Below are 72,089 nucleotides of genomic sequence, written 5' to 3'. Positions count from 1 at the left end.
ACTCAATTAAAAAAAAAAGAGGAGTACAAATTAGGGTCAATCGACTTGCATGTACTCTCGTGTCGGTCTTTATTTAGGACCATGGACCTCATGAATGTCCAGTTCGATCCAATTGAGTATCACCTGTTACTTTTTAAAATAGGTAGAATGGATCCCTTATGACGTCATTGAGGGTATTTTTCATTTTTTAATTATTCTGCTATGTAATAGAACAAATTAAACAACTTTTAAAAAAATATTATATGTTTGTATTATAATGTAAACATTAATATTTTTTGCAAGATATGTGCAATGCTTTTAATGCATATACGATAAGGCTTATTCGGTGTAATAAACCATCGATATTTTATGAAAAATTCCTAGAACCGACAGTTAAGGACCGGTCCTAAGTATCACTATTATTTTATTTACTTTTAATTATATGACGTGGGGGAATAATTATAATAGTATAATCAATGTACCTTTTAGCGATCATTTATAATTGTATTTTAATCTTTTATTATTTAAGTAGTACCTAAAATTTTGCTTATTTTCTCTTATAAATATATTTGTGATTGTATGATAATACCCCCAAGGAAGGGGTCATTGTTTGCCAGCTCTTACTCCGTTCTGATGCTTTCTGTATTTATTGGTCTTCAAGAAACGCCACACTCATATTGGACTAGACCGAATTAATAAGGACCGGCATCATACTCTTTCCGATTGGATATAATTCCATGATTTAACAAAGAGAATAAAAAAAAAGACTTTAAGTTTCCATCATTCACAATATCCGCATTGTAGAAGGAATGCTCCAGAAATATGTAGGAAAGGAAGACAAATATTTGAAATATCTTGTTTCTTTTACTACAGAAAATGTCAATTTTTTATACCTTAGTAAATGATGAATTTTGCATTAGAACTTATAGATATATGCATATGTATGTATGGATTATATATTATTGACATTTTATTAAAGATATCAAAACAAAATTTGGTTATTTTATGAATATATGTAAGTCACAAATACACTCACTCAGCCTTACATATGTAAGTCAACTCCCCTGTCACATATTTTGTTATCTAATAAACAAATACAAATGTATATTGTATACTTATAATTAATTACATCAAAATAATAAATAATAATGAACACAGAAAAATGTAACATAAATTAATATATTTTACTTACTTAAATGCATATTCTAAAAATATGAAAAACAAAATAATTTTTTTGTATAAGTATATATATATTTATTCAATTTATGCTAAAAATGCAATTATGTTGATATTCATTTCAATTATGGAGCACCGTCAAGAATGTTTGTAGTATATATGTATGGTATATTATGAAGTTTGATAAAGGTTTTGATATATGACTTCCATATTTCCGTCTAATAAGAGTTGACATGAGGACCATGAGTAATGACTTACTCTTAAGTATAACCATACGTACCAATGTCTGTAAAAGGGTTCATGGAGATTATTTGCAGTAGGGAGATGTTTCAAAAGAACAATTATAGTATTACTCAACCGTTTTTTTGTTTTTTTTTTCCCTACTCTCTTATTCAAAATGGATTCAAACAGGCAGCTTCATTTATAAAAATAAAAGTGTAGTAAATATTATATTTGATAAATTTTATTGTTTCAAGAATTCAATCATTCATAAATAAATAACAAAGGCCGCCCTCAAAATCCGTTAGTCGTAAGCCAATTTTTCCCAACTGTGGAGTTATTATTCAATAATGGTTGTAAATTATTCAGAGCTTCAAAGGACCTAATTCCAATTCAAACAATCAACGTTTGAAACAATGTTTAGTATATAAGAAGCAATAACATCCACATTTGGTGACAAAAAACACTGTATATTTTTGTGTTAGCAGCTAACACTAAATTTTCTCAAACAAATGTGTCAAACCCTCTTCTTTTTAAAAATCCTTAAGATAAGGGCATGCTGGAAACCATAGCTATCTGACTACGGAAGGAATTCATTTCTAAACATACTCTGCTCTTAAAATGATAATATCAAGAGTATTGCATTTTATAAAATTCTAGAGTGTCGATCTGTAGCAAGTGAAAAAGAATAATATCTAAATATATATTTTAATCAAATACCTGCATTTTATCTACTGGGGAAATATCCAACCTTTTTATTTCCGTTTAAGAAGTTGAACAGAGTTAAAAGTTATACATCGATTTTGACATAACTTGGTACGGAGATTATATATGGTTATAGTAAGAGGCCATTAAATTTTAAAAAGTTAAGCTCCAAGGTCAAATTAACGCAAAACGTTAGAAATACATAATCAACATAACTTTGTGACATACTAAGGTACTGAGCTCAAATTGGTGTCTTTATGTGAGGTTAAAAAAGATGTTTCATTTAGCAAAAAAAAAAAAAAAAAAAAAAAAGTACAAGGTCAAGATTAAAGGTTAAGGTCACACAAAATGTCCAAAACACATAATCGACCATCACTTTTAAACAAATTGAGGTAAAGAGATGAAATCATCTCTTTGTTGCATAAAATAAACATTTAACATATATTAAAGTACGAATTAAATAGACATTAAATTTCATTTAATTTAACAAGTTCTACATCTCACTTTTTGACTTTAACATAGAGAAGAAATTATTTATAATTCAGGAAAAATTACCATAGGCGGAGGTTTGTGATTTACCGAGTGTCCATTCTAGTTTCTACTACAGAAATATGAAAAAATCATCAGTCATCAATGCGTAATACAAAATAAGAAAAACCTAGTAGTTCAAAAGTAGAAGATTACGTACAAGCACATACTAGCAAAGGTTTTCTCAACTTTACTCGGGCCAAGAAAGGAGCAGAAAATAAAAATGAAAATGGTCAATGTTCATACTTCTTAATGTTAAGACCCCTTCGTTATGGGTGCGTTTTTATTATATAACGCAGTATACATTATATAAAAAAGCTGTTATAATCTTCAAATAATAAACCAACAAACATTCATAAAAAATTGTTTAAATGTGAAGTCCATCTTTTATTTTTGTAGAAAAATTGCCAAATCGAAATTTGCAAAATATAAATAAAATACAAACCAACTTTTTGCACTAATTTAATCAAAAAATGATCAGTTTATAGAATTTTTTGGCATTGTAAAGAAGAATGCAATCCTACAAAGATTTTTTTTTGTACTTGCAAAAACAAAAAAAATATGGAGAATAATGTGGAAAAAGTAAACTTGATAACTCGTTAATTTCCGAAAATATTTTGCAGACATTATTAAATAAAATGTTCCAGAAATTGAAAGTACTATATTAAGTATGTTGTATTTAGGTTTAAAATTAAATGTCCAAAATACAATGTTTTGTGGTATTTCTTCCTAATAATTGAAAATACACGTTTTTAAAAAATAAGGAGAATAATAATTGAAAAAATTTGAGGAACTAATCAGAAAATAACAGATATTTAAGATAAACATCAATTTTTATGTCTAAAATGTATATGCTAACGAATTTTCCATACTATTTTTTTAATCACCGAATCCAATATTTTATTTGAAATCCATTTTTTTGCGCCTATAAAAAAAAATGCAAGTGCAATTTTCACCTTTATTTCTTTTTTTTGCCAATAACTTTTTTGATTTTGAATAAATTTATATAACGTACTTATTCGAATAGTTATTTTCTAAGGCGCAAGTCATTTTCTGATTTATAATTTAAACTTATATATAGTCTCATTGAGCTCCAAAAAAACCATTTTCTGGCTTAAGAATAACCTTCCCTTATATGATCCCCAAAAATTTTCACCCTGGACTTAGCCTAACCATATTAAAAAAATGCACCGTTGTAAAGTTTCACCCTCCTAGGTCCAACGGTGTGGCCACTCATAAAGGACTCACACACAAACTTTATTTTATACACAGATAATCGTAATCTATATGCATAACTTTTTAAGCAATTAAATGAATAAAGGGATATTATTAGATAATTTACAGCCATCGAATTTCAAGGTTTCAATGCCTTTATGAGTACACTCCTCGTTATGAAGTCAGTAATTGTAAAATAACACCTAGTATTTTGAATGTAGCAATATAAAAGGATATACTTTCAGGAGTACTTAGTCTATTTTTTAAATTTGTTTCGTTACTCCTCGCTAAAAAGACATAAGACAAAATAATTATATGTGTCTACTATTAGATGCTTCGTAGTTTTCATATTTGTATTCTTCATTGAATTATTATAATCAATATCATAGATAATAGGTCTCAATGAATAAATAAGATCTCTTTCTCGAGAGTAATTAGCTAATCACTCTCACTCCTCATGTTACCGTGGAGCCTTATTATTAATTACAATAGCCTTCATCAACCTTAGCTTATGCATCAATAAGTTCATTATTTGTTCATAACTAACATGTATGTATGTACTTGTATTCATTGGGATATATGAACTTAAAGCATATATACGTCAAAGGAGAATAAATTAATAAGCTTTAATTGAATATCCTAATTGTACCTACCTTGATTAAAAAAAATGAGTCATCGATAATAATTATTTATGACATACTCAAAATGATTTAATCCATCCTTATGAGACAAATTATTCCTTTGATTCTAATCGATTTTTTGTTGCAAAAAAAGTGTCCTTGAAAAGTATAACAAAAAAACAAAAAAATTGCAATTACGTAATGAATACCTTAGAAGAAGAACAAACCGCGGAAAATTTACAATACTACCTTTACTTCAAACAAAGACAACTACACACCCACTAATGAGAAATCCATTTTATACAGTTTTTGATAAATATATGTACTTAATTCATCTTCCATTTTTTTTCTTACATACATATAATCCATTCATTTACACAGGTAGACTCAACTTTAAATTATATCTAATCTTTTAGAAAGGTAAATTACAAGAATATTTGAAATATTAAAACATTTGCATTCTGTAGATTATATATGTAAACATATTAGTTCTTTTAATTACTATCAATATATAGTCCATATTGATATTTTGAGTCTGCTTTAGAGTGAAAGTTTTTCATACAAAAATATAGAAGAATGACTTAATTATTGCACATTTATTTTGCCTGAAAAAAAAATGTACATAATTTTGATCTTGTTCAATATGGTTTGTTGTGTAATACTATTAAAGAGGTCAATTGGTTCTTTGAGGATTAGGTATAGAAAAATGCATTTAGCGACATGCAATTATTTAGCATGTATTAAAACTATTTATATATATTCTGTAAGCCTTAAAATACTTTGGGGTTTATAAGATAAATACATGTCAAAATCAATGAATAAATTATACATTTTACAAAATAAAAAAAACTATTTAAAGAGTTTTAAAATCAAATTATAGAAATCTCAGGTGATTTTGCTTCACTATGAATCATGCATAAGTATGTGAAATAATGTAAAGCTATACCTGAGATGATAATTATGTATTTAATGTAGACCTTTAGTATAATTTACTGAAAGTGAAGTACATCAAATGCAGGTTTGAACTTGAGGTACTCAAAGGTCGTTGATAAATAAATACTTGAAATAAAATCTATATTTTTAAGCAAACCAAAATGAAATGCCTCACTATCTTTCTCTCTAGCCAACTTGTTCATCATAAATATTACTTAGATTTTGAACTTTATAAATCTTGAGTGTATAGATACTAGTGTTGGGTTACGGATATCTGAGATCGAACTAATTGCGTCCTTTAAAGAAGTTCGGTCAGGGCCAGTCTCATAGAAAAATTCGGTCTAGATCGGACCCAAAGAAAAATCAGTCTGGATCATCTCATATAAAATTCGATCAAATCACATTTATAGATGAATTGTTAATGACGTCATTCATCTTTCAGAATGTTCAACATTGGCACAATAACGTCATATGAAGTTATTTTTAAATCATATTTATATTGCTCATTCATCAGAATAAGGAAGGAAATCGATTCATAATGAAAAAAATCTGTCTTTATATAGAGACCGAAAAAATTAGTCACGTTTTGAAACGATTACATTTTGATCTTAGGTCTGAGATTGTAATCCATATCAAAATATCCGTCCAAATCGTCGGTCAGGATAACATACTTCAAGACCGAATCAAAAAAATAATTCAATGTTAGACCATGTCTCAGCACGAATATATAATACATGATTATGAGAAGACATAACTGGTTTGACACATCATAAGCTTCGTCTTTTGTAAGAATTGTACAAACGTTGAAAGAGGGAAATGATCGAACATTTAGGATTTTTTTTTTTTTTTTGGGGGGGGATTGATTTTTGAAAATAAAATTCAAAAATCTATAGTTATTGACAGAAAATTAATTTATAAGATTAAATTTTAAAATAAATTCAAAAATCTATAGTTATTCACTGAAAATTTAATTTCCAATATTAAATTTTTTTGAAAAAAAATTAAGAAAATGTTAAGTTATTCACATAAAATTTGAAAAAGTATTTTTTTTGGGGAAAAAAATGGAAAAACTAAATTAAATTTTAAAGATTAAACTTTTTGAAAAAAAAAAATATTACGTTTTATAGAAAAAAACAAAAAATCCTTATTTTTTTGGGAGGGGGGGGGAGCTACAACCCCTCTAGACCTCCCCCTGCGGACACTTTGTTTATTGATTAATATCCATACTGTTTTGTCTTCTTTTTTTTATAGATGGAATAAGGTTAATAGCATACATTCAAATTGACCAAATAGGCTACCTTTAAAGAAACACTTCTTTAAATATTGTATGTATGCATCAAATACTCAAATCTGCATTTTAATGCTGTTGCTAAAAACGTTGTATTCATTATAATTCTTTTAAAAAACATAACCTGTTTGTGGTCATGGTCTTAATTTCCCCCCTCCATTTTACTTCTCTCCTTCAGACGAGGGCCTTTTTTTATATTTAAAGTTATCATTAATATTACTACAAATTTTTACATGACTGACTAGATATGCATGTATATAACGTAAGGGGAATAATTGGTAGTTGGTGTTAAGTATAAAAGTGGTTTAAGGCATTCTTCTCAAAGTGAATGTGAATATTCGTAATATGTGATATGGAAATATTATGGAGGGATTTTTATGTTTTATTTGTAAAACAAGTAATTTAATATTCATATATTTATTAGATCTTCATAGATCGATTGAAGGAAAAAAAAAATAGGTATGAAAATATTTAGTTACATAAGTAAGATACTTAAATGACTTTGATATTAATTTACAACATCTTGCAACCCTTTTTTAAGTTTCGCTAAAGTAAAAAAAGTAGAGTCCGTTATTTTCTTTCTTCTCGCCAAATTTCGTTGAGATAGTTTGAAAAAGGAATTCACAAGAACAAAGTATAAAAAGCAGTGCCACGGTCCTTCTGGGTTAAAAGGGTACCTGATACTTTTGACTTAAGCCATTTTGCCTTAAGGATATTGCGTCCTAAAATATATTTAAATGTGTTTTATACGTTGTTATTGTTTATTTTTGGTTTCAATTGTTGTTCCCTTTGAATTTTGTAATCAAAATATTTAATGAGTAATACTATAAGTCACGTTAAATGCTTGTTTTCCGTTGGACTAATGATAGAATTTTGCTCTTTCTTCGTATTATGCTTTTTTGTCAATCCATGAGTCTTTTCTAACATGAATAATCCATCATGTCTAATGATAATTGTTGACAGATTATTGATTAGCACTTCTTCTATTCGAATCGTTGTCCTGTTTTATTTTTTTATTTTTCTTGTTATTCTAATTTTATTAACTAGTTCGAACTCAATACATAGGTAGTGAAATTTCGATAGTATGTATGCATTGAAATTTTGGGCATAATTCTATCAATTATTTATATTTTAAGGATAAATATCTTTGAAGCAAAATGACTTTAAGGCAAAATCTCTTTTGACAAAAGAGTTTAATGCAAAAGTGCTTAATTCCCTCAAAAGGACCCAATCGAGACTTCAAAAATTGTTGCAGTGTCCCTGATTACTGTTTCGAACAAAGACAGTCTGTCGACACGGATTAGGGTGCCTATAGGGTACAATGCCTTTATCTGTTTAAAGCCCAATTATGCAAAGGGTCATTATTTGTGGCAACAGGATGTAGCTCCCTGTCCCAAAGCGAAGAAGAACAAGACCCTTCTCAACTCAAAATTTGCCCATGTCTGGGCCTAGGATTTCTGGCCTCCAACATTTCTCTGAACTATTTTTGGTAAAACATCAGTAGAGCAAATTGCAATAGAGCTGGAATTGACTCCCTCAATTCAGTCATCGATGAGGCATGGTGAAGGTTGTCTAAACTTGCATCTAATTTCGACAACGTGCGAAGCTGTCATTGCAGCTGAGAGAAAATACTTTGAATAACTCAAATAATAATTATCCAAATCTCAATTATAAAAATTTCATATCAAAAGTCTTCCAAATATTAAAGTTACGACTATGAAACCATTCTTTGAATATTTATAAGTTTATTCATTCTGTACTGATTTTTATATCTGCCTACTTAGGCACATACATATGTATGCATGTCCTATTCTTTTAATGTACATATATATGCATATTTGAATCATAATATTATTGACTTTAATGACATTCAAAAATATGATTCTCACATACTTCTTATCATTTCTTTTTTTTATATTTTGCATGTCACTCAACAATTAACAAGACATAAGTTTGATGTCAGTCGTATACCTAAATATACATATGTACTATATACGTATCTACATTGTATGGTAATATGTAGATGCCCAATATTGTCAATAAAAATTGTGTAAACTTCAATTCTTAATTAAGAATCTTTTTGATAAAATATGCAATTTTGTTTTTTAGATAATTTCCATCACTATACAAAAGCATCCACTGGATTATATTTTTTGGGGGAAGGTGCATTCGAGTTTTTGGATTGTTTTCGAATAAAGATTCAAAAATTAAAATTTTGGGAAAAAATTTCCCAAAAAAATTCACCCATTGAATACAAAATTAATTTTTTTTGGAAAATAGTTTAAAATATTCAATTTTTTTGAAAAAATATCAAAAATTAACAGCTACTGATAAAAAATAACTTTTTTTGAAAAGAATTACAAGTATAAAATTATTTGAAAACAAATTTCACAATCAAATTTTTGGAGAAACATTTTAAAAATCCATGGTTATTCTCAGAATATAAAATTTTTTGGAAAAATATTTCAGATATAAAATTTTTTGTACAAAAATTTAAAAAATCTATAGCCATTATCAGAATTTTATATTCTTTGGAAGCAGTTTTTAAAATTTAAATTAAATTTCAAATTTTTCCTTTTTCTAAAGGCAATAAACCCTTTTTTATAAATTGGAAAACTTTAATTTTTGTTTCATAATGATGATTAACATTTAAATTATATCAGATACTCTATTTTCCATGTACTGAATAAACTGAACTTCACTATTTTATGTAATACCCGGTGATTTTTTCATTTTTTTTTACTTATTTTAAATAACTTTTCATCAAGACGTTTGTGAGGGAAACTTATTTTTTTACAAAAAGATGCCAAATTTTATTATTAACGTATTTTATTTCTATAAGTCTGGATGATAAGTTGTAACACATTATTGGCGATTTTTATAAGGTCTTACAAATTTTGTTTTTTCCAAAAATAAATCCAGTTGCAAATGTTTGAATTGAACAGACCGCTCCCATTTATAATTCTTGAATAACATCACATTTGATAGCACCAATTTTAGCTCTCTAAAATCTTTATCCATCTAGTTATTTGTGTTAAAAGAATTTTGCAAATATCAAATGAAGAAAATGAATCGTTTTTTGTATATTAGAAATTGAAGCAATTAACTAACTTTCAAACAGTATACAAATAAAAACTCAGTAGTTAAACTGGAAGAAGTTAATTTTTAAATATTCTGTCAAACTATTTTTTGGCAATATTTATATTCGACAAAAGAAGAACAATTCTCACTACTGCAACGCATGATAGCAACTGACCGTATTTCCCCCAAAAAAACTTTAGAATTTCACCTCTAGAATGAAACCATGCACATTCCACTACTAATTCTCGATCCCGAATGCTTCACATTATTAATACGGACATTATGTTACAGCACATTTGATTTGACAATATATTTACATAGATTTATCAAGCATGTACTCATAGTTAATTATTCAAGCTATACAAAAAGCTTCATTGCAACTCTATAAACTAAATCAAACTCCCTCGTCATGAAGAATCACACTTTTTCTAGTAAATACTTTTAAAAATAACCAAACTTTACAAGACAACAAAATGATGTTACTTGGTTTGAACTTAATGCATGAACAGGATCAGTCATTTGTAAACTTACATAAATACAGATGGGAATATATAAAAATGCACATATACCGTATTTAACAGCTCCTCTGCTTCTTCTAAGGACGCACCTCAATTCTTTTGGTCGTTGTAGTAGGTATATGGTTATGTATCATTACACAATTTTGTTCAAGTTTTTTTTTTGTTGATGATTTTCAATTATATAAATTGCTTATCTATAGCAAGATCACAAATATATTGACCTCTGATCCTTAGGTTAAAGTCCCTAGGAAGAAAAGTCATAATGCAACTGGCCATTCTTATTTAAAGGGCTGTACTGGCGAATTACTGGATAAAAAGTAGGTAGGTCACATCTCCACTAAATAAAGGACATGAATCTCTTTGTAAATTTCGCAAATTCTTTGAATAATAAGTCATTAAAGAAATTCATAATGGGTTTTGTTTGTGAATCAATAAAGCATAGTTTCTATGTGGACTAAATTAATAAACAACTCTCCTTAATAAATTACCTAATAAATAAACATGGCTATTAATACGGACATTCTTGGAGCTAATTTGATAAATTGATTCAAAACATTTGCTTTATCTGTGATGGAGTAGGGAAAGACAGTAATTTTATTATTGAGAAGAAGAATGAAATATTTACACATGCACCGTGCACACTCGACCACTTTATATGTGATATGTGGTTGTATTTCTATGGCTATGTACACATAAATGCATCAAATCTAGATGCATTTAAATTTGATATCTAATATTGTATTATTTAAAATACTTATATAGATTCCACAAACCTTTTTTAAAAGAAAAAAAACCTGAATATTAAGGAGAGAAGAGGATTAATATTTATATATCATTCGTACAAAAAATTCTTGTTCAATCCCTGTATCAAATCTTCTTTGTCTTGTATATTGCACATATATTACTCATGATCTTTCATGCACTTAATATTGCAAGTGAAGTTTGTATGTTAAATAAAGGATGTAATCGTTTAAAAGTAACTATGAAAAGATGTTTATTTTTAAATGTATCGATGAGTAATTAAATCAATGTCAATCAAGGATGTATCCTTGAATATATCTTGTCAACATTTTTGCATATATGTATGTACAAAATTAATGTTCACAAAGATATTTGCAGATTTTGTTTCTAGTCACAACAGTACACATAATCAAATAAGATGAATATTTATTTGTGGGTCGTCAACTTAAAAACAATCGTGAACAAAAATAAAATTTAATTTATAAATTTCAAAGACATATTTGAGTCAATTGTAGTCTCACTTTTCAAATTTGTGGGATTCATATAAGTTTTAGCTTTAGTTTAGAACCTTTATTTCATATAAAATACTTGTATTGATCCTGATCGGCCTTTCAAATAAAATCTATCAAGTTCTCATTTTCTTATAGTGACAATCAGGTTTGACCTTTATTACTTCAATTTGCAGCACTAAAAATAATTTATAAAAGCAATTTGTTCATAAAAATTGTTGATAATTCATCAAAGAACACAAATGTAATCCACACTAAATTTGAAGAATAATTATTCCAGCTTGCTTTTGTGTTAACGAGCCACAAGTATAATTTTAGTCACACTGTTACACATAAATAAGTTACACATTGGTCCATTTAGTAATCATAATTGCATCTCTCAACATATTTTCAATAAAATAAGTAAAGTATTTATTAGTGAGGATCCACCGCAGCTTAGCGATAAATATTTTGAGTTTAACAAATCAAAGTTCAGAACACTAATAAAAAGAATGGGTAAACAAATCGATAGCTGACAAAACAAGTACATAGGAGCTTTTGATATTTTGAGGATACTATTGGGCCTCATGAAACATATTTACATATTTTTGAAAATTGACAGAATTTATAAATGGTGATCCTATTTTGATCACGTGACTTGTGATACGCTCACCAAATATTAATAACTTTTGGATCTTATTTTTTATTTAAATATATCCTTATTTTTAATTTTACTTTTATTTTAAGTGGAATATAAATCGACTTTATTCATATGAATTGGACATATCCTTGAATTAAAAAAATAAAAAAGTCTTCTGACGCTCCAAACTGTATGTAGAAAAGAGGACAATATGTTCAGGGAAAAGAGGAAGGTTGGTTACTGTTCCAAACACATTCTCTCCTAGTCGTCCCATACCACATTTATTTGCATTCATTTGTTGTATTACCATTCTAATAAAGAGCAGACATGAGCTAAATTCTTCACTTTAAGTTGAGAAGCATTTAGAACCAATCCTTTTTTTCCCATTTTTCTTACTCTTTACTTTATATAATAATAAACCTTAATAATTAAATTTATAAGAATATTTCAAAATATTTATTGTATCAAAAGATGATGAAGAAGAAATGACGATGATGAGTGAAGTTAGATATTTCAATGTCAAGGTCAATTTGTTAAAAGATGTGGCAGGAGTACATAGAGTGATGCATACGTATCCACTAATAGTAATAGGTACATATATATTGTCATTTTTAATTTTGTTAGAAACTGCTTAATCATTTCGTAGAAACATATTTTCTTCGTTCTTTCTTATTTTAATTTCATTTAATAAATAGTGTCTACATATAAATGTATTCATGTGTACATAGATGTTATGACATAAAGGGGAAGGGAGAAGGTTTATGGGCCGTAACACTTCTACTTATATACATAGATGTGCACCCCTGTTCGACTGGGAATGACATGGAGTATTTAGTCAATATATAGTATTGTATATTGTAATTCAACAAAGACATTTTATTTATCAAAAGGAGAAATAGTTCATAAGCTCTAATGAGGTTTTTGAGTTTCTTGAGAAATATCAACCTATGTACATTCCTTAATTTAAAAAAATTACTAAATGATTCGTTAATATTTTGATGAATGCAAAAACTGTCAAAGTTGATTAAATCATTCAAAATGGTATTTTGTAGGAAGTAACAACAACTACAGTTTTATTAGTATGTATAATAATTCACCAGTACCTGGTAAAAGGGCCTGGCTGCCTTAAAATATACTTACTCAATAAAACTTTCGAATAATTAATCCCTGTAACTTTTGATCCATCTACTAACATAAAATCGTCCTTTTTAAGAATTATTCAAAAAACAAAAACTGAACTGCACGTAGGCCCCGAAAAATAATGCTTGATTTAAACTCTTGCATTCGAGGACGATGTAGTCGATCTGGCACTTCTTGGTAGTGTGAGGTCTATGTTGACCTTTGACTCAAAGTAGCCCCAGACAAAATACTCCATCGAATTCAGGTTAGGGGAGCTTTAAGGCCAAATATTCTTGGACACCCACTTGTAGCTCCTGGAGTCAATACAGGGTCTTTGGCACCCATTATGACCTTCCACAACTCTGCAATCATTCTCCACTTGATCCCTCTCATATTTTAAACCTCTGTATAACTAATATCCCTATCTTTTTTCACCAACAGAGCATCTGTGTTCTGTCTCTGAAAATGTTATATGCTTGAAATCTTGTGTTTGTGACTTCATGTCGGTGTTTTGTGTACAAAGTGAAACCTTTATATGAATATTTTATACAATAAAATATGTTGCCTCATTTTGTTATTATATATGCTGGACAAATCCAGAAATATGAAGCACAGGATTTTCTCGTTACACCTTATAAGTAATATACATAGCTAGGGACTCGAATTGATTAACGCAAAACTTCATATTTGACTCGAACTCCAATTTAAAAGATTTAGATTGAATTCTAAATAGTGACTTGTGATCAGTGTACAACTGGGGATGACTCGAACTCAAGTCTCAATTACGTCTGTGACATCAAGCTCGACTCAGACTTAAAGGGAAAAGACTCGTGACGTTATTTTGACTCTATTTCCTAAAAAATTGGTCGTGAACAGTTAGATAAAAAACTATTGATAAGATTGACATATTATTATAAAATGATTAGTTAAACGATGATGTACATAGGTCTGAAACAGAATTATTAATTAAGCCTGATAGATTTTTATCTATCTACTTATATACATAAATATATGTATTTACAATTTCTTATAAAAATGAATTAAACATAATTAATCCACTGGAACTTGTTCGGGGTACTATATCATTAACATCTAACATATACATATGTAGAGAATACGTATATCTATTCTTTATCCTTTGTGAAAGTCAAATTGAGTCGTGTAATAACTTATATCTTATCCAAAAGTATAAGTTGGAAGATACAGAAATAACAATGTGTACTAATATATATATATATATATATATGCACTACCATTGTGGAATAATAATCTATATTTAATAAAGAAAGTTTGTCTGTAATATATATTCGGATTGTGTAAACGCACTTTTTAGTCTATCACAATATGAGTTGAGGACTGATTTTTATAGTTCAAGCGTGTATAGCTAAAGCTCATATTAGTAAAGAAATGGAAATGCCATTATATAAAATAAAATAATGAATAGGAATTTAGATAAGGTTTAGCAACGAGCGTGTGTTGCTAAAGCTCAGCCAGAAAGTACTTTAGTCTATAGATTAAAGTCAAATTTTTATACCCTTGATGTATGATGTTCTTATATTAGGTTGGGCAAGTAGTAATTTCGTATTTCCCGCTCTTTTTTTGACTAAGTATATCTTTCTTATTATTGGTCACATCTGATCATAAGGTATTGTAAAGGTGTGACTGTATAACAAACGCTTTAGGACGGTATTGTGCTTTGCCAATTCATTCGTGAATTATCCTGTGGATAGAATTACCATCTACAAATTGCTCCTGAATCGAAACAAAGTCAAACCATTTCTGAAGCGAATTGTAAATGGCGATGAAAATAGATCACTTACGTCAATGTTAAGCGACATGCCGTTGCCAAGCCAATGTTGAATATCAGGAAGGTGATGCCGGCTGTTGGTGGGATTTTTCTAGAAGCAATCTACTATGAGCAGATTCCCAATGGTCAAACTCTCAATACTGCCCTCTACTGTAAACAACTCCACCGTCCGAAGCTGATGATCGAAATGAACCAGTCAGCATTGATGAATAGGAAAGGAACCACATTTCATCGAGACAATTCCAGGCTGCACACATCTTGGATGACGGGCCAGAACCTCCAGAAGCTCGAAATTGTAAAAACTTATGCATCCGCCCCACAGTCCGGACCTGGCACCAAGTTACTACCACCTTTTCCCATCTATGGCTTATGCGCTTGAGGGTACGAATTTGTCCTTAATATAGGCCTGTGAAAATTGGTTGTGCAAGTTTTTTTGGCAATAGGGACAAGAGTTTCTTACAATAAGAGCATGAGGAAGTTGGATACTTGGACTCGAGGTTTGCAACTCGTCAAGTCGCACAATCAAAGATTTGAGACCTGACTTGAACTTTAAAGCTAAGAACTTATGGATCTTTTTTAAATTCCTGAAATTGTTTCAATTTTTTTCTAAGATATAAGTACAAAGTATTCTGTGGACTTCATAGCCTTCTAACCATTGGAATTATAAATACTTACAATAGGTATACAATATTTCACTCAGGGAATTTTTGTCACAGTCATTTCTATTATTCCACTAGATATACTCTCTTTAAAGTATCTTTCAAAGGGAAATAAACTCAATTTTAGTAAATTTTTTTACACGTGTAAAATGTATGTACTCCCCTTTTCTTTTTTAATATGACGTGCTGAGCAATTATAGTCTTTCGTTAATAAAAATGATTTCTTGCCAAACAATTAAAACAAATAAACAGACAAACTTTGCTTCGTTAAGATAGAAGATATAAAGAATAACAAAAGTCAAATCAATAAGATTATAACTCCTTTAAAAAACCTTAAACCTTAACATGAATTCAAATTAAATCTAAGAATTTCAAATGTACTCGATGAAAATATTCAAGGACTATGGCATTGTGAGCAAATACTAGAAACTAGGGATTCTTATACTGTTTCCAAGGGATTAGAATATTACAGATTATATTAAATCAAGTCATAGTCCAGTCTACCTATACCTAGTGCTGATACAAAGTGCAAGCTTATCAGTTGAATAATCGATTGCATCTATTCAAATCCCTACCTCAATGATTTTTGACTTTTTTTAAAAATAAGAAGAGAATTGGTAGTACAAAGTCCTAACGGTTTGAATCAAAGATGCTCGTACTACTGCAAGGAACTATTGATATATTTTGCTAAAACAGCTTTATCTCTACCATTCCATATCTTTAAATAAAAAATCTATATAATATAGCCTTTTATCTCGGAATAATCAGAAGAGCAAACTATCAGACAAGCCAAATTTAAAAGTAACTGTTTTTATATATTGTTCATGCATATATATGTATGAATTTCGATATTTTTATGACTTGTGATAAATTAGTCAATTAGCTGATTTGCTAGTTGTTGAAAAATATTTTTATTTCAAAACCTTGTCTCAACAAGTCATATTGTACACACACATACCATTAAATACATGTTACATACACATTTGCATTTATGAATATATTTATTTTTACCATTTTTCTTTCTTTTTTGAAAGGGAGAAAACAGGTTACCTACTCAACGTAGTTTGAGGTAATTACAATTATTTATTATCAAATTAATTGATTTTTTTAGTGATATAAATCTAGAGTGCAGCAGTAAAACTCCTGGGCATTGCTCAAATCTAAAGAGGTAAACAAATATGCATTTTTATAGGGGAATGTTAGTTAGTAATGATTGCATTCGTATTTAAGAGGGAACAACTTTGTGTCCTCAGCTAGCATTATTATAAACAAACAAGAATCACAATGTCTTCCAAAAAGAGAAAGAACAAAACTAACTAGTAGTTAGCCAATTCTTTATTATTTAATAGCAGGGAATTCGAGTTTAACAAATCAAAGTTCAAAACACTAATAAGTTTTGTAGAATATCGACAGTTGAACATTTTTATAGAATAAAATTAGCATTTTGAGCATGTTAAAAATTGAGAACAAAAAACAAAATGGTGACCCTGACAATTTGAAGAATGTTGTAGAGGAGACCAGATGAGCTGAAATGGTGACGGTATAACTGATATTCAGCTACATCTAGACGATTTTGAAGATTCCTAACGGAAAAAAATATACTTAAGGCTTTAGCCGAAAAACTTGGATGATCTTTGTAGCGACGCCTCCTGTTTTAAGTAACTGTCACCCAACCAATAAAGCTGAACCAAAGACAGAGACCAAACCCTTGAAATGAAAGAACTGAGACTGGGACTGATAGAACCGCTGAACCTAAACCGGGAACTATCGTGATGCTTAGCTCTAATAACGTTTCTTTAGATCATCTACAACCAGCTTTAACAATGTGGGAGGGGGATAAGATATTATCAAATCTCAATTATACTCTTACTAAGAGTCTTACTCCTATACAGATTTACGATTATAACTCCGCAATAAACCTTAGGGTTACTTTAGAGGCACACTCAAATGTTAAATCCTGTCTGGTATTTTACAATGATATGGTTTTAGTTCTATGTTACTGGTAGAAAATAAAATAACTCCTGAGGAATTCAATAATAATGATAACGGCCTCAGAAAAAAAAAAACTCTTCAGGTTGCAATCTAAAAAAAACAGAACTTGCAAGCTAAAAATGCTAACGAGTTTTATAAGTATGTATAACACTTATAAAAATGGATCATCAAGACATAAAAATAAAGAAAAACCGTATTTATCATAATTTAATTTATTAAGAGGTAAAATAATGTCACGAAGTTTTGGTCTCAGGTTCATTACCCTATAATTGTAAAAATCATTATTTTTTTTGTAAGGAAAGTTTAATAAACATTTTCTATCCCCATAAGAGCTACTTCAAAATACTAGTTGACAATCAATATAAGGGAATTTCACAATGATTAAAGCTAAGTTGTAAACAATTAATCAATATTATTTTAGCTTCATACTTTTTTCTGAGGAGTTCATCATTTATAAATTCATCAACCTACAACAGGAATTAAAAGTCTCAATTAGGATAATTTTAACCTAATACATTAATTCATTAATGCATTTTGTTTGAATTTCAAAACAAAATGTATTAATCAATAGATGTGGGTGTGTTATACATAGATCGTAAAACAAAATGGCTGCAACCCGTCGTCAGAAAGCAACTGTTTTCGCGCCTACAACAAAATCGATTCAAAAACGCCAGGTGGTAAAGAAAAAAAATCCTTTTTTTTCATAACTATTCATAGGATTAACTTTGTCTAAAATTAGATTTAAAGAAAAAAGAAACGTTTTTTTAACTGTACAATTATGTACATTTTTTTATTTTAGCAGACGTTATTTTGTTTGACAAAGACAAAAAAAGATAATAACTTTTTGTAAAAATTAGAATCTCCATGAAAATATAAGTAACCTAAATAAAATATATTAGATAGAATAATTTTCCTTCGTACATTTAGTAACATAAAAATAAACGTATAATCATCAATTCTAATAATATAATTATTATTGAAACAAATGCCACTCTTCCCTAAAAGCAATTCCTATTCATTAAAGAGGTATTAAATATTTTGTAATATTAATTTTTTCCATACACGGAAATTTATTCCTATAATTATTTGAATATAATTTTTTTTAAATTGTGGTAATTTCAAATTGCAACAAATTTTATTTTTGGCACATATAATAACTTTTAAATATTTATTTATATATATGTATATACTTTTTTTTTGGCTCCTCAAGGAATGAAAAGAAAATTGCATGCATTTTCTTAAGTATTAATTAACCATATCTAAAGTTAGTAGGTAAAGGGGGCAATATTTTTAACGGAATATTTTTAAACTGTCACCGAACCTTTTAAAGAAGTTCTATTGAGCATTTATATATTTTAGCCAGTTCGTGTGGGTTGTTAAATATTTATATTTAAATATTTTTATAGTATTTTCTTTAAAATATTGATAGTTAAAGTAGGAAATATAATTAATTAGAAGTTTAAAATCAAAAAATAAAATATAGGATATTTTTTACAAAAAAAAAGCTTGCAAGTTAAAAAAATTGCGGAACTTTTTTGAATTAAGTAATCCGACAACCTCCGGTTTGGATTTATTTGCCTTGGTAAATACATTTATATGTAGGTACTTACAATATTCTTATTGCAATTTCTGGCACCTAAACTATAATGATTAAATCTCCATTAAAATGTCAATAAAATAACTTTACTATCTATTAACTATTAATTTATTGTAAATACGTCATAATGTGTTGTTTAAATGAGTAACATAATCGAAATTCAAAGGTTTAGCAGAATAATTAAACCAAGTCAGCTAATATTTCTGTATAAGACGAGTACTTTACCATGATTATTGTATCACGTAACCCTTTTCCAAAATTAGTTGCTTGTTAGCCAATTATTGGCCAATTCTTCCAAACTTTGGGATTGTTTTTCAATAATTATTGAGAAGTGTTCAATTCACAGCTTAACATGAGTAAATTATAATTTAACCAATCAACGATCAGAACACTGATTAATGGAAAAGAAGGAGAAAACTTGACACATGACAGCCAAACGTAAAGTTTATTTTTGCGTCGTGAGTAAAGCCGTGTTACACCTAAAATGCCTATAAAGTATAATTATCCAACGTACGTTATCACGAAAGTTACTAAGAAGGCGTAGCTTGTCGTGGATACAGACAAGCGAACTTTATGGAGTTTTTGAGGTGTAGAAGTACTTTTTGATTATTTTTTTTCAATAAAAACAACAACATAAAAACAATTATCCAGTTTCAATGAACGCACATATTCAATTTTAATAATCTGTCAACAAATAAAATAAATGTGAATACAAATTCATCAGGCTACTATCCCATGTAATTATGGTACGGGTGAGTGGCGTTGTTTGTTTTATTTACTGAAGCCTCCCAAATGTGTGTCTTAATTCATAAATATATATATGTTACGTACAAGTTGAGAATTTGTACAAGTAGCCACTTGTATACAGGCAGAAAATGAGATGAATAATTTTAAATGAAGGATTTACAGCACATAAGATGATGATCACACAATAATTGAATGAATGATATAATTGAGGTGTAACATTGGGCTGTTTTAATACAAATGACGAAAACCTTTGTATTCTGTGGAATATTATAAAGTTCAAATGCCCACAGTTATATTACTCATCCATACATAATAATCATGTAATTTTAATACATCAAAATGAAATGATAGTATCAATTTATAGTTGTTTATTAGAATGACAAATTTTTTAAATTAAATAATGCATTTTAATACCAATAAATTGAAACTTGTACAATTTGCTTAAAACAAGTTGTAACTTGTGCAAACATCGTAACTTTATACAATATATATCATTAATAATAAAAAAAAACTTTAATATGAGTAATTATATTACGTTGTTGATAATTTTTGGGGCTAACCCCAAATGATGAAGGGTAACAATGCTCCTGGTAGGGGATATATTGATTACAAAATTTTATAGGCATTTTTGTTAAAGAAGTACTGGTACTTCCTATTTTAAAGTGTCCAGTAGTTTTATAATTATTTTTCATGTCATTGAATGTGTTGCAGTGGACTCTTGACAATGTCCAAAAATCTGCACGTAAATTATTGACTATAGTTCCGACATTTTTATTTACAGAAAACCAGGGTTCTTCTGGTTATGTTTTGTAATATTTACGGAATTTAAAAAAATATATTTCACGAAGCTTCTGCGGAAATTTTATTGTATTTAGTCTAATCTTAAATGAGCTAGAGGCTTTACAAGTCAGTCAGAAGTCATTATGACGCATACGGTCTATATAACAAATTAAAAATATATAAATATAAAATTATTTATCATCTATGGATTGTCCATATTAGTTAATGATAAATTATTTTCATTGGAGAGAAAATATAGGAATGCAATATACAGGGGTAACTATTAATACATAGATTTAGTAAATGCACAATTATAAACAACGTATGAATACATTATTATTTGCTGAATCATGTTTGTGAATAAAAATAGTATGATTGAGTACATTTACAAATTTATTTCCTATGATAAGAGTTTTGTTATTTATTAGAATATTTAATAAGCCATGATTGAATCTTAACGTGCTTTTTAACTTTCATGTAACTAAATACTGTAGCTAATATTATATAGCTATAGGTAGTCCATAAAATTTGAGTATACCTATTTATTAATTAATTCCTTTTCGAAAACCACTAAAATATCACTATCCACTCATTTTTTATATATATATATTTCCTCAATTTTTCCCTACAGCTGAGTTTATAATGACTTATTTTAAAGGATATAAGAATGGTTTATAATCTTATATCTAATTGTAAGGATACAATCACATACATATCATGTAAATTACAAAGTTTATCAACCTATATTTGGATTATTTACTTATCTAATTTGAAAATAAATTATTTTATTTATTGACACGGAACTTTTTAAAGTTTCGACACTTAACCTCAAATGCAGAAAAATTAAGCGTTCTTAAACGAATAAATAAACTATAGATAGTTTCTATCGAAGGCTCTGATTTTTACTAATAAATTCTACATTCGCCAATTTTCTATTAAGTATTATTTAATATGATACGAGTAACCAATTAAAAATCCCTCTTTGGATGCTATGTTTTCTAAAAAAAATGACATAGATTTGAATGTAACCTTCATAAATTAACCTATTTTTAAGTGTGTTTTCCCGGTTTTTTCAATTTATTTAAAGTATGCCGAAACATTTGTATATGTCTCGCTAAAATACATTTAATAAATAATTTATTCATCTTCAGTTATTATGACTAACGATGAGCAGATACATTTTCTTATAATCATTTCCATTATTTTCTAGGTACATATTACATGAAATATATTATAACTTTATATTATATTATACTATTATATTAATGAAGCTATCAGCGATAAAAAAACAACACAAAAGATCCGTCCCAACTCCCGTGAAGCCTTTTCCTAAAAAGAACTAAATACAAGTAATATATTTATGAATCAAGTCAAAAATGGCTCATAAATCAAAGATTTACTGTCATAACATTGGACAACGAAAATGATCCGAGATTGCAAATCCTTTTTTAAAGATGCTTATCCCATAGGACCCATCAATCGAAGTGTTTGAATGGTATCCCTCGAAATATTTTTTGTAATTTTATCACTCCACATAAGCTTATGGAGTCGAGACAAAATCCGATAAGATCCTTAGTTGCTCTTCAGAGACTTTTCCCATTTAAATATGAACACCACTCTGGTGGGTGGTGATTGATGACGTTAATAATGACGTAATTTATTTCATAATATTTACTATAGGAAAATGTCGCTGAAATGAACGTTCTGGAAATGAATCTTGCTCAAACGAATGTTGCTAAGATGACCCTCGTTGAAATAAATGTTGCTCAGGTAAACAGACACGTATATATATATATATAAGATATCTAAATTAAATGGATTAAGTTCTTTTAAGATATTTATCCAAAAAATCATCATTTCTCACCCTTTTTGCGAAAATTAAATTTAATATTCAATTCTTCGAACTTAAATTACAAGACATAAATAAATATACTATACGTGTCATCTTTTTGATCTATCTCTCTTTTTTTTTTTGTATTCCATGAAATGAAAGATCAATTGATTAAATTTATTCTTAATTCAACCGACATTTCCACCTTTGCCCTTCATGGTTTTTGATATATAGTGTTCAAATGAAATAACAGATAAATAAATATTGATTTTAAAGATTATGTTTGATCTAATACGGATATATATATTATATATATATCAAATCAATTTATGCTCGTGAATCTGCCGTAGTCAAAGGATATCAACAAAAATAATGATTTATGAATTTATATATGAATCAACATTATAGTTAATTATCTTAATTAACATAAATAAACATGTTCTTTATGTTGGAATTACATAAATACTCTATTTGATTAAAAGTATACGATCATCGGGAAGTTTTATAAATATACAATATATGTACTTATTTTCAATTGTGTTCATAAAATTATACTGTCGATGAGAATCCTAGAAATCAAACTCAAATCATACAAAATTTTCAAAAATTGAAATGGAGAAGATATAAAAATCTTATCTCATACAAAAAGTAGAATATTTTTTAATTTATAAACCTTTGAAAGGGTCGTTTCCAACTTTATAAGCGAGCCCGGTAATTTTTCTGCTAACCTTTCTGCCTCCAGTAATTTTGACTCGTAGATTTTTTGCTACATGACATATTCGCCACCTTTTTATGTTTTTATATTATTGGTTATAACTTTACTGTTGTATCTCGAACAGATAAATTATGTAGAACGGAGAAAAAGAAAAATAGTGATAAAATAATTAATATTTAATAATAAAAAAATAATTGTCAATGAGTACAATTTTGTACTATCTGGAAGAGTACAAGCTCCAATCAAGCAAATTGTAGTAATAAAAAACTCATTTTTGATGAAAAATTCTACTTGGTCAACTTTCGAGGTAATGAACTTTTGATCAATCATAATACTATAATATTTCTCGTAATTACAATTTCATATCAAAATCACGTTGCATTTAAAGAAACTCTTCCATTTTGGGAGAATATTTGAAATTCCAAAAAATGATGGATCGACAGAATGTATGTATATGTTACAATTCAAAATTAAAGGAGAACAAGGCTCTATCAAAATCTATTCAAGGTAAAATTACAAACGGCAAAAATGTAGACAGCAAAATTACCAGTGAAACTTTCACGGCAAAATTACCTAAAACCATTATAAATTACACATTTTAGTAAACTGGAACTATTCTCAAGACAAATTTTAAGGAATCTCTATAGTTTGGAATTTTTATGAGACCAATTAATACAATTCAGCAAATTATAATTTTTCAATATTTTCTAGATTTAATATCTAATCTAAGTAGTGTTGATTACGAATTTGTTATTTGTTTTTATGTATCAAATTTGATTTTCATTAATTTTCAATTTAAACTTTTATCTTTACACTTATTAAAGGTTTCAGACAACAGGTCAAAAAAAGTAAAATCTACTTGAGACAAGAATTATTCTTTCCAAAACTGAATGTGTTGATTGGGTTAATATTTAATATAGGATAATCATTCTCTTTTTAAGAGTTTGTTTGAAGAGAAATATTACCTCGGTTTTCTTTTGTTTCTAAGTTAAATGACTTTAATAAAAGATTGGTCTTTTATTTACAATAAGAGTATTTACTTCTAAACGCTATTTTTTAGCAGTAATGTTGCTTTTTTTAAAACTTTATTTAGGTAAAGCCTCCTTCTGGTTGATATTATTTTATTTATAAGCCTGTTTTTTGGTGTTATCACACATGGAATCTAAAACAGTCGAACAAATCAGTTTAAAATTTAAGCAAGTAGACATATAAAGTAACAAAGCATGTTCTTATGATATTTTCCAGGGTCATCAAGAGGCTGTTTTTGACCGAAATAAAACTTCCTTTTCATCTGTTTCTTTCTTTCTGTCTCCTTTCTCCTACCTTCATTCTTTGTTTCTATTTCCTTTATTCAGGCGTTCAACGTGGGCACTCTCTGCTAGTATTATTTAAAAGATCCTTTTTATAATTAAATATTTTACACTAACTTTGAGAAATTCTTGCCCTAAAATAATGAAATCAAATCAATATTGTTTCTAAATTAGACCTTTTAGGAGCTAATCCTCTTTTTTAAATAGTTGAAATTGTTTATGTGTTAAAAATATGAAGAAAAGAAAATTTATGTCATGTAACAATTTTCTATATATAACTTTGTTCTCACAAAATTTCTTCTTTTTTAATAAAACAGAACGATTTTTCAAGAATAGTTTCACAAATTTACGATACAATAATTAAATAGGCGAAAATATAATATTATAGTAGTATGTCCGCTGATTAATCTACATTGTATATTTATTTCAAAAACAGAGGAGGATACATACTTTAGTTATAAAATAAAAGTTGTTCATAATTTTAAGTTACGGACCTCAAGCCATGTTTTATTCTAATCATACCAGAATCCTGGGACCTGGAGAGCAAAATTTGTTTTTTCCCTAATAAGTTGATTTTTTTCCCCATAAAACCAGATCGATTTTCAGTGTCTCAAAGTTTTTTAAAACTATGCGTTGTCAATTCGAAAATCAACCAAAAAAATTAAAAATACGAAAAATGAATTTGTGTGTGCTCAAAAAACCCTCAGAGTTACGCTACGTTTTTTACTGTGAGTAGAATTGGGGATCGACATCAAAGTAAATTTTGCATAAGTTTTTATTTATTTCCTTCTCCCCTCCTCCCTTGTCACAGCTGATTGTAACTTATCTTCAAAAATACATTCCTCAAATTGTCAGAGTTACCATGTTGATTTTCGGTTTCTTTTTTTTTAAAAAATGGAAATTATACACACCATTTTCATATGGCTTATTCTGATGTAAATAAAGAGGGTAATAAAACATTCATTTTTCATTATGAAGATCATATCTAAGTAACTTTATTTATACTCATCATCAAATCTAATATTTTAAACAAATTTTGTCAAAATCATTCTTGTGTTGATTTATACTTAGGATCACATAGACTAGAAACTCTTATCACAGTGAAAGTGAAGAGCCTAATTTATTATTCAATATATTTTAGTTAATGAATAACATTATTTTGTTGAGTATGTATTAAACTAAAATTTAAAAAGTATATTGAGTTTATGAATATTAAAAAGTAAATTTAATTATATGCCCACATATGTGGTATAAAAACACTTATTATACATGTTTTAGAGTAAAATAAGTTTAAAGGAAAACACGTATTATGTTTTTCCTCATTTAAAACATAATTAAATTCTATATTTAAAAAATTTAGGAAATATTTAAAGATCTTAAAAAAATATTAATTTCGACTTGCCAGCTTTAAAAAAAGACAATTATGATTCAATACCCCTCTTGGGATTTGATTGTTTTTAACTTATGTATGAACAAGGTGGTGATTTTAAATCCGGAACAACTTTAGATTTTAATACCTTGGCAACCCAGTAGATATATGCTCATAAAATTGTACTCATCAGATTCAAATTACAAAACTGTTTAAGAATTAATATAAAAACCTGAAGATATTATCTGAATAAGAACGCCATTTGGCCATTATTGTGTGCCTCCGTGAAGAAACACGTTCAAGGAGGCAAATAACTCAAAAGATAACACAGGGGAACACTCATTTTGTATTAATGAATTCAAGCCAAAAAAGGAATGCATCTTTGAGTGTAGAATCCAAAATTGATCTGAGTTCTTCTCTCAGTCATTTGAATTCTGAAATATCTGGAATCATAGTAATTAGGGATATTATCGTTCAGAGATATTTCTTACCCAGAAAACAATTCCTTAATTAAAAATAAGGATTAATAAAACTTATGTAGAAATGTTTTTATTGATTCTTAACTTGTTCTGAGAAATGATGAAAAACTACAATCTTCTTGATAATTTTTCAGCCTAAATAGGAAATAATCTATATCAATAAAATCAATAAAAAAACTTTTTAATAATAAAAAATAACACTTTTACATAAGTTTTATTAATCCTTTTTAAATTTGGGAATTGTTTCAAGGTAACAAATGACTGAGGGATCTTTGAGATTTTATTCAAAAAAAGTTAATATTCGAAATTGAATTTATAAAATTTTTGGAATAGTTTCCAAAAATATTCCAAAAATCAAAAAAAAAAAAATAATAACATATATAAAATCCTGTAGAAACCCCTGTATCACATACATATGTTTACATTAAAACTCCATTAGTATGAATAAAAAATTTTCTATGCTAAAGACATGCGACTAGATCAAATCAGCATTAAGTACATATTTATCATAAACATAATTAGTTTTTAAGAAAAATATTATGTAGGATATATGTGGGTTTTTGTACATTCATACATCGGAGATAAGATCACGGAAGGACCTGATTGCTCCTTTTTTTTTTTACTAACATACCAACAATGAATATGCAATATTTGTTTTAAAATTTATTTTAAAACGTTTATAATTATCTTAGATTGAGATAAATGATGGAGTTAGGGGTGCAAAAGATCAAAACTGAAGGTCAAGGTTAATTATTATTCCATTTCAAACAGAAAAATGAAAATATATAGATTTTTATAGGTAGGCTGAAAAGTTTGTGCGGTAACATCATGATACACATTTCTTGGGCAAAATTTTATTTATTTTATTCAATGAAGTTACCTACGAGAGCGATACACCGATTATGGAGATCATACAATTTTCCAAGGTCAATTTTTATTGACGATTTCTCTTTAGTCTCAAAATAGGCCTCAGTTTTGGAGATGAATTCTTCATTACATTTGAGTCTTTTTCCAGTTTGCATTTTTAAGGTCTACATAAAAGAAAAAGGCAAAGGGGAGCCAGATCAGGGCAATAAAGTGGATGGGAAAGCAATTCGTATCCTAATCTATGTACTTTTGTCATAGATTTCAGTAGTTTGTTATGCAGTGCATTGTTGTCATGACTCAGTACCTTTTTTTCTTCAATTGCGGCCATTTTTCGTGATTTCATCTTTCAAAAACTCCAACAATCCTATGTAAATTTGCTGTTGATGGTCTGGCCCTTTTCGAGGTAATCAATAAACCGTGAAAATCCCGGAATACTGTAGCTATTACCTTGCCAGCCGACTGTTGCGTCTTTTCAACCTTTGCATTTGATTCATCGCGTGTATTTTACAAGGCTGATTGTTGATTGGACTCTGGAGTGTAATGACAGAGCCAAGTGTCATACATAGTCACATATCGTTAAAAAGTGTGTATTTACTACTTTTGGATTTCGCTAAAAATTGCTCCAAATCATAAATATGTTGTTGTTTTTGATCGATTCTGAGCTTGCGCAGTACATACTTGATACACAGCCTTTGTATATCCAAATATTCATGCATAACAAGTTCAATATGTTTCTTTGATATCTGTAGAGTTCAGCTATGTCGATTAACTTCCCCTTATGAACATTTGAAGTTATTTTATGGACTTTTTACATGTTTTTGTCGGTAACTGACTTTTTCGAATTCCACTGAGTACATTGTCTTCGACGCTCATTTTTCCTCATTTAAATTTACCAAACCATTTTTCAATGGTTGATTTCTTTCAATTGAATAGAGTTGGAATAATGTACTGTACATAGAAATGTATAACCTATTTGAAATGTAAATTTGAGCATCCATAAGCATATTAATTTCTTCAACCATATTAATTTCACATTCCTCCTACAAATAATAATTTATAGTCTAATGTAACTCCCATTTCTCATATTTTGTTTATGTAAAAATATAAATAGGACCCCTTACTAGTTTTCATTTATTTAAAAATTATTTAAGATACAATAGAGATCTGCAAAGTGAGCAAATCTTATTCTCACAGTCTACTTTCGTACTAACATTAATGAGAAAAACTAATTTTTCTTCTCTTTCGTTTTTTTTTTTGTAATTTGAAAATGACAGCTACGCTTTATACTTTCGATTATATATTTATGTCCATGCCAAATTGAGTTATGAGAGATAAACCTATTTCAAACTGTATATGAATCTTATTCATGAATAAGTACTTACTTACCTGAGTTACGTATAAAAAATGGTTTGATTCTATTTTCAGTAATTAATTAATGCTTTAATATTCAAAATATTCATTTTCGAATAAATATTTTTTGCAATATCTTTATAATATAATGATGTACACTTAATAATAAGTAAATAAAATAATTTTCTATAAATACATAGAAGGGGTAAAGAAAAAATATTGCTGAGGTGTTGAAAAATGAAATTAATTGATTAGGTTTCCTTAAAATATAAAATGAAATTGTTCCGTGAATTTTTATAACAAGTTCATTTTATATTCTTTTTTAACATTGGTTTAATTTATAGCATAGTATTATTACAAAAAGAGTATTTTGCAAACACTATTAACATTTTTCAAAAAAGAAAAAAAAATCCACTTTTGATGTTGTCATATCCTAAACAATTTATCTCAAAATCTCCTATTTTTGAATAAAATAGATGTGTGATTTTACATATCAAAATTTAGAATTATATATTTTACTGTCAACATCAGAATACTGATGATGAATAATAGTAGAGTTATCAACATCTGACAATAAAACACATTGGCATTTTTGATTTAACATTTCATTACTGAGATGTTTATTAGCATTCTTAATAACATGCGGAACACCTCTCCCTTACCATTTTTATGAAATAATAATGTATTGATATACAAGTTTAATTTGTTTATGAACCGAGTTCTTTAGTCAAAAAAACTTGTAAATCAAAGTTTTTATTCAAAATATCCAAAAAAATATTTGAGAGTTTTATATGGCTCCCGTGTCCCAAGGCCAATTATTGACATGTTAGTATCCCAATGAGAATACGTATGGCTCTGTAAATTTTTGATCAGAAGTCGACTTGTATCTTAAAAAGCTTGTATCTTGGGAAACTCTCATTTCAAGACACTACTGAAAATAAGTGTCATTTATTTATTTATGTAATCTCTCGCAGAGCCCCAGTTGTTAATCACAGTCATAGTGGGAGATTCCTTAAAATTATTTTCGAAGGAAACAATAGTATCTTCAACATAACATCATTTTTTTTGTAGTTTTACCCATAGTTTTCATTAAATCCTGATAGCTGATCCCCTGAACGTTTAATACGAAAAATATGTCTTATATAAAAAAGGTCATCCAAAGTTTCCATACCGTTATGTTAAAAATTAGTCAAATTTTGAAAGTCTTTAATTTTGGTGCTACCTGAAGATATTGATACTTTGGTACGTTATATGAAAGTTTAGGAACCAATGAGACAGTAAATACTTTTACCGATAGAAAATATAGGATGTAGTTATCTTACTCCTAGTTAATTCCTGAGGGTATTTCTAAAAAAATTTAATACAACTATCATAATTGTTGAAAATGAACATTAAGTCATAAAATCATTTCAATATTAACAAATACTAAATAATACTAATGTTTTGGAGAAATATAATAATATTTCTCGTCTATCAACAGTAATTCCTAGCCGTTTTATCACAGCAGAGTCCCTAAACATATTTTTAACGAAGGAACAGCTAATTTCTACCATATATTTGGACTTTTTTATTTTGAACTTTTAATGACCTATTTTTTCTTTTTACAAAAGATATTTCTTAATAATCTTGCGGAGCCCTAGACCAGTAGACTGAGATTCCTTTTTACAATCCACCATGTCAAGTCCTTGTGGGGCTTTTCTTTAAGAAAACAATCCTTGATGCAATTACTTGTACCTTGCTCTTTGTGAAATCAAATGTGTTTTCGCGGTTCAATGATAAAATAATATATAGACACTGCGTTTACGCAGAACTCGATGGCCTATTGACATGACACCTTTTTGATTTGATACTTTAGAAAAATTTTACAGTCAATTTTATTGTATTTGTTTATTTAAAATGAATTAAAAATTGTATCCTTTCATATCTAAATAATGTATTTAAATATTCAAATATAATGTATACGTATGAAATGTCGGATTTTTTCATCTGTTATTTTAGATGATAAAATACTTATTTTTTGGCGGTAACCCTAACACGGTATGGGGGGTAGCCCAATGTGACCCGCTACCCACTTTGAGAAACACTATCCTAGTAGAGCCTTTGTGCTTTGCCGATCCCCGATTGGAAATCACTGTCTTAGAAATATACATAACCTACACTTTTAAACCTTGAACTTTAAGTATTTGTGTCACTGTTTTATTAAGACACAGTGTGAGGTCCTAAGTAGATATATGTATACATTTGTTACTTTGTGGATATGGAAATACTTTTTTTTTGTTTATGTTTTAGAAAATTTTACTGTTTTTTTTTTGTTTTTTTAGTTTATGGTAAATTAAGTTTCATTGAGGGCTGTGATTTTTTATAGCTCCTCATTATGGATCTTACTCTCCCACATATATACATAGTTACTAAGTTTTTTCAAGGATATAAGTACTCGTACTAATAATTATGTATGTACTATGACTGTTTTCAACTGTTTATTTAACCATCCATGCTAATAATAAATAAAAACCTCTGAATCATGAACATGCGATACAATTGACGTTTCCATTCGAATAAAGGATGCTGTTCTCATTCAACAAATGGAACAAGGTGTAAATTATTATCGTACATATTTTTCATTGCCTGTCGGTTAAAGTCACTGGAGGATAAACTAACATATGGATGTAGTCAAATTATTATTATATTATAACCTCTTTGAAATTGTAAAATAGTTTGTTTATCAAATAAGTAGGGCCCTCAATTTGCTCAAATGAGGGGAAAACAACAGTTATTTATACAGAATAGTCATATGACTAATTATATTTGAATAATTGATCATCTCAATATCAATTTTAAATTGACATTTACATCTGGTAAGGTATATATTGTATATATTTCTTTGATTATTCTCTCGTCTGGGTTTCACACACAAAATTAAACATAAATTATAAAATATCTTAATGAAACGATTTTATGGGCAAGTTTATTTTGAATGATAAAAATGTCATAACATTTGCTTAAATAAACCTTCATGTTTCTTCATATGAAATTGAAGGTTTATCTAGATAGCTTTCAAACTGATCATTAAGTCTATAATTAATTATAATTATGTATATGTAATTTGATGAGAAAAGCATAATAATTGATGCATATAATGTGTTCTGCCGGTTTGTAAAAATAAAATAAACTAAAATTATCGTGGTTACCCTGACAATTTGAAGAATCTTTGGGGTGTAGGACAGCTTAGCTGTCATAAGGTTTTATTAGATCAGCTGTACGTACCTTTTAGAGGAAGGAAATGAACATAAATACCCAGGCTATACATAGTAAGGCCACATAAGCTGGAATGCTCCGATGCCAATCCTCCATTCTACTCCGAGTCTAAAAAAGACTTACACTTTTAACTCCTGTTACTCATTACCTCATTGTTACTCTGTGCCTTTCATGAGCACAGGCACTAGTTATTAGTAAAGGATTAACTTCTTTAAGAATTAAATATTTTTGATCATAGCTTTAGAAAAAAACAAAAACATATTTGGATTGTCAACTAGAAAAATCCGCTCCCAATTTCTAGGACATATTATATACACCCCTAGGTATAATGGATATTTTCGCTTCTAAAGAGTAAAAAAATCACGATTTTTTTTTACTTAGTTGAGAGTATCCATTTAATTTAAAAAAAATGTTTTTAGGGAAGAACGGGGACATCTTAAAATCGAGTATATTTTATATTCATGAGTAGAAATTGGATTATTGGAGAATGCGAAGAGAAGTTAGACTTCTGGTATTACTTAATTAAGCCCCTTTTATATATCTACATATATATATTTGGGAGTAGGAGAAATAGTGTATGGAATGGCGGTCAGGAATTACTCTTATAAAGAGCAGAATCTTCTACATGTTATTAGTATTAGTTCTAGGAAAATATTATATTTATAATTTGATGAAAATTTGGTGCATTTTTGAGCTCAGTTTTTTTTTCTAGAATTTGCAAACTGAATAATGAGTTTTCTCGTCTCATGTTCTTGTCAATATAATTGAATTTATAAGGAGTGAACTTCCTTTCTACTCCATACAATATATCATTGATGTATACAAAACTGTACTGAACATTTCCTTGTGCTCATAAAAGACTGAGAGTAACCCTGAAGATTTTTTGTAGAGTTATAATTATAAGTCTTTGTTGGACTTAGAGTAGAACTGAGGATATACTTTGTGTATTTCTTAGCAATGTCTGTTCCTGCTCCCTCTCGTAACAGCTGCTTGTAGCTGATCTAATGAAACGCCATGATATCTAAACTGCTCGCTTCCAAAACATTTTTGAAATTCTTATGGTTGATTCGCAGTTTTTTTAAATGCCCAAAATGCTCCCATTAGCTAGACTAACCACGATGATTTATTACAGAATAAAGAAAAAGTGTGCAACTACCAACCGTGTTTCCTTTTTCTTATCACTAAATTATATTTCTTCTTCACAAAGATTCCACAAAATCCCAAAACTTCTTGGCTGTTTGTTCTTTTTGTTTCCAACATCATTTATAACATAATTATATAATAAAACCAATTAATAGAGTAGAACTAGGCTCTTGACTCCATTAATGAGCCAAATATTTATTGCAACATTTGTAGCAGATATACAACTTTAAATTTAATTTTGTTTTAGCATGATATATATACAAATATCATGTTATTTCTCAACTTGTCAGAGTTATGAATATTAAAAAGAGATAGTGATGACCGGAAATTAAATTTAGAAGAGGGGTCAGAGATAATTACTTATATATGTATTCCTCTTGTCTAAAGTGTATCAATATGAAAGTTGGTTTACTCTATTTGTATGTTCAATAGATCTTCATGTGAAAAAATCTTCATTTTGGAGTTCATTTCCCCTAACTTTTTATTATGATTTATATTCAAAATTTACATGCCCTTTATAGGTAGAAAACTTTTGCACATTCATCCGTAATTTCAAAAATTATCATACATTAAAAGTAATTAATTCGATGCATACTTGAGAGACTCGAGACATTATCAAACGTATCAGATATTCAACATATAAAAAAACCAAGTATCTCAAGCATAAATTTGCCTTGTGACGGCGGCATGGATTAATAAGTAAATAATTTATGTCAAGACATAATTCAACTCGCGACAATCATATTTTGAATGCAAGTTACTACTAGATAAGGGATTCAAATATTATATAACTACCACTCTGATTTAAATAATGGAATGAAATGATAACGTCTTGACTAAAGATATATATACATAGTTTAAAACGTTATTTGATTAAAAGTTCTATTATTTAATATATTCTTAATTTACTAAATACTTTTAACAATTAAAAACACCGCTTCTATCATGTTATATCATATGCGACTTGGTAAGACTTATGCTATACACGTATTTGAGTAATAAGTATATGGTGGAAATCTTTTTAACCTGTGAATAGGAATTTAATTATTTAACTATGGTTTCTAATGCTTGAAGGGTACAATTGGACCTATAATTAAAATTAGTTTTGTTGCAAATTTAAGGGATTTGCAGACAAGCTCATTAAAATTTGCTCATTTGGAAACAGTGTATCATGTATTAGGTTTGTAATTTGAATTGTACATTTTTCCTTTCCACCAAATTGAAATTTGTTTAATGGTACGACAAAAATATATATACAAATTTGCATTAGTATTTTTTTTTTTTACTTTATGGGTATGCTTTGCATATTTTGTAGTAAGACCATAAATGTTTTACTGCAAATAATTAAAATTATAAAGAAAGAAGATGAAATAACCAAAAAACGATTGGATTTTTTTTTTTTTGTAAAATTGTGTATCGGTATACTAACAAAAGCACAAGGGATTCTTACTTAAGATACCCTAATTTTATTTTGCTGAATATAACTGTGTTTCTAAATAAATTACATTAGTGTAACAAAAAAATAGTACTTGCACATTACTACAAAAACAAAATGCAATTAGTAAGAGTGCAAAGAGACTAATGCAAAATAATGAAGCAACAAAACAACACTCTTATTTTTTAAATTATTTCAGCAGTTAATTGTTATAAGTATTCACCTCACTAGTACTTTAAAAACAAAATTATATTTAGCCATGTATTCAGAAGTATTATTACAAGATCAAAATAAGAAATTCCTTTTGGTATAAGTGCTTAATGCATTTTTCTCTCATTTTTTTGATTAATATATTGATTGAATGATTGTATTCAATTGCAAATTTAATATTGAAGAATTAAGTCATTATGACATTAATCAATTTTTAAAAATGGGTAATCTAATACATGTATTTTTTAACTACATATACCATGGTCCAGTTAGTTTTCCATGGATAAGATACTTTTTTATTTATAACTTACTAACGCAACTAAAACAAATCGAATCCCTTATAAGAAAACAAAATACGTTAGTTATATATATTATATACGTACCCATAAAAAGACATAAAAACATAAATAGAAGACGTCTTATCTCTGACCACAAATCTTAATGGTTAAAATAAATTGAAGTTCGTAAGTTGGATGATAAGAAAAAATATATCACTGCATTGTGTACCCAATCAGGATAACTAAATAAAGGACAGATAAGGAGGTTTACTATGTAAAATATTTATGTGAGATACTGAATAATCCTAACTGTCGTAAAGGGTTAATATCACCCAACCTCTATTTGGCATTCCATAAACATTTTTACTTATAAGACAAGTAACCAAAATAGTGAAGATTTGATACTTGTTTCTATCAGTGTTGGACGCTTTGATAACGACCCCTTATTTAGTTGTTTTTTTTGGTTTCACGTCTGGCTCTTGGGAATATAGGATTTTTATTTTACATTATTTTTGTGAGTTTAAGATAAATTATAAGTAAGACCAAATACTGTGATACATTTAATACAAGCTATTTACTGCTAAATTGAATCTTAATTTCAAATATGGGTTTTTATTTTGAGTCGAATCCTCTTATCTTATAAAAAAGATAAATGATGTCTCAGTTTTTTATTTTTATGGATACAATGAACAATTTTAAAGCGAGAATATATGTATTTCTCTTTCAAAAGAGTGTATGTCACTTTTTACACCAATTTAGTGGCAATTTTATTTTAACTTAAATTTATTTAACAAAATAATCGATCAATATTTATAGTTAAAATATAATACAAATATATATTTGTAAATAACAAAAATAATAAATAATACATTTGTTAAATCAACTTTGACTTATCTTCAGTTCACAAAAATTTCAAATCAACACAATAATCCAACTAAAGATCTTATTGGAAACGTGCAAAATGCACAGCAAAATACTATCAATATTTTATATTCTTTGGTTCATGGGAATTCTTTCAAACAACTTTGTAAATAATATAAACCTTACAATAAATTATTTATTAGATAATGACCTGTTTCTACAAATAAAAAGTAGTTTGATGCATTTATTTAACAAGTCATAACGAGAGGTACATATATATCGTTCGTATATTAGTACATATTAATTCTTCAAGTAATTATTTTTTATGCCGAAATTAAACACTAATTTTCCGTACTAATTTATTCCTCTAAATTTGTAAGTAAAGGTATTTAAAAAAATACAAATAAGTGAAGGATTTAATTGATTGAAAATATATTCATTATTTACACTATATTAACTCTATAAAAAGGCAAAATATAACTGTTCAATATAAAATATCTCAAGTTCTACTTCGGCCACTTTAATCACAACTGTTGCAGTGGGTCCCACACTTACAATATAAATTATAATTAGGTCATTATAGTTAAATGAAAAAATGAGTTTCTAAAAATACAATTTTATTAAAGGAATAATTTTTCTTAAATTTCAGTCAATAAATTAAATATGGGCACCACTTATTTTATTTAAAAAAAAAAAAAAAAAAAAAAAAAAGCCTGATTCTATTCAAAAGTTTTGTGAGAAATTTACTAATGATTACTTTGTAAAAAGTCTTTACTGCCTCATAAATCTAAAAAAATGAAACGTGGTCATATTCATGTCGTTACCTTACAAATATATCGCAACCTTTCCTCCATAAAGAAATATAAAAAAGTCCCAAAATCAGTCGGTAGTTGGCCAATTCTTTCCGGCTATAGAATTATTATTCAACAATCGTTAACAGTTATACAAAAACTAATTTGGATTCAGCCAATTGTCGGCTTGGGTGTTTCTTTATGGTTTGGAATTAATAAAATCCAATAATGAAATATTAATACATTTTGATTCTTGTTGGTTTTCAGAAAAGGTATTTGTTATTTTACTATTATTTTAAGTCAATACTTGACTATTTGTCCCACAAAACACAGAAGATTTCATGAATTTATTAAAAAGAAGGATAAGAAAACAGTTATTCATCCTACATTATAAAGCACTCAAAGAACGTAAAAGTACAGGGAGAAAATATGTCAATCCACTTCACTAGTTTTGTAAAATAAAAACCCTGCAAAAGCCAAGATTTGATACATTTTGCGACAATGAAATGTCATTTTCAAATCATTGCATATTCAAGAGGAGTAAACTATTCAGAAAAATGAAAATAAAGAAAAGGAACCCCAAAAAAATTTATGTAATTGAATGAGAATGACTTCAAATCTTTGGTAGGATATGAGTGTTGAAAAAATGAGGATGACATTGCATAAAAATAAGAACGGATACTTTAAGATCAATCAACCTAATTCTCAACTGATAAGAAATATGTAAAAGTGACTTGCGATTACAAAAGAACTTTATTTTACATTAAAATGAAATAGAGTAGGTAGTATGGAGGAAGGAGGAAGAAGCAATGTCAGTAGGTAGTTGCTGAAGAGAGGAAAACCCCTTGTTTTTCTAACCTTTGCCCTCCTAATATCCTACAAATATTTACTTCACTTAATAAATGTATATTAACGTTTGTCGTGAATTTACGATTATGTGAGTGAGTGTTTATTTACTCCCATTCCTGGGTTTCAATTAGTTCAAGATGTCTACAAGGTCATGCTAGTAAAAGAAGACGGAGAAGAAGACGGAATTGCTTATTTTGCCATAAAATAATAATGTTATTCATTCTTATCTTAATCCCTGAAGCCAAAAAATAAAGTTATATCTACAAACATATATCTAATCCAATTTCTAATTTTTTGCTCACATGAAGGAGTAATTTAGAACGCAAATAAGCATATATGTTGTGGTCAAGTTGCAATTTGTACCAACAGATTCTGCAAGTTGTACGAATGAGATGAATGATTTATAGTCTCTTTTGTTGACGGCATATGAGTAAGATATAGGGCAATTTTTAGAGGGGCAACCTCAATAAAAAAACAAAATGATTATTAATATACTATTCAAATATTCCTTTCTATATTAGCAATGGCATTATTGCCATCCTACGCCTATGGATAAGGATAATGTCACAATTTCATTCGTTGACATATCAGCAGCTATTTGCAAGTTAAGAGCAGTTTTTGTTGGTAAATAATTTTTACAGCTACATGCAAGCGTTATTTAGTCATTATTTGACTTTTATATGTATTATTATTTTTTATATTCGTTATTCAATTGTTAGTATATCGGTAGTAGTTTTTTTTCTCAGCAATCGTATTCTAGCATAGTATTAGTCCTTTCTTTCTTAGCGTTTTAACACATGGATGATCCCATATAAACGAAGGACATCCATGACACGTAAGCAAAAAGAGAAGACTCCTGGCTATCTGTATAAGGGAAAAAGGATCAAATTGTTGTAGTGTACGCAGAGTTATTAAGTTTTAAAAAATGTTTCAAAACTTTTAAAGACCTGGTAATTCTGAAACATAACCCATATGACGTCCATAAATATATCTGTTCAAAATAAAAGTGAAATGTCCTGGAACTAATTTTGCAGGGAGTAAATTTACTGAGAATAAATTTACTAGTAAATGTACTTACTAGGAATGAAAACACAGTAAATGTATTTACTAGGAATGTAACAACCAAAATTCAGAGTTATTTCATGGTTAGGTAAGACTAACAATTACGTTTCCCCTGACTCCCGGCACAAATTGAAAACAAAACAAAATTCCAACTCGTATACAACATTTAACAAATTAAACAAAGAAACAACTTTAATGTTAGTTGAGATTCTTACACAAATGATAATTTTGTTTTATGACTAAATTGGATAAATCGTATATTTATTTCATACTTTGTAAGTCTCTGAGGGATATTTTTCATATAAGCAAACATCCTCAGACTTTAAATATAAGTATTATATTAGCAAAGATGAGGTTTTGTTTAAAAGCAATTTATCACATGTAAGTAAAAATACACCTGATTTAATGTTAAATAGAAAAATACAGTTCGTGATAAAAGGTTCGACTTTATAACATTTGCAAATATGTTTATGCCATAAATTCAAAGGCTTTGTATTGTTATATTATTGCAACCCTTTGCTAATATTAAATTGTAGAAGCTAATTTTAAATTTGTGAGAGGTACGTTTTGAAACGATATTTTCATTTACAATATTACATAAATTATATTTTTTTCTGGAATTTATAGAATCGTTTGCTTCATAATTTTACAATAATTAAACCACTATTGACAAACAACGTTTATTTCTATTATATAGGTGAGTGAAAAATTAATATTCTATTGGGAAAATATGTCAGCAAGAATAATAATAATGCACGTTTAAGAACGTGCAAACTCCTTGTCTTTAAAATTAAGCATGTCTTGATTTTCCATACTCTATTTTATTTACGTGCTTCAAAATTACATATTGACGAAAGTATTCCTAAGTAAAAATAAACTTCAGATTTAAGAAAAAAAATCTAGTTCTAATCAACTTTTCATCTAATAAAAAAGATATTTTCATGTATCTAGATTTGACTGCATTGAAGATATGTAGATTTAATATTTACACTCATTATTCATAATATTTGCACATTAGTTAAATAAACTAATTTATTTCGTACTTATTGTTAGTTGGATATATGTAAATTGCAAATACCAGTTTAAAAATAGAAATAGTAGATATAAAACGTCTTTGCAAAATTTGATTAATATGTTACGTATACTAATATAGACAAATAAATTTGACTTTGATGGAACTAATGGGGCTAATTTATTCAAATAAGCAGCGATCGGTAGATTATTATCAAAATAAATATTATTTAAGAATCTAGTATTTTAGTAATCTTAATCTAATGATGTACCTACTCTTGATAATGATCATATCTAAATATAATCAAAATAATTTTAATTTTGAAAAGTTTCTTTTGCACAGATGTTGATGGTTTTATTTGGCTTTAAGATTTGAAAAATGTTTATCAGTGTATACATATTTTAAATAATCAACATACCTATTAGAATACAGATTATTATTTATTTAAAAAATTGTAAGTGTCTGAGTATTTAAGGTCTTAAATTGTTCTTTTTGGTCCATATGTTACACTGCAGTATTGGAATTTTTTTAATAATTTTACATCACTAAATTCTTCCATGTTTTACTATTGATACTTAGTAATAATACTAAAAATATACATTTATACATATATCTAGTTCATCAATGCCTTCGGCTTCAAACAAATTCGACGGTAATTTTTTTATAAATACTAAAATTTTTATCGAAAGTTTTTGTTTTTAATACAAATTTTACTATTATTGTTTTTTAAAATTTGGAAAAATACATATTTTTTCTCAAATAAAGTCATGAAAAAGCGTCATCAATGCAAAAGTAATCAAAATTCGTACTTTTTAGATTACCTGAATAAAAATTATACATAGTTACAAATATTGGATATTTGTCAAATCGTTTTACTGTGATACGCTAACCAAAAAATAGATTGACGTAAAGCTACAATTCATTTAACTAATTTTCTTAAAAATTTACGTTTAATAGCAATTTTGTTTAGATAACTTTTTTACCTTAATCAAACAGCTGTTATGTGTTGTACATAAATGATTTAAAAAACCACGTAAACAATTGGATAAAAAAAGTGTACATATAAAAAAATTTATGGTGGTTGAGATATCTTTAAATATTTTTGAAAACGGCTCAAAATTTGAAAATGTCATTTGTGGACTAATAAAACATTCCAAGAAATGAAAAATTAATGTAGTAACTCATACAATTTAAAGAATGTTTGGAGGGACATCATCTTAGCTAGCGTTGATGAAATTTTAATATATGTGCTAGGAGCAGCTATAAAAGGAAACAAATAAACCAAACTCCATTCCTGTCTCTAACTTGGACATATGAAGGAATTACTCAAATGTTGATACTCATTTCTGCTCCGAGCCCAACAAGAGATTACTCCTCAACATATCATCAGTGTTATATTCTGTCAATTTCTACTTAAATGTTCCCTCCTCGAGAAATATTGAATAATGATGACAGCTTTGGAAAATAAAAAACACTGTTTAGGTTGTTATTCCGCAATGTCTCGTTTTATTTCATTTTTTTACTACTTTATCCCCTTTGTATGGCTCAACTGAATGTCCTGTTTGAGTTATCGTCAAAAAGTTTACCAAATTCCACGGGTGACAAGTGAACTCAATGTGCGTAGGTTCGTACCCATGAGATTCCTAGAGAAATAATTATACTTTATATATATGGACTTCACACAAGATTCCTATGTTAGTTGGAGTAATTTTAACAAATTTTACAAATACTTAAACAGTGCAACTCCATCTAACCAATTAAAGGAACATTAAAAAAAATGTTCCGTCCTTGATGACGTCTCTCAACTTAATGAAATCCTCAACAAAGTTAAAGGAGGTTTTGTTTCTGCCTATGTTTGTTTGTTAGTCACCATAATTACGGCCAAAGTTTCAGTTTGATTTTGATAAAACTTGGTACGAAGATTATAAGTGGTAACAGTAAGAGGTCATAAAATTTTGTGAGGTCAAGGTAACACAAACGTAAAAAATGCATAATCGACCACAACTTTACAACAAATTGCAATAGATAATCAAATTAGATTTTTGGGGGAGGTTTTGTGCTCTAATGAGATCCCGTTCTAGTTTATTCTTATTTTAATCCATTCAAATACTGACAGTCCAAAGGATCGATTTTAAGATTGGACTGGAACGAGTAAATAAGGACTGACACAATGCTACCGTCAGTTGTCCAAAAAATAAGACCATAACTGAAATAGTTTGTGTATATAAATGACATCAAATAATGTAATTATGCTAAAAAATGTCTTTCATGATCCTTAAAACTGTAGAACTATGATAAATAAAGGTGCTGAGGGGTTGAAGAGTTGCAAGTTTGATCAATAGATTATTCTTTTTTTGGTATAATATCAATATTTTGCTATATTTGTCATTTGTAATTGCTCAAAATTCCCCTTTATTATATGCAATTACACACAAAGCCTTTTTGATCAAAAAATAATAATATTAACAAAGCCAAATAAAGAAAATAAAAAGACATTACTATAAATACAAATACGTTGACATTTAACTTTTTGAATAAATGAGAAGGTAACAAACCAATTTAATGCAATTGGCATTTATTTATTCAGTGAGAGTAGTGACTCTTAATACAATTTGCAATGGAAGAGCTTTGTATTGTTGGATTTTTAATGACCACGTATAAATACAATGTTAAGAATCCATTTCTTGAATAAAAATAAAGAGGCTGTCCATGAATACAAAAGCAAGATATAATGGTTTTTCTCAAAAGTGAGTGTTTGTATTCTTCGAAAAAATATCGTCAATTTCAAAGAACAAATTATTCTTATAAACACTTTAGAGGCACCGATATTGCACTAAGTAACAGCAGCAGTAGAATCCTTTAAAAACAAAGCCCAATACTTTAAAATATAAATATTTTGACCACCTAAGTTTAAAAAAGTCTAAATAAAACTATTTACATAACTATAATTTATTTATCGTTTAAAAACGACCATTCATACTCAATAAAACATTTATTCAGTCCTTATATTGGTATTTTCTTAATTTAGGTTCTTGATTGTATTTATATTGACACACCACATATACGATAGAATAAAAATAGTCTTCATCGTGTGTTTCTCACGGACTTCAAATTCATTTTTTGTTCAAATATACGTATTTATATTGAACAAAAGATGAAATCTTTAGGATGAATATTTCCAGAAATTTAATTTGATTTTTTCAATAAGATTGTATAACCCTCATAAGTATATAACTACGTAAAATATATACTTATATAAATATACAATGTACATTATATATACGGAGTGTAAACTAAAATTTAAAAAATTAATACAATTCAAAGTTCAAAGTAAGAGACTGATTTTAAACATTAAATATTTATAAAATATCTACTGTTCACTAAACATTTATTATTTTTTAACTAAGCTAAGAATGACATAAGATTGGAATACAGGAATTAAGGTCACAGATATAGTTCGTGCAGATCATACTCCAGCTGAGATTTCATAGCTGATTGGAGTCGCCAGAAAGGAATGTATAATAATAAAATGAAGATGGAAGAGGGATGAACTTTGAAGGGAAGAGTAACAGTGTCAGGAAACCCATTATCATTGCATATAAACTAAAACACATTATTAGGAGTATTCAGAGATAAGCCATTCTGTACACCCTACATTTTGACCGCATGCTGAGATGTGAACTTCAATCGGACAGCAAAATAAACAATCCTGTAAAAGTAAAAGTACCATCAGCAACTGCAGTATAGGAACGCAAGGTCGACGGTCTATACGATCAAATAGCACGTTGATTCTGGTAACAGTCTTGACAGAAAAGCTAGAGGCGGTTGCAAGCCCAACGTCGACTCCAAGGACATCAAAAGAGCGATCGAGACCAATTCAAAAAGAAGTCCACGCAACGCCATTCCGAAGACTTCCACGTCTCGCCATAGCAGTTTTCAGAGTCATCAAGAAAGAGGTCCGTAAGACCCCTTGTGATGAAGTAGAAGCTATTGCTCCAGCCCTCAAAAATAGAAAGAACATCTCCATCGTTGCAAGGCTCTTCTGAACGAATTAAAGTGGGCGTCTGTTGTTGCGCCATCATTTTCAGCGATAAAAAAACTTGCATTATGGACCCACGCTTTAATTGTCAGAAAGGCCTCTTAATTTTATTTTCAACCCATGGGGTGCTGCAAGGGGCTTTCATAATCATAACAACCAAACATCCAGCCTCAGTATTGTGTCTTGGCTCTGTGTTCTCCTCTGAAATTTCTATGCCTCTCATCTGGTTCCCAATAGGGTACCGCCTCACGGGAAACCAAATACGGAGCCAAGATCAAATCTCATCTCATTCCTTGGATCGATTATAACTTATCTGACTGGAGTGGATTGGCCCAGTTGCAAAGACTTGCTGATGTTGTCAATCTTTTGTCGGTTGATATAATTATTTTTACACGAGTCTCTCTCTCACTATCCATTTGAATGTCACCAGCTTTGTTTTGAGTGTCATCAAATTTCAAGCTTTCAGATAATGTCTCATACTGGCAATATCATGCAAAACTTCCTTCAGAAATACTTCTCTGCTGACCCACAAAGTTCTAGCCCCATGCAGCCCCAAACTCAATCCCTTGGAATCACTCTATGGCCGCACGTCGAGTCTAAGATCTACCGCGAAGAGCGATGGTGCATAATGACTGAAGATAGAATCATTAACAGCAATAGGGTCTTCAGCAAACGCCGGGAGGCTGCATTGATGATTGAGATGGAGGACGCTCATGGACAGATTTTCAGAAATTTTCAGCAGTAAATTATTGAAATGAGCTAAAATATAATAAAATTAAATCATTTAAGGCTAAGTGCTGCAATTATTTCATTATATACGAAGTATAATAATTAATTTTATTTTTATTAACTAATACAATACACACTCTGTACATTTTTAGTTTTCACCCAGTATACATATGTGTGTCATGTTCATTGTATTATATAAAAAAAGAGAAGAAAAAATCAATATATCTCTATCTTAATACCACATCTCCGATATTTATATTAAAAATCATTTTTTGTTGTGGAGAAACGTGGCTTTTTAAGGAATTCAATTGGAATATATACCTATTTATGTATGTACATAGATTTTCATCTCAAAGTATCATAATAACTGATGCACATATGCTAGCATGATGTATGTATATACAATATAGGTATGCTAAGCGATGAAAACGATTCATTAAGAGGTGAAAAAGGCGTTACCCTACTCCAATTTACCTTTTAAACAAAGTGAATTCATTTTAGTACAAAAAAAAAAGGATTATTATTTGAATTTATAAGTCGTGAGATAATTTTTTTAGGCCTCTCCCCCTTACCCCCCAAAAAAAAAAAAAAAAAAAAATGAATGCTTAATATTACATATTTTTTGCAACTTCATCATTTATATACAACATAAACAAACAGGATAATTTACTCCACTTCAAGTGTTTTTTTTTGTTTATTTCGAAGCACTAACTTATTTTACTGAAAAAGAAAAAATAACAATATTGAAGATATTTCATTCATTCAGTATAAGTATTTATTGTCAAAACTATTTGTATACAAATTTGTGTGTCTTAATTAAACAAGCATTTTTGGAGTGGCAGGCGAACGGATTTGAGAGATATTTGACGGTTAAATTCCTTACATTACCACCTGTACATGCCCATAGTATCTACCACTTGTTTCTTCAGTTATTTCAAGAATGGTGTATTTTTATAGCATAAACAACAAACCTGGTCAATTAGAAATCTTCTTTGTATTTATTAACAAACAAACAAGGTTCATTATGTGATAGTTTGCCAATTATGCATTATAAATAGTGTTGTGTCGTTCCTTATTTATTCCTAAATACTGCTATTCTGTCCAGTTCAGTCTGGGTCCGATCCAGTTTAGTTCTAAGCATTTATAAAGTTATGTCCTTGATGATGTCATTCAACTCTATTTCTTCTTTGTTAATCAGTACTAATATTAACAGTCCTACGAACCGGTCTCAAGGACTGATAGAACCGGTCCTAAAACTTTCTTTTCAATAGTTATAGATATAAAAGCTACAAATCAATTGATGAAACGATGCCCAAGTGATATTTTTTTACAATTTAGAATACTGAATTAGAATTATAGCTGAGGATGCCATGAAGGACTCTGTAACAAACTACACTGCCTCTCTCGATTGGATTTTATTGAATTAATAAGGTGTATTCTGTAATGGGAAGAAAAAAATGTATACGTCACGAGAAAAAATAATTATGGGCAATACTTAGTTTATGGAACCACATTTTTGGCAATTAACTACATAAGCTTCTGTTCACAATTTTACCCACTCCCCTTGCACAACGTGCGTAGGTACATTGTACATAGCCTCTAATGTAATGTCATCTTTGTTATTTCATAGGCTGCATCTGGCGAAGGAATTTTTTTCTCATAGCTAAGGAAATGTCATCTAGCCAACAGGACCTACTCGTTCCTGAGTTTTTTACTGTTTATATATTTTTATAAAAATATAATTATTTTTAGCCAATCAACGTTCATCAAATAACAATCTCCATTACATCTCTCAACCTTCCCTCCAAAAAGAAAAAACAAAAAAAAAAAGTTAATTTTTTCGGAGCTATTGAACTATTTTATGTACCCTGTGGGTCAGCAAATCGCCGAAAGAACTTTAAATCAATTTTTTTAAAAATAAAGTCAATATTCGAGGTTTTGTAGAATATACATTTTAAAGTTATGAATTTCAGACAACAACAAATGTTTGAAATTCAAGGAAAAAGACAGCGAGTTGCTGACTTGCTGTACACTTGAATACCAGTGCCTTCCATTTATGATATTTTCCTTTGCAGAAATAAACTTGTTTATGTGGTGAAGAATAAGATCAAGAATGCAGAAAGTCTGGAGAAGAAGCCAGGGAGTGGACGGCAGAACAAAGTGAGGGATGATGAGTTCTTGGACCAATAGGGAGACGCCATCTAGAACAATGCAAACACTTTCAATGGAGTTGTGTGTCTTAGAGGCCACAGTGTGCAAAGTAGAGGGGAACCTTGGTATGATCTCATATGTCAAAAGGAAACCTTTGCTACTTATTGAATCGGCCAAAATAAGCACACTGAATAGGGAAACCCCGTTTAATTGGCAATCGAACTTTTGGCTAGCATTATCCCCTGATTGTGCTTCCCTAGATAATTGAATTTGGACCTATGTGTAATGTAGAGCCCGTGCCAACCCCCACTCGTCTGTCAACATCCTTAAAGCTGCTGTTTAGGAGAAATGGGCTGTCATGCTGGACGAATATGTTATGAGGTTCTGTAGTGCCTTCAGTGGCCAAATTGATGCCATGTATGTTGAGACAGAAGGTGGATATTTTGGGAAATGAAAGTTGAATATGTAAATAATTAATTGAATTAACAAAGATTTTTCTACCACCATCCCTGCAGCCTTCACGAGGCATTGGACTTGGCTTAGTTTTTCTATGTGATTCGCTGATGCACCTTCTATAGTTAAGAACAATGATATTCACTAATTCAATTAAAATGATTTGATTTTTAACTAGACAATGTCTAAAAAAAATCAACAGTGGAAAATATATTAAAGGGGAGTTATTTTTTTCCCTCTTGAGAATGTATTCTGTTAGGGGAACGAGAAGAGAGACTACTACCTTACATGAAATATTACTTTTATATGTAGAAGGATAATGACTTTGATAATATAAAATCAATGAAAGTACATTCATAGCAATTTTTTGGAAAATAGTTTTTTTTTGTTGATGTATGTCCTTATATTATATAATGATTCGTGGATTTTGTTTGAATCGGTTCTGATTAGGAGTAGGGAAAGAAGATTAAATATACAGTTCATACAATTGCATTTTTGTTTGTGTATAGCACCGTAAAAACCCTCAAGGGCTTCTTAGCCCTAACTCTACAAATATATCCTTAGTCATTATCAAAATACTTGTGTTATTGTTTTTGATGTGATATAGGTACATAAAATATTTGTTATAAACCTAGTTCTTCTTACACTCATATGAGTAGATAAACGTCTCTTCTACCTGAGGTTCTCTTGACCTAAATGCTCTTTATATTACTGAAATATATTATATTTCCATTTGATGTTTTGATACTCATCATCATTATTTATTAAATAGTGTTTCACCTATCACCACATGATGACTTATAAGTATGGTTTCATGACAAATGACAGCATTTTACTCAAATATTTTATCTTGATATTTTTATTATTGACTTCATATTTTAAGAAAATACCAAAAGAGAAAATGATGTATATACTTTAATTCATTTGTCAAAAGATGTCTATTTTTGATCATGGACAATAAGAAATCGAAATGTAACAAATATTTCCGATAAACAGTTTCATATGATTACGTGAAACTGATTTTACAGTATTGTTAGCTCTTCGTGCAAGTACAATGTACCTACATATGAATTAATATACAGGGTGGAGCTTCTGAATATGGAACTAGCTTAGACCTCTATATATTGGCAACCCTGAGATCTATGTTTATGAATGTTTGCTCATCAGACTCAGCTGACAAAACTGTTTTGGACAAAATAAAAAAATCCTTCTGATGTCTTCCGAATACAAACACCGTATAGGCATTACTGTGTCCCTCCGTGTAGGGTTTTTACGATGTTAAGGAGTCTTCTGGGTAGGAAACACGTGGAAGTAAGACCCATGGCTGGTCTGAGAGGAAAAAATGCAGGACTTCCTGAATATTTTGGGCAAAGGAAATTGGGTCTCCTATCTCCCCAATCTGAACCCCTTGGACTATTATGTATGTTGTGTATTGGAGAAAGATTCCAATAAACGGTCACAAAACACTGTTGACTCCTTGCAGACTTCTATTCTCGAGACAATGACCAACATGGACAAGGAGTTCCTCATCAAAACCTGTGTCAGATTGGAGGATGTGGTTGAAGCTGGATGTAGTTGGTTTGATTGATTGACTTCACTATGGAGTCCTACATGTAAGAGCAAAAAAATTGTGAATTGCTGAGTTAATTTTGGGAAATAAATTGCAATATACATTCTCCTTGAATTTTACTAAATTAAAATCCACACCCTTTTTATAATTTGGGGAATCGTTGATTAGAAATAAGTTGTAAATTTATTAAATCCATTAATACTTGTAGCTTTTGGTTTTCATTGCAAAAGTTACTCGTATGCTTGGAAAACAAGGAAATTATTTCATATTTACTACATTTAATTGCACTTCCTGTAAAAATAAATGAATGCCATTTACCCAATTATCTTTTTGAATCATGGTTGAATGTCTATGTAAATAATTCAAATCATACGCTGATGCACTTAATACCAATCAAATATAATTTGAAAAACTGTTTTTAATTTATAAATCCATTTATAAGCCTTTTCCGTCTAAAAGCTTTCAAAAAATATCTATCATAAGATGTGTTTCAGGATAAATATTGATTGGAAAATCTCTTAAGGCTTAAAGGTGAAAAAATAGAAGTAAATAAATATTTCATTTGATAAAATCAAAATTTCAGCGGAACTGGGCCTTTTTGAAAAATATACCAAGATAACAAGGCTCAATATGCATGTGAATTGATTAGTAATTTAATTATACTATTGACATTATCTGTCGATATAATCATTTTCTCTTCAGATAACATTGTTCCAGTGTCTTTCCATTTGCTGAAGCCTTCATTTAAAACCATTTGTTTTAGACTCCTTATCCCCCCTCCAAAGTATTTTTGACTTCATATAAAGACCCATAACAGTTATCAGTTAATTTATTTTTTACTTTAAGGTACTAAAAAAGCCAGCTGAAACTAAGTCTGGACTATATGAAAGATATATTATTGTTGGGAAACCTCAATTTTTTCCAAACATTTTTTTAGTTTAGTGTTGTGATGAAATATTTATTGGTGTACATCTTGCAAATTGTTTTACAGACACAAGAGCTTCATAAAGGTAATTTTAAGATAGTTGTTCTAGATGAATCAAGGCTGTTTAAGACGTTATCCGATGATATTTATTTACTAAAATTTATATATACTCGATAAACATTGGATTTTTTAAATAGGATTTACCTCTTTGGTCGGTCAGGTCCTCTCATTTTCGAATAACCTTCTGCACGATTCATCCGATCTCATTTGTGATTTTCTTGACCTCAAAAGATGTCCTTGTTCCCATAGAAATTCTGCAAAAAACTGGAAGGGTGGGCGTTTATAATAACTTTTGATAGTCTATAAGGGAAGTTAAATCTGGGAGTATGTTCATTGTTATTAAGTAAAAACTTGTTCATCTGGATTAAAAATAACAATACATTTTAAAATTTAAACTAATTAACGCATATTTATGAAAATATTAGAATGCACGCATATTCAACTGTGTTACCTTTGTACTTTATTGAAGATGATAGATCAAATACTCATATTTTTAAGTCAAAAACTTCTAAAGATCTTTTTTCAAATAAGACCCTTTTTTATTTCAAAAGGAAAAAAGGTGTTCTGAATCCCTTAATACATACAACTTTACAAAATTCATTTTTTTTAAATATTGGGGTTTCTAGATAGGCTATCTCAAATAAAATATATGGCTGTATTTTTAGTTAACTTGAAATTTGAGAGAAAACAAGCATATTTTCAATTGTTTGTTTCGAATTTTGAAAAATAAGAAATTGAAATTTATTGAAAACCTAACTTGATCCGGAAAAGCTATTAAAAATTAACAAATAATTCGTCAAGGACTCAAATTATTCAATTAATGATTTTGTTACATTATAATGACGAGTATATCAGAAATAAATGTGTAACTATTTTATATGTTTATCTTTTTGAATCAAGGTTGAATATGTATGCAAATTAGTTAAATCATAACTGATGCACATAATACCAATCAAAATATGATTTGAAGCCTTTTATTCACTTATAAATTTATGTTTAACCCTTATCCGTCTAAAAACCATATAAAAAATATATATTTTTGGCAGGGGTCTTGGTTTTTGATTTTTTTTGAAAAAAAAAATTCAAATATTAAATATTTTCAAAAAAATGTCAAATATTAAATATTTTCAAAAAATTTCAAAAATTCAAATATTAAATATTTTCAAAAAATTTCAAATATTAAATATTTTCAAAAAATTGTCAAATATTAAATATTTTCAAAAAAATTTCAAATATTAAATATTTTCAAAAAAATTTCAAATATTAAATTTTTTAGAAAATAAGTTCAAAAATCCATAGCTATTCAAAAAAAAAAAATTTTTTTGTAAAAAATCTTAAAAAATCCACAGTTGTTCACAAAAAATGAAATTTTTTCGAAAAAAATTTCTAAAATTCAAATTCAAATATACAATTATTTGTAAAAAATTTCAAATTTTACATTCTTGGAGAAAAATTTCAAAATCAATAACCATTCACAAAAAAATTAGAAAAAAAATCCAGAGCTGTTAAAAAAAATAAAAATATTTATTTATATTTGTATTTATCAAAAAATAAATGTAAATACAATCCTTCACGTATTTTAAAAAAATATTTAGAATTTAATTTGAGTGCTTCTTGAGATTTTGTCAAATAATATATTTCATATTAAAAAATAATGTATAAAAATCACACAAAATGTTTGTAAGTGTAATTTAGATTGTTGTATATAGGTTTTTATTCTTTTTATAAACTTATACATTAAAAAATGTTGGAAAGGTTTTTAAATATAGCATATAGCTCCATTTCATTTAACAAGTAGACATTTGCTGATATCAAAATATTATACGGTCCGATATATTAATGTATTTTTTGATTGGGTATTTTACAAATGATTGGATGTACCCTTATTTCTGAAAGCATTTGTTTTGTTTTGTTTGCATCTTGCTTTAGCCCTTGTGGGTTAATACTTTACTTGTTCGACAAGGTTGGTTCGTAAGAGTTATAAATTACGGATTCATCCATTTGATCCCGGCTTAGTAATGTTAACAAGATAGTCGTTTAAAAAAGAGAGAGATTCTTATAAAAGACACACTTTTTTGGGCTTTTCTTAATTTAGTTTTGTAAGAACATGTCCATAATCCAAAAAAAATTATTTGACTTAAAAAGATCATTGTTTAGAATACTAATAAGAGCAAAGAGGGTATTATTGTCTAACAAAAAATAATTAGGGATGTTGTGATAATGGACAAATAAATTATACAGCCATTTACACAAATTATATTATTTCTCGAATGGATACATTAAACTATCACTATTTCTTTTTTGTCATTTCTGGAAAAAATAAATAAGTACTTCATTAGTACTTTGATTCGAATTTATTTAAAAACTAAAATAAAGACTAGTGTCCCAACGAATCGTGCCTGAAACTTTGGAAAGGTTTTATTGGCTTACTAAATAAGTTAATAATTTTTTGTTGGTAAATTCAACTCATATAGCAATAAAAAAACTACAACTTTGAATAATAATTTTTTTTTGTAAAACCAAGGACAACAGAGATAGAATCCAAAATAAATCGTGTGTCTGCGCTTCTTGGCGCAGAGTGATCTATGACAAAATCTCCCAAATTATCCTATAGTCCAAGGCTATCATTACCAAGATTAAACAGCTAAAGGACGACAACAACAGCCTTCAGAGGAAGTATAGCTAAAAAACAGAGAGGAAGGCCTGTGCCACCTCCCTTGTGAATATGGGTAACTCTAAATGATGCCATGTCGGAGGAATAAGTGAAGAAAACCGGCCAAGCCTAGGATGGTGAAGACCAAGGGTGGTCACTTTGATATTGAATTGTTTTTATAAAATAGAATAAATACATAAAGACTCATTGTCTTACTGCGCGTACTTTTTGAGAATCTTGATACAGTTGAGCTTGGGAAAATGAGTTCTCGATTCAAAGGGACACACTGTAATATATTTACTCATATGATATAGGCACAACAATATTTTTATAACCGAATAGAGAAATTGTCATAAATAAATTAAGAATATATGTGCCTATATATGTGTTAATTAAATTAATTATTGAGTAATTCTATGTACATTGTACGCCTTATAATCAAAAATTGGGTTCACATTAATAGTTTACCCACACGTCATATCTTCTCATAGTATCTCAAAATTAGAGACAGCGACAATGGATACTTGAAATTCAATTATTGCAACCTTTTAATAAAAGAATAAAACTTCGCAAATCGAAATATATATTATGGGAGTAGGCCGAGAAAGATATCAACCCAATCTATCACAATTGGACAAATAAGTTTCCACGTGGGATTAGACAATCATTGCAGTTTGTATCATATATTTCTGTTTATAGTAATTTTCTGCTTCAGGAGTTAATGAATTTGATGATATAGAAGTTCTTCTAAGTGATACTTATTATGTTGATCATGCATTTACACTTTAATGATTCATGGTAGATACAATTTAAAGTCGTCTTGCTGTACACAATGATATGTGATCTCCTCCGGCCTCAGTCAACGGATAAGTTCTCATAATTGAATTTCAACTATCTGCTGTCGTTGACTCCAATTTTGAGGGAGAAAGTGAAAGTATGACGTGTGGACAAAATATACAATGTGCCCTAAAAATTTGCTGCTCTAATAATATATACAAAAAATCCAATGAATGAATATTGTTTTTCATTCCTAATGAATTAGTTTTGTAAATAGGGAATTCATCAACATGCTATTGAATAAACTTAAAGTTAACCTTTTATGAATGGTTATTTGATTATATTCATATGTCAAGTATGGTCACATATGTACAATCATATATTATACTTCATTATATAAAGAACCAATGTGGTTAAATGTAACAGCATGACATAATATAATATATTAAAAAATAAATAATATAAATTAAATGCCATAAACAAATTTTGTATATAACAAATTTTTAAACTGTAAACATTTGTTAATAGCTAAGTTACTAAAAAAAGAAAGACTTTGCAATTAAAAAAGTAATTTTTACTAAAATATTATTTGGTGGGGGAATAAAATTTACCATAAAATATTGTGTGTATCCTATTTTTTTTTTTTAAATGGGTTTTCCTTATACTGATAAAATAAAATGTGGTTCTTGTTTCTTTTTGTTCTGTTGTTGGTGGAATAAATCAACTTTTTAATAGGCCTATTATATATTGTATAATGGTTGATCATGTTATTAAACTTTCCTTTAAATAAATGTACAATAGGGTACCACTTTTGGAGTAATACCTTATTTTATTGCCACCAAAGGTACTGAGGCGTATCGGTCAATAAAGATGTTTACAAAGTTTAACTCTTCAAAGGCCATTTTTCGGATGTCTCTAGCCATTAAATATGATGTATTTTTAATTAGTTTATGTTTTAATAACCATTTCATTAGACTCAGAACAAATACTTAGAGCATGCAGCTGTTGTCTGTGACAGCTGTGCATATGTAGGTAAGACGTTATTCGTAGTTTTTGGCGGCTAGCCAGAAGTGTCTGGCGTTAGTTAAAAACAATGACATCAATCAGGGAAGTATTTATTCGACAATCGTGAGATAGGCAGAATGTCCTTGTTGCAATCTGCGCTGGACAAGATAATTTTGAGATTGAAAACTTCTTAAACTGTGCTAGTCCTTTATCTTGAGAGTTAGAAAGGAATTGGAAGAGTATGGAAGTTGTTATGAATTAATAGTTAAGCTAGCTGATCAATATATAAGGCAAACTCCCAGAGGGATTAGGATTTCATTCCAAATTAAAAAAATAGATAAATCATTTATCTGGACTCAGGATTAAGGATTCCTAATAAAAAAGATGTAACAAAATTTGGCACATCGTTAATTTTAAAGCAAGTGAAATTGGAAGATCCTACCAAATAGACAAGGAAGAAAGAATAATTATTTGAAATAGACACCTTGAAAAGCATCAAATATGAAGATACTTGTTCTAATTTCAATGTTTGTCAATTATTGTTAGGAATTTAGAGTAATAGTTACATTTAAAGTATTCAAATGATAATAAATTCATATCAATTATTGTTCATAATTCGTGTTTCATTGTCTCAGAGGAGGTGACGCATTCATATTCTCACTTATAGGTGACAATATTTTTTTTCTCTTAAAAATAACATGTCATTCAATCAGTGAATATTATAGGGATTATGAGATTTTATCATCTATAAAATTTACCTAAAATACTAATAAATTTTGATTCTTTATTATCTTAGACCTTGAATTTATTAATACATAAAAAAATACTAGACCATGACAGCGTAAAAGAGGACAAGGGATAACCCTACAAATTCATATCCAGGCATGTATTTTATCTTTGTTTAATAGATGTACAGTACATATATTGTACTTTTGTATATTCTTGTAAGTTGTAAATTTCTTCTTTGGCCTTTGGTCTTAGGAGCCAAAAATCTTAATGTTCATTTTTTCATGGACTTTTTGATACTTAAATACTAGTGTTGTATCGGTACAAAGACTGCATTCCTAACCAGTCTTTTTTACTCCCTATTTCAGTTTTTTTTTCAAACAGACTTTTTCACCATTCATCTGTCCTAAACAAAAATAAAACAGCTACAGTCCAGGTGATTTAATATTTTTTTAACTACAAGCTAAGATTTTAGAAAATAAAACAAAAACAAAGAATGAATGATAACTAGAATGGTTTTGTAAAAATAAATCCATTATTGTTTTAAAAAATATTGTCTCCAAAAATGTTTATCTCCTTGGCAATCAAAACATGATTACATGACGGGCACACTTGACAATTTTTATTTGTTTATCCATAGTTTCGACAAGTGGTCTTTCAGAGCGTTGTGATCTTGACATCAAAAATATCGAAGCAATATAAGCGAAACAAAAATTGAGGTAATTGGCTTTTGTAGTATCAGGAGCATAAACATTATTCACATTTGTAGCCGTTTAGCCTGCGTTTTCGGCGGTAAAAGATGGCGTTTTTTAAAAGAAATACAAAACTGCCAAATAAGTGTTGTTTTTTTTTAGTACGAAATCAAAACTTTCTAGCATCATCTTCTGTAAACCAATCACACATATACAACACACGATACACATTACTAAAACCATATTTTAGAAAATATGCATTTTTTTACTTCTCCTATTATAATATTTGAGTATGATTCCTTCTAGCCAGACACTTCCAACTTTAAATTTAAAATATTTTGTCCCTTTGAAGGAGGTTATAATAAGACTTCAACAGATGAAATAACGTTGTTAATAACTACGGCATTTCAGTTATTGTAGTTTCCGATATTGAAAGACCGATAAGGACCGGTCTTTTATAGTAACTATCTTTTTTATCAAACACTTTTAAATAAATACTAATCTCATTCTTTGACTCTTCCACTATAAAATTTAATCATTTCTTTTTTAGAGAAATAAAAAAAATTTTTTGTAATATATACCATACTAAATGCAGACCATATCGATGCCCCACGTCTTTTTAAGATAAATACTTTTTTGTGCAAACGAAACAAAAGTTAGAGTTGACTAAAAAGGGAAAACAAGAGGAAAACCATGTTATAATTAATACATTTTGCGGCATTTAAGCTTTGTTAATTGGTATATACATACACGCATTTGTATCTATCTTCTACATAATTATTTGGACTTCATAGTTAAATATTACATTTTAAGTAATGCAACATCCTGCAGTGAAGTAATAACTACAATCTCCATACCTGTACAGATTTCAATATAGGAATATTTGAAACATAAAGAATATTTAACATTCTCATACCTATTTTGCAAAAATATGTAATAAATTTAACTGTTATGTTTAAAAAATATATATACTTCAACAGCCATATCCGTTAAAAATATGATTTGAAATGTCAAAAATATTTATAAACTTAGATAAAAACAATAAAATGAGAAGGAAAAATAATCATAACTATTTATTAAGGTAATAATTTGAATCAATTACATTTTTTAGCAATTTACAAAATTATATTTTTATTTTTGTACTAAGTTACAGACTGGAAGAACTTATATAAAGAATGTAATTTTAGAAAATAGATTAAATAAAACTTAATATCATTTTTTTCTCTTAAATAAATATTTTAAAAAGTGTTTGTTTAATTTTAATGTGTGAGACGATAAAAGCTTCTGCATAAAAAAATGTTCTAAGAACATTAAGTCTTTTGTTTCTTTCTATTTTTGTCCAATTTTTCTTTAAACATACATATTTCACGCATACTTATGTACGTATGCGTACAAACTTATTCATAACGAAAGAAAAGTCATGTTTTCAAATTTGTTTGTATCTGGCCTAGATAAGTATAAACTCATAAATTATAATTCTTTTTTGTAAAAAAATAAAAATAAAAAAAACAATAATTTTAATACATTGTACAATGATTTTATTCTTGAATATTAAAAATTCATTGGTAATTAGTAATGTTTTTTTAGAGGACGGGATGATGATAAAGTGGAAAAGTCATAATTAATCCTAAAGACTGATTCAATTCCCAATTTTAAAGAACATTTTATCAGCCAATGATAGAAACAGACGTTTAGCGAGACAATCTCGACTACTCAACGAAACCCATCCAAAAAATTGACTGCAATAAAGGAAAAAAGTATTTTTATTCATTGAAAAATACTTACGGATTAGACACCGTAAGCTTCCAGTACCATTTAACCCTTTACGCCCAGAATGATGTTTTTATACAAAAATTTATTCATAATTATTTAAATATGAATATTTGATTGGTCAGTTCGTACCAGAGATGTGACTAAAAAGTTGTGTCAATAAAAATGGTTGTATTTGTTTTAATTTCAACTTATAATATGTTTTACGCACATAAATATGTTCTAAATAATTTCAAAACTTACAAGATTATTTAAAACTACTTAGATAAGTCGGAGTTTTGTCCATCCTGTAAAATGAAACGGATGCCAAGGAGAACCGAAATGTAGCACCAAATTTTTTGTTTTGACTCTAAAGTGGCACACTTTTCTGATACAACATTAACTTTATCTTCTTTCTAGATATAACCATTATCAGATATATCATGTAATGACTAGAAAATAAAACATTTTGTGAAATTCCTAAAAATTTTAAGATTCCGCGACTGTAGGACTCAAAATGGGGATATGCCGGAGATATAATTAAATATTTTCCTTCTGCTTCAAAAAGACACTATAAAACCGTGAAAGTTATTATCAGAGAATAAAAAAAACATCGCAGCAGGGTTATGAAGTAATCACTTTTCTTGGAGGATTGTGGTAACTTTTTGGGAATGACTACATTAAGACTTGTAAATGGAAATTATATCTCTGGAGCTACGTACTAGTGTATGTCTTCGATTTTAGTTGTTTTCTCAACTCTATACTAACTTTTAACCAAGTAATATTTTATCAGCTGTATTTTCGTCAGGATCAATGCTGTTTTTTTGTTTGTTTTGTTATTAATTCATATCGTTGATGAGCTGTTTATATTAGAGGTCTGAAAAAGAGAAATTAACTCTAAGCTATAATATATCAAGCCAAATTTATTTATTTGTATATTTACTTATTTGTGTATGTATGTATACGTGTAATGTGGGGGAATATAGAGCTTGTAGGAGAAAAAGGAACAGAAAAATTAGTCATTTGACGAACTTACTACAAATTTTCAGGGATTTCATAAAAAAGCCAGATACAAAGTTTACCTGTAACATATAAATAAACTTTTAAGCCATTTAGAAGAAAGGAATATTTGTATCTAAGCTCTAGAAAATAAATAAAAACATCGTAAAGGCATTTTTGATTTTGTAAAGTTACTGCAATTCTTGAAAGCATCTCAATTAGTTTTTTATAATTTTCTCAGGTCTGGAAAGATAACTGATTATTTGAGTGATATAAATGTTTGTATTACTCCCTAAAATTAAATTTGCTAAAATGTATGACATCATGTGTAAGTTACCAGTAAGATTTACAATTGCATTGTTTTATCCTTGGAATATGGTATTTGTAATTTAAGCAACAATTTCTCAACAGTACACCATAAAGAACTTAAGGTTATCGCAAGAATATGTTTGTAGGACATAGGATAACTTAAAATTTACAAGGAATCGTAAGCAATACATTTCTGGGAGTAGGCATTTTGAGGAGTGTGAGGAGAAGGCAGGAGCGAGATGTACAGCAAATAAGGAGAGGAGAACCTTCAAAATTTATATTAGCATTAATGCAGGTAAATTATTGTAAAATTATATTTTAACATATATAAATATTTTGATTTAAAAAAAGACAGCGAAAGAAGGAAGGAATTCATCATTCAGGGCAAGATATTACCACCACGATGATCTATTGACCCTTTAACTGATTGTACACGGGATACTTTTTTTTAAATTTCTGTTTTATTTTGCGGGAGACGCCATATCTCGTCTTAGAAGGAAAAATGAGATAATATATAAGAGGGATAATTTCAGCAAGCTTCGAATGGAATTCGAGTGCTTCAAAGGATCACCAATTGCTATACATTCAATTGAAAATAATGAGTCCTCAATATATCAAGTTGGTGGAACAGATTAGGCTCGGACTACAAAGCGGAAATAAGTTAATAAACTTTCAGGACTAAAAAAATAATTATGATGACTTCGACTGAGATGCATGAAAGGGATTAATTGATTGTTTTAAAGATGTAACCTTCTCAGAAGATCGATATATTCACTAATCTAAGACACACAGGTATCATGATTCTTTTCTTGCAGCTGATTGATGACTCCTCCCCTTTAAAAATTGAAATATCAAAAGCTGATATACTACTTCTCAGCAATCAGGTCTACCATATTTCTATCGGTATGATTATTTTACAAAAATAAGTGTTATATTTTAGAGTTGGTTTTCCCAAGAAATTTTTTGATTAAAAAAATATATCAATCCGCTGATGAACAAAATAGGAAAAAGAGCACAACCGTTTTTCCTTTTCTAATCATAAAACTATTATTTTTTTTCAACGTTTTACCCATCCTTATATAGAAAATTTCTTTCTTTGAATGATTATAAGACTTTCCACTCGATGCCTGTGAAATCAGAGTAGTGTCATGTAATTCATACTTATAGAAAATGAATATTGTAAAATAATAAACAAAAAAATTCCCCTCAGCTAACTAATGACTGACATCTTCTGTTATATTAAATTAAAATATTTGATCCACATAACCTTTGAACTGCCTAAAAATATCTAATTGTTTCTCTACAAGATCATGTTCTATTAAGTAAGCATACCCATTTTTGTAATTACATGGTATTCTCTGTTTGATCTATTTGGACTCTTATGATCACGGTGTGTCTAACAGTAAATATACTTTTATTATGACAGGACCGTTTTTATGAATACATTTGTGGTTAGCTTCTCTTTTTTAAAAAGTCATTTTATCTATTCAAAATGAAAGCTTAATCCGCTCCACATCACATATAATATGTTTTAATCGAAAAAAAGTATTTTGGTTACATGTTGATGCCACCAAAAATGGAAATTGTAACAATTTTTATAAAAATTAGTTGTAATTATACATTTTTGCAATTGATAGACCTTAATGAAAATATTCTGAGCGTCATATTATTTTGACAAGTCATTCAATATCAAATAACCGATATAATATCATGAATGACTATTTAAAATTATTTTATTTAATTAAGACGTAAATTAAAATATCAGTTGGCTTTGTCAATGGATGACCTTGATAAGTTAATCTAAGAAATTGGGTAGTTAATTTGATTAAGCAATGTAGAGACGTTATTTTTTGTAAATAAAATGATCAAGAATATTTTTCTTTATACAGAGTGTGACAACATAACTTCGTATTTTTTTAAAAGACAATTAAAAAATTTATAAATGAAAAAATATTATATTCGTTTCATACAAATACATTTAAAGTTTTGTTTTAAATAGTTTTTTTTTCTCTTCAAATAACTTTTCATTTAAAAGGTTATAGAGCGATCGTTATTTTATACTAAAAAATGTAAAATTAATTTGGCAACATATATTATTTGATAATTATAGACAGGGTTGTGAGCGATCAGGAAAAAAATGCTATCAAAAATTGTTCTGCAATATAGCGATATAATGATCAGATGCATTTGCAATTAGCAATCCGATCAATTTAATTCCGACTATATTCAAATATACAGTTTCTTTAAAACTGTAACTAAACTTATATATGTATATCGTTTTAACTTAAATAATCTATATAAAAAACACCTTTTTGAATGTATTTATTTACAACATTTTACTATAATTAAAAAATATGTATGTAAAAAAACAACTAAAATATCGACATAAATTATTTCTCTTCTAGCTTTTTTTTAGGTTATAAAATTTGGGACGAAAATCCAAACTAAGACTTTGATGTCTCCAAACCAAGACAAGAACAAGCTATAAAGATAAAAAAACAGTCTCCAGAGCAGTGTCAAGACAAAGGAAGGACTGGAGAGTCACAACACTATTACATGATATGTAATTTTGTACAAATTGATCGGATCGCATTTTTTTGCTATTTCTGTTGCGATATATCAAATAAAGATGAGGACCAATTGCAATACTACAATCAGCGATATAATATCGTCATATCACAATTGATCACCAATAAACAAAAACTCAGATCAACAAGTTATAGATGATAATTGATAAAATGGTTAGTTTTTGGGGATCCTTCAAAAGTCAAATATAAATCCGATTCCAATAACCCCAATTTGAAGAAATTGCAACCAATTTAAAACTCTTGTATGACACCAGTTTAGATTTCCTAACATCCATGGAGTCATCCATGTTCAAATAATTTTGCAAATTTCATATTATGAAAATGAATAACAAAATAGTTTTTTAAACATTAAAAAAGTTGTTAATTCAATCATTTTTATAAATCACACAAATAAAAACTCAGGACATATATTGCAATTAGTTTAATTTTCTAAAAATATTACGTCAAACCATTTTTTTTTAGGGAATATTTATTTTCGATAGCCAACGTATGTTTCTCACTACTCCAAAGTATGATGCCGTCTGACTGTATTTCCAGAAAATTTTATATCGTGCCTCCAGAATGAAACCACAATGATCCCGATACTATTTCTACAGTTATCAAGAAGGAAACTATATTCTTGCACCCTGCATTAAAAATTATGGCAATTTTAAAACAATGTTTCGCCACAGTCAGAAAATCAATAATAATACTCAATCAGAAATGAAAAACATCATTTGGCAAAAATTAAAAAAATATATATTCATTACTATATGATTTTCATTTAAATCTAGCTAAATAATTTTTTTTATTACATTATTACTCAATAATCATATCAAGTTGTTATAAAGAAAATAAATCCCTTTTTGGAGTTCTGAGGTTGTACATAATGTAATCAATAAAAGAAAAATTAACATATATCATAAAGATTTTTAAAATCATTAACAATATATATTTTTCAACTTTCAAAATCAGCACCTCCCCTTTTAACTCGTTAACTAAAGATCAAATATATAATGTTTATAGTTTCTTATAAAAAAGACAAATAAATAACTACGACAACAAATATACACATTTGAAGCTACTTTAATTTAAGTAGAAAAAAGAGACTTTTATGTGCAAAAAAAAAAAATATATATCATAAAGATATATATATAAAGTAGCAAAATCAAAATACATACTTCATGTTTTGGAAGCTTGTCAAATAAGAAGAGGAAAATCATGAATAAACCTACCTACTTACCTACCTAGGCTCATAAGAATGTGGAGAAGAAATACAATCCTATACATTTTTTTAAAGAGCAAACGCACTTTTGCAAAATAAAAAGACGAATAAAGTAAAGCAGATAACACGTGTTTGTTCCTATTTAAAAAAAATCAGTTAAATACAAAAGTATGAAGCTGAAGTATCAAAATATAAGCCTTATAAGCAATCGTATATTCAATTAACAAAATGCTCTGAGATGTTTCTATTCTATATTTAGCTGGATATTAAGTTTCATTTCTTCTTTTTTGGAATAAGGAGAGATAAATTTAACCTTTTGACAGTCTATTATTAATCTATCAATAGAAATAATATATTGTTTGATGTCTAAATATGACTTTGAGGCCCATTCTGTTTGATGAGCAAGAAATATCTCTTGAATGACTAATCTTTAAAATATTTCTATTAAATTATGAAAAAAAAAAAAATCCGACAGGGAATTACCGTTAACTCAATGATCAACTATCACAATACAGTCTAATAAAAATGTATTACCTTTAAAATATTCGTATATTTAGTCTAAATCGTGCACAAACACTTTGCCAAAAGGATTCATTATCATATTTGATGCAGATTCATGCTGCAATACTAATCCTAAAAACAGCTTGATAATTGTAGAGTCATTAATGATTTCAGGAAAGAGATATGTAGACAAAAGATATAAATAGTCTTAGATATTTCGACAAGGAATTGACCAAGTACATATGAGCTCAATATATTCGATTCAAACGATTGGTTCATCGCAATATTCATTGATTCTAAATCAATGATTGATTGATTCACTCCTTCTCTTCTAAAACTTTTTTTTATATCTAATTTATTTATTTATTAACGGTTGACATGATCTTTATTTAGATCGAACCAACTGATGAATCATCATTATTATGAAATGAATCAATTATTAATTAATGAACACTTGTTGATTGCAATTTGTTGCAAATAATTAACGATTTTATCCTTTTAAAATTTAGAGGAACATGAATGAGAATGATAATTAAACAATATTTCATCTTGAATAATAATTGAATACATTATTAACCTTTTTGGCAAAATATTTATACGCCAATGTATTCTAAACATATATGTTGTGATAATAAGAATCCCTGATCATTGTTTTAGACTTGTGGTCATTTCACTTTCACATTCGTTTGTTTATTCCTTATACATTAAGCATTATACAAGGTATGTAAAACATAACATCCTTTTTCCAAAAAGTAATAAATCAAGTTTCATCAATCAAAAAAGATTTATTTTTGTTTCATAGAAATAGTAAAAATTTAAAGTTTTGTATTCCACAGTTTCCATCGAACATCAGTATTTCTGTTTTATTTTTCTTTAAATAACTATTTTTGAAAGGATATGGAGGAATAATTATTTGATTAAAAAAAATACAAAGTTTATTTTACAACATATTTTAATCTATAATAGTATGCATATAACTAGTTTATTAAGTAATTAGTAATTGAGGAAAGTTCTTAAAATGTATATTTTCCGACAAAAAAATCCTGTTTCTATTATCTAATTTGGACAAACTGCACCCATTTAGAATTCTTGTATGGCATTAGATCAGATAGCACTAAGTTTATCTCGTTAGCATAATTATCCGTGCATTAATCCATGTTCCTTGCAAATTTCAAATGAGTGAAAATGAATGGAACAAATTGTCTTTTGTATATTGGAAATTGCAGCAATTAACTAATTTTCATAAATCGCAACAATAAAAACTCTGTTGCTAAATTGCAATTAGTTTAATCACATGAAATATACTTTCAAACTACTTTCAGCAATATTTATTTTTGCCAAGAAAGGCAAGTTTCTCAATACAGACTATATTTCCAAGAAAACTTTAGAATCTCACCTCTAGAATGAAACCACGCTTACTCCGATATTACTTTTACAGCCTGATTGTCACGTATGATAAAAAAACAAGTTATGTTACGACTCCCTGTATTTTTAGCTAGCTTTATTATTAATGTAGCCACCCTTAACGGAATGATGACCTTTTGTATGCTACAGAAGACCTTACACCCGATGCAGATGTAGTCCTCTGTCATGGCGTCCCAATGGTGGCTGACAGTGTTTTTGAGAGCCTTGGTGTTTGGATGACGGACACTGAAGGCTGTCCCAGCGAACTTCACCCAAAAGATTGACATTAGAGCTATAATGGGCTAAAAGTGTCGAAAAATAGTTCAAAAGAATTCAAAAGAGTGTTTCAACGGAGGAAATAAGTTTCTTTCATTGCTAGTGTCAAAACTGCCTCTCCACCCTTACAATGCTCTTGCCATCCCCTTTTTGATAGTTCTCTGCACAGTCTGGTATGAAACCCCAAGATCTCTTGCATGCAACTTCATGGACTTGAGGCGATTACCCTTGGCTGTTTTTTTTAACAGCTCAGGGTCCAGTTTTGCCTTTTTCAAAGAGCATTTCTTCCTATCCAACGTTTTGGACTTGCTTAAGGCGTAGACGGTGGTTCTAGCACACCCTAAATGCTTGAAGTACGCGAATGGAAATTCTTTGATCACGTTCAAGTGTAATTTTCTCTACTTGTACGTAAGCTAATGAGCTTTAGTTAGTTTTTTTTTAAAACTAATTGTTTATGCTGTAATATATCGAAATATAAATTATTTTCCAGCACTCAATCTTAATAAATTGTTGAATTAGTAAGTGTTCAGATTACAATGGACCACCTGGTATCTAATAATACATTCCAATAAGGTTTATGTAAATTGGAATCCGACCGAAAAAACAGCTATTTCAGTTGATAGTAAATGAGTCATTTAAACAAAAGCAAAAAAACAGAAAAAACGGCCAAATATAGCTGGCATATATAAAATCTTTGTTAAGTATTCATGTTAGGTTGTGTTATTTACTCCAAGTAACAATACTTTTATTGTCAAATGTTGTCAGATTATGGAAAATACACATTTAAAAAAGTAAAATAATATGCAATTTTTTTGTTAAGCTTGACGGGAAAAATATATATATGACTTTTTTGTCTTTCCATAATTATATTCCTAAAATAAAACTACATAACTTTGTGAATATAATTAACAATGTTTCAAAAAAGGACATAAGATTCAATTAACTTCAGACAAAAAAAATTGTTTACTAGAAATACAAAATCCTCCACCTACCAACGAACCATTATCCATAAACACTAAAAGATCGTAAATACTTCTTCTTTTTGAAATTTGACAACATATGAAGAATGTTCGCATGTACCTCTACATTGTATAAAAAAAAACTGCCGTGTCTTTCTACAACACTTGAAGTTAAACTCTTCCCATTATTACTCTCTTTTATCTCTTTGTGAAGCTAAATGTTTTTCCGACCCCCTCTGGCTTCATTAAAAGTTGATTCTTAAGAATTATGCGCATTTTTTCGAGTCACAAAAGTTCCATAAGAAAGAAAAGAGAACGTTACTTCATAATGTGCAAGGGATCAAATATCCATTTCATAAGCAGAGGATAAAAAATATATATTCATATGAATCATTTTAAACTATGTATTTTTTAAATATTATACAGTCATTGATGGGATTTTTTTGCCGCCTCATTTTTGTGTTGGAATCTGTGTGTGTATGTACGTACTTACATCTAATGGGTAAATGAGGAAAATAAGTTTTTCATTATGAGGCGTAACGCTTAAATTGAGCGAATGGAAAAAAGAAACAGAGAAATATATATCTACATATATTTATAGTTATTCTTTAAGAATCCCATTTTGTCATAAAACATTTTACAACTTTTTTTATCAATTTTTTTTATATTGGGGATAAAAAGAAGATCTTTATAACGACATATATTTATGTTTTTTATGATTGGGTGTGAACCACTCAATTTGAGTGCCTCCAATAATTAATCAGGTAGAAGAAGCATATTTACATCAATAACAATTTACCTATATGTTACAGAACCCTGTTAGTTACATCAGTTATTATTTCTATAGATATACAAGAATCGAAGGCAATGGTTCTCAAACCATTAACAGTGGGGCGCACTGTTACACCCCGCGACTTTTTCAAGTGCATTCCATAACATTTATAGAATAATTATACTGTCGAATCCAGACATAAAAAGCCAGCATATTAGTCATAAGATGTTGTCCTATTTTTTATACAGTGCCCAAGTGGGTACTAGGAAGAAATGTGGAAAGTTAAAACGTGGAGTCACAAAACATCTAACGGGCAATATTTACTTAAACATTAAGTTTCATATTTTCTAATAATATATTGTCAAATGTATGGATATGACATTGAGGCCTACTTTGCTTGATATGAAAGAGTTAGAATGAAGGAAAGATACACTTTTAACTTGATTATGATTTGAAAACGATTAAATTTCGATTTACGGTCCAATATTATCGGACATACAAAACATAGAACAGACAAAATGTTGAACGTATAAAACGTAGAGCAAACAAAAAGTATAAAGCGTTGAACTGGATATTTTTATGAGGATATTTCAAAAGCAGAAATTAACTAATGTAACAAAGCAATTTCAAAAACTAGGACATGATGAAATTGTAAACAATTAATATATACTTACGTTTTAAAAAATTCCCCAATTTGCCTAACTGTATATTTGTAGTAAATTTTTATGAACATTTTTAGTAATGATGGGACGATTAATCGGAATCTGGAATCGGTTGTTTTTTTCTGAAATCTGGATTGGCATCCGGAAAATAATGTTTAATTTGCAGTTCCAATTCTTATGTATTACTGGAATTTAACTATTTATTATTTTTCGAAGTTATGAAGAGAAAAAATTACCCCCCAAATTAACAAATTTTTGCTTTTTACAAGAAAATAATAAAAAAAATTGAACAAATTTAATATTGGAAATTTATTTTAATTTTTCAAATAATTTTTCGAAAAATTTTAAAACTAAATTTTTGAATTTTGTTTATAACCGCTAAGGGTTATTGATTTTTTTTTTTTGAAATATTTAAAATTTATTTCCATTTTTTTTTTTGTGAACAACTATGAATTTTGGAAATTTTTATCTAAAAGTTTTTATTTTTTATTAACAGCTGTGAATTTTTGATAAATATATTTTTTATGAATGGTTTTGGATTTTTTAAATTTTGTTAGAGAAATTTTTTTTTTTGTAAATAGTTTGAATATTAGAAATTTTGTTTAAAAAACTTTTTTTTGTGAATAGTTGCGGATATTCGAACAAATTTTAAATATCAAATAGTATATTAAAATTTTTTTTCAAAATATTTACTTTCCAAAATTTTTTTTTTCTAGAAATTTAATTTGATATTTTTTTTTGAAAAAATTCCAAAAATCAAGCCCTCCCCCTCCAAAAAAATATAATTCTGTGGTCACCCTTATAGCAAAAAGGTATTTTTTAACTATTATTTTAAATATTAAAGAATTGAAATCGGTATCGGCATCGATAATTTTTACTACAATCGTATCAAAATTGGCATTGGGATATTTTTGGAATCGTCCCATCACTAATTTTTAGTTTGTTTATAGATTCAATTTGTAGATATAACTATAGTCCTAATGCTTTTTATTGTGACTTTATACTATCATGAAAATTATTATGACTCAAAAACGCGGAAACGGACTTTTACATGATGAGTAAACATATCAACTTTATTAAGACAATTGCAGTTCAATCTATTGGTAATGTTTTCAAAATTTTCTGTACTTTGTTTACTTCTTTGTTTTGTCTTTCGACATTATGTCTGAGCACCAGGCCAGCAAGTATCTGTAGTTTTGTAAGTACGCTCAGTCTGTAAAAGTTTGAGAACCACTGATCCGAAATATATGTAATAATACAAAAGGAATTGTTGCTAAATTAATTCTCATTTGATCTCTTCCTGCATATAAAGATATGATTCATAATTGCAATAGGCATATACATTTGATATAGTCAGTGAATCAGTTTTTGAGATCATTCTTTAATTAAATATCATATATTTGAACAAAGAAGGTGTATAACGAACATTTTTCAAGATCTAAAAATATCTTGGAAATAAATAAATAAAATGTTTAGTGCACCAGCATAAAATGCATTAAAGTAAACCCTACATTATTTAATCGTAGGTATATACTTACAAGTGATGAGACTCTGTCTGAGACATTTTTTGTCTGGTTCAGTGAGTTTTTCAAGATCGACTTGTACCAATATATCAGTTGAAGTCACAGTCATAGACACTGGATCGAAATTGAATTATTTACAAATTTGTTTCAATTTTCGGGCCTTACTATATGATTTTTCTCCTCATAACATTTAACCAATGCGTTATATTTAAGTTTACACTCAAGATTGTTTTTCAAACTTTATTAAAACTAGTTTAAAAGGACTAGAAAAACAAAATTGAGTTTATTTTCCGTGAACTATAAATGGAACTGACATTTTTTTATCCAGTATACCCTCCCCCACCTCAATGATGTCCTCCAACCTCTTCCTGAAGGCTGCAAAAACCTAACAGATGTAGTCTTCTAAGAAGTAAGCCTATGCAGCTTTGATGGCGAACTTTAAAGATCTCACAGACCCGTGAAGCTTGTAGCAGGCAGCTCCTTCGATCTTTTCCTAGATGGAATAATCCAAAGAATTAACATCAGGGGAGCTGGGATGCCACATGTTAGTGGACTCATTAAAAAATAAGCTTAGCTCTAAGCAACTTCTTCGCCTTTGTGTTTTTGTATTGAGATGTTCTTTCTTCTTTGCTCATGATTTGGTTCCAAGACATCTTCAATGATCCTACTGAGTGTAACTTCACTTATATTAATCTTCATGGCCATACCACGAATATTCCTTTATGGATTTCTAGCATGGTGGTTTTTGACATACATAATCATGACCTTTGTTACTAATTTTCATTTTTGACCTTGCTCAAACATCCTAAAGACTGTTCCTTGGGTTTCACATCGCTTTTTATCACCATATACGGCCTTCCCACTGATTTAGAGATGATTAGAAATATCGCTTTGAGTGTTCTGTTGTGAAAGCGTTTCAAGCAAAATATTGCTTTTTCCTTACATTATGTTTTCTTTAAATAGATAGCCAATATTTATTTATAAAAATATCTGCAAATAATTATTCAAATATATCACAACCTTAATTTTGTAAAAAAATCCTATCAAAACTTGAGTTGCTATTTCTCCCTTCCTCCCAACTTACATTGTTCCAACAATCATTTTACGGCTTTTCACAATTTGGAAACCCCCATGACTCTATTAGCAGTTCATCTATAAAATCTGTCTACACTGAATTTTAAATGAGACCGATGAAAAACGAACTTCATTATTAGCTCGGTCCATAAAAGAAATTAAAATGTTTTCAGTTTGGTTAAGGATTCCCAGACTGAAATCCAACACTAATAGCTACCTCTATCCATAAACATACATAATGCACACGTATGCTTAAAGCCTCAAGTTATCTCTAAATAAGGAAGTATTATGTCATTAAGATAACATCTCTTATGATATATTTTGCATTCGTAAAAGGAACTAATAAAATTTTTATTTTTTGTCGCTTTACAAAGAAAAATTATATGAGATTACTCTATTATAAAAAATTGCACCTATCTAATAGCCAGATAGGTTGTCTAAAAGTTGTAAGTTGTATAAGCAGATTGTACAAGTTGTAACCAAAAAATGATATGGAGTATATTTACAGTACTTTTGATGGGGATAATGAATTCAGTAATAGAATATTCCTTATATGGTCGACATATTAATGATGTAGTACATCATTTTAACTAATTAAAATTATTAATTAATATGTATTATAACGAAAATTAGATAAATAAAGTGCCCAATGCTCCATCACCCTAGATATACAACAAACTAGAATGTCTCTAAATTTTTTCCAAAGTTATGGTTAATTATGCATTTTTTACGTTAGGCGTTACCTTCATCTCAAAATTTAATGGCCTCTTACCGTGAACATATTTAATCTTCGCACTAATCTTGGTGACTAACAAAAAAACATATATGTAAAAAAATAAACTCCATTCAACTTCGTTGGTGGAAGTAATAAGTACTTTTTTTTGCAAATTAAAAATATAATGATAATCGAAAATTGCGAATAGGAATAAATAGTGTTATAATTAAATAAGTCATTACGTATGATATGTACGAATATCACAGACAGGAACATGGAGTCCAGATTTTAATACTAGTTCCCATTTTGACGACTTGAGACTTGGTTTTTTTTTTTTCAAAATCAATGGTTTGAGACTTTATTAGATTTAAAGACATTTAATTATACATTTTCTCATAATCATTTCCGTTTTTTTTCAACTCAATTTCTATCAGTATAAATAGCAAAATATTAAAAATGAATTATATGCAATATAATAGTTTTGAGGGTTGGTTACATAACTTTGGATTTATCAAAACTCATTTATAGTTTATTTCAGGACAGGCTTAGATCAACTAACAGATAATTATGAACTGGAAAATAATCTGAAGAATAGAACTTCACTCAGTATAAATATTTAAGGATTTAGACGTGTAAACAAACATTTGAGACTGGATACCAAAGACTTGGTATTCTATTTGGACATGTAATATAGGGAATTTTTATAACCTCTGGCATTAACCAACTTGTACACAACATATATTCATTAAAATATTTTGGCAAAATAACTTTTTATTTGTTGAGTTAATTGCACCATTTTTTCTGTGTATCGTATCTCTTTAAAAATTTATCATATAAATAACATCTGCACGGCTTTGGCAGTTTACATATATAGTATAAATTATGCAATTGCTATTCATTTCATTCCACTATGGGAATAAAAACAAACAAAAAACCCAGCAATAATATACATAGACAAATCATAAAATTGCTCAAAATTTTATGAGGCCCTTGCATGCAACTTTCCTTTTTTTCTGGTCTTTTGAATCTTTTTTGTAAAGAGGGATGTTAATGTGTTTTCTTATTAATATTACAGACATTGTTTTTTTGTTATTTGTGCAAGGCTATATACATCATATACATGTACAGACTAAGAATACTGCAGTAATAAAAACAAATATAATTTTTGATAGTCTATTTTTATCTTACATTTATTCAATACGTGAATTATTTCTAGCTAGTTTTTAAAATTGTATATAAGTATATCTGTCTTGTCTTTTAAGTTCTAAAGACTTTACCATGTCTTTCTCGTGGAAAGTGACATATAGAAAGATAAACTAATTGAGACAAAATGTGCAACGGTTTGAGTCAAGAGGGATGTGTTTAAAGGATACTCTATGGATGCGTCACATTTGGTGTTGAAATATTTAGTTATTTCAATTTAATACTTGCTCACGCCTGGATTTCCATTTCTGTTCCTACTAAACTCATTGTATAAACCCAATAGTTTAGAATTGTTTGTCCATTGTACACAGCGACCTTTCGAGACTGTCAGTGGTTGTAATTAACATGTACAAATACAATGCGGTGGAGCAAAATCCAGCGTAACGTAAATGTTAAAGTGCCGTTGTCTTACGCAAGAATCATAAGTATGATAACATTTACTCATTTAACTATAAATTCAATCAGCTTTCAGAAATATGACCTTTAACTTTGTGAACAGTGGAGGGGTACTCATACACTCATAAATGTAATAAAAAACAGGTAACTTAATATTGCTCAAATTTAAAAAAAATTAACTCATGGATTCACCAAGTCTATTTAAGCTTAGATAATTATTTAAATCAAATGACTAAATTTCGAATCGTTGGCCATGAGCGTTTAGAAAATATTCAGATCTTTATTTTCTACTTTGAACTTTTTTTTCTATAATACTCCAGTCCGGA

The sequence above is a fragment of the Lepeophtheirus salmonis genome, chromosome 5 (assembly GCF_016086655.4).
Source record: "Lepeophtheirus salmonis chromosome 5, UVic_Lsal_1.4, whole genome shotgun sequence".
Classification (NCBI taxonomy): Eukaryota; Metazoa; Arthropoda; class Copepoda; order Siphonostomatoida; family Caligidae; genus Lepeophtheirus; species Lepeophtheirus salmonis.
The sequence above is the reverse complement of the archived record's forward strand: the minus strand, read 5'-3'. Positions refer to the sequence as shown.